General features: G+C 39.8%; 3 protein-coding genes across 9 annotated transcripts in view; 2 read left to right on the forward strand and 1 right to left on the reverse strand.

Moving 5' to 3' along the window:
- Window positions 1–954, reverse strand: part of tesmin (testis expressed metallothionein like protein) — a 17,744-nt gene extending 16,790 nt beyond the window's left edge. For 4 of the 6 annotated variants that reach the window (XM_079684202.1, XM_079684206.1, XM_079684203.1 and 1 more), the window contains exon 1: window positions 690–950. In XM_079684202.1, coding sequence (XP_079540328.1) covers window positions 690–735 — 46 coding nt within the window. In that variant the 5' untranslated portion in view covers window positions 736–950. Of the gene's footprint in view, window positions 1–306; window positions 451–689 lie in introns of those variants that run through there. The other 2 variants (XM_079684204.1, XM_079684205.1) reach the window with 2 other exon arrangements.
- A 2,336-nt stretch (window positions 955–3,290) lies between these two features.
- On the forward strand, window positions 3,291–38,626 carry LOC307039430 (gasdermin-E-like). 2 transcript variants are annotated; one of them, XM_079681516.1, is made up of 10 exons: window positions 3,291–3,416; window positions 27,391–27,619; window positions 27,734–27,926; window positions 28,990–29,158; window positions 29,503–29,623; window positions 30,535–30,666; window positions 31,836–31,957; window positions 32,644–32,812; window positions 32,902–32,972; window positions 35,761–38,626. In XM_079681516.1, exons 2-10 carry the CDS (start codon window positions 27,409–27,411, stop codon window positions 35,992–35,994), a joined length of 1,422 nt encoding a protein of 473 aa, XP_079537642.1. In that variant the 5' UTR covers window positions 3,291–3,416; window positions 27,391–27,408; the 3' UTR covers window positions 35,995–38,626. The 2 variants fall into 2 exon arrangements, with proteins under 2 accessions (XP_079537642.1, XP_079537643.1); XM_079681517.1 differs by lacking the exon at window positions 35,761–38,626 and adding an exon at window positions 34,442–34,813.
- Window positions 38,627–63,874: 25,248 nt separating this feature from the next.
- LOC307041590 (uncharacterized protein) lies at window positions 63,875–66,398 on the forward strand. The gene is made up of 6 exons (XM_079685054.1): window positions 63,875–64,065; window positions 64,304–64,421; window positions 64,607–64,711; window positions 64,794–64,979; window positions 65,067–65,246; window positions 65,449–66,398. Exons 1-6 carry the CDS (start codon window positions 63,985–63,987, stop codon window positions 65,673–65,675), a joined length of 897 nt encoding a protein of 298 aa, XP_079541180.1. The 5' UTR covers window positions 63,875–63,984; the 3' UTR covers window positions 65,676–66,398.
- Window positions 66,399–72,089: the final 5,691 nt, after the last annotated feature.

The raw sequence follows: 72,089 nt of genomic DNA on the forward strand, positions 1-72,089 counted from the left end.
AATGCATTAGTGTCGAAATATTATCAACTATTATAGTATTCTGTTTTTACCAATAAAATACATAAAAGAGTTTTATCATGTTGTAATTATGTAAAAGTAACTACTAACTAGTGTCAAATAAATGTAGTGGAGTAAAAAGTACAATATTTCACCCATGTAGTTAATTAAAAATTAAATAAATGTTAATACTCAGGTAGAGAAATGTACAATGATATACTTAAGTACAGTACTAAATGTAATTAGTTGCTTTACACCACTGCATGAGGGAAATATAAAGACGTGAGTCAGCGTTTGACACAAACTCACTTCAAGTGTAAATGAAGACATTAAGCTTTCCTTTGGTTGTCATACAGTAGGCTATAAACCTTTACCCTACAAAACATATCATAGTTAAAACTATACAAATAGTTATTATAACCACGGTAATACGGCTCTTATTTTCCGAACACTGTCATTGTGTTCTTCCAAGTTGCCTTCTGTGCGACCGCTACATTAGCTAGTAACTGGTTAGCTTTAGCATTTCGCTAGTAGCATTTTCGATCTACAGTACGTAGTTTATTCATGTGAATTTCATTTCATTTCATGCCTGTGTGCCTATGCCTATGAGCCAAACGCCACAGCTGCTTGTTGTTGAGAGATGTATTTAACTTTAACCAAGGACGGCCGCAAAAAAGTCGGAATAACGTTACCATCAGAGCTGTCTGTAGTCCCGTTAACTGTTAACGATGATTCCATTTCTCAAGAGCATTTACTGTATGTCTGACTCTAAGCCTCTTGTCTTTCAACTTTTCAGTTATGCCGCGCACTTTTTAGTACGTACGTGAAATATTCAGGACGTAGCCGTGACAATACCTGTACGAATTCTAAGTCACTAATCATTGAATACAATCTAGCTTGTCTTTAAAAGAAATGTATTGGGAGCACTGACTGAACCAAACTATGAGCGCAAATGGGTGCCTTCAAGTACTTTCACAAGTGTCGAAATTACGAAACCTACCTAGTGAAGCTAGAAAAGGGAGGGCTGGGGGATAAGGGAGAGACCGAACTCGTTCAAAGCAGCGCCATATAGACTGTCTATCTATATATCTATATGGCGCTGGTTCAAAGTAATTAAACTGAACTCTATCTTTAACAGCTGCAACATGAAAGGGATGAGCACATGTATGCATCAATAACTAGAAAAAAATTATATGATATCTATAATTCTGAATTGGGCCATTCTGCAAAAACCATTAGGCCTAGTAGTTTAACTTGTGGAACATTAATTGCATTTTGATGTGAATCCTTTTGTAGTTTTACTTAATTTTGAATGCAGGGCTTGTAAAGCATTTTTAGCAGTAGTAGTATTAACATATTTTTCTTTCACTCACATTCAGAATTGAGATACAATTCATGCACCAGTCTTGTTTTATGAAAAAATCCCCCAAATCTTCCAAACTGTTGGTTTTCTGTTTAACAAGTTAAATAACCTCAAATAACTTCCAAACGGTAATAAACAGTAGAAATAGGGGATGTGCTGTGAGTTAGATACTCTACTTAAAAAAAAAAAAACATTACAAATCAGTGTGATGTAAACAGTTAATTTTATTATTTCGGTCTTTTTAGTTCTTCTGAACATGAATATGTCGATCTGAATCTTTTTTTGGACTACAACCTTCCATACATGTCATTTTTTTGTTTGTACCTGACTTTTGTTTCTATTAAAAAAATACTAGCTGCGGTTCCACAATACTACCGCTGAGTGTCGCTGTCGTAAAACTCTGGGTGGGGGGGACGTTCATGGGCGCCGCTGGAGGGTCGGACCCGTGGCTACTTAAAGAGACTATAATAAATAGATTAAATAGATAGTCAATAGAACAATAATACACACAGAAAACCGACAATGACTTTATTAACTGTGCGAACATTTTCTTTAACAATGTCTGTTCTAAGTTTGTAATTTCCAAGCTGAATTATTTAATAATGGTTTATTTCAAACATATTTTCTGTGTCAATAATTCAGTTTAAAGTCTGGTTGTTGACTGACATGACCAGACTCTCATTTCAGTCTGAGAACAAGCTATAAAGCTCGAAACACTCGATTAACTGTAGGAAAATTGGCCTTAGTAAATCTGGATCTGTATAAAATATATTTCCAAGAATCAAGCAATTGGTAGAATTTGGGCATATAGACTGCGAGTCCTTCATTTTCAGTCCTAACTCCTAAACATGGGTTGCGGGAGACTCAGGAAAAGGAATGCTAATATTTAACCTTTAGACCTTTTAACTTTCATACTTATTTTGATGACCATAGAAATGTTACTATGCTTATAACTGCAATACTATTCACCTACTGACCAACAAGGTCACAGTCGCCCAGTGGTAAAAACGAGATTCAATATGCTGCCATTACACAATTATGATGCAGGTTACTTATTAACGTTTTACATCACAAAACAAAAAATAAACAACAAGAAATGTAGGCTACATTAAAACGGGAAAATAAAATGCATACACCAGACCAAAAACAAACAAACAACCACAATCCAAATCATTAGCCTTATAAATACTGTTGCTGTTAGCTAAAACAATGGAAGGCCAAATGCAGAGCCACCAGCAGTTGGAAAAATACACAACTCCTGCTAGCTGTAGCTCGAAGCACCCAGCATGTGACAGAACTTCAGAAGTTACATCATTTCATATGTTGCTAAAGCGAGTTTTTTGACCGAAGGTAACCTGCGATTCGTTTAGTATAACGTTACCATGTGGCACTGCTGCATAGGTGTGTGGTTTTGTGAGCTATTTGTTTGATTAAAAGTGAAATCAGAAATAAATGCGTCACTCAGCAGTGACATTAAAGTGGTACAAAATGGAAGGGACAGTCTATTCAATATATTAAATGGAGTAGGCAAACACATGGGTAATAATAATATCAAATACGTGGACAACCATGGTAAAATATCCCTAGCAGTAGCAGCTTAATGAAAGTAAGTAAATACATTTAAATAGGATTATGAAAAAATAAACTTGAATATATTTCCTGGAACTGCCAGTTGTATGACATTATGGTCGTACAGTGTGTTGTAATAACCTACTTCTGCTGACCTTGCAAACCACAAACCAAAAAGTCAACAAAATGCAGAAAAGGCATGAATGATCATGAATGATCCCATAATAAGACATTCTGTGGAAGTATTTCCATTCTTATTTAATTTAAAAACCAAGAGGCAAGTCTGCTCATGTCCTGAAACACAGTGTATGATTAGGCTCAAATGAACTCCAGAGATAGTGGTAGGGGGTGTGGTCAGTGAAGTGCATATCTGTTGAGTCAATCTCTCTCTCCGAGCATTCAGCCGCTGCTATAACTGAACACAGTGACTGCTAACACCACAGGAGTAGTTTGGTTTGCGTTTGGACAATTTGGTCGTACATTTGAGGTAAGAAACCACTTCATTTACAAATTAGTCATTAATCTTTGGTAGTGTAAGATACAGAATACCAGCAAAAGGGACTTTATTCTCCGTGTAGTCTATTTGGTTCACCAATGTGCCTATTCGTTTAGTTTTTCCTGTTCAGTACCACTTTATTTTTTGATTTCACACTCATAATCCGTATCATGCGTTCTTAAGGCTCCGCACAGCTGATCTCACTGTGAAAGCACGCGCACCAAATGTGGCCTGGAGGAATTAGACACATTCACGTGGGCTGCCGGGAAATAGCCTGCCCACGTGAGAGTGTAACACTTGTAAATACTGTGGCAGGAATGTTATAGGAGCATTAACCTCTGTATTTAGTTTGCCCTTTGTTTATATTAGTTTATATTCCTAATGAAGCACTTTCCTTTCTTCTACTCCCTGTTTATTATTCTTTTATGGACTACAGTTCAAGTTCAACAAATTGAAGGTAGTTGCTGTGTCTCAAATTGCACACTTCTGAACTTAGATTAGCATTTACGGCCTCCCACGGCGGCGTGCGTTGTTGCTTGCTGGCGGGGGGGGGGGGGGGGGGCTGAAACTCGACCAACAACCAATCACATGAATCTCCAATCTCCCGCCCCAGAAGACACACAAGCATGCTGTTTGATTGGCTAGAGCTTGTACTGGCATATGATTCGATTGGCTGACGCCTCCGTCAAGGCGTCAAAAGTACAACAGCGGTCCTGTTCTACTGCTCTACTTTTGCAGCCCGCGAGAGAAGCTACGCTTTGCTCCCACAATAACCCGGTTATGGCTAGAAAGGATCCGTCTAGTGTAAATATGACGTCACGTTCTCGTTGTAACTCTCGTTGTAATCGGAGCGGCTCGGAAACACATCTACAGCAGTAACATGATGCAACATACACATTAATGCAGCAGCAATATTAATAGAGAAACATCAGACATAATAGTAAAACACTGCAAGGGAACATTTTATTGCACCAGGAGCTTACTTGGGACTTTTACTGCGACAACGTTGACTTGCCTGTGAATAAAAAATAAACCATAGTGTTGGTGATCTACAGTGTTGTCATTCTTCTTTGAACACCAGCAAGACCGCTTTTCAACAATCACACTCCCTGTCATTGACATAATTAATAGATAGTTTAGCTTCTCACCATCATTTGCTGTGGCCAACTGATGTTAACGATCCTAACTGAAAGGCTGCCAGCCAAACGTAAACATTCAGCCACGTGACATTCAGCCGAACTCTCGCGAGAGTTTTACACAAGACGGATCCTTTCTAGCCATAACCCTGGTACCCCGAACACATCTGGTACCGACACCGGCGCGCGCCATAATATCGTGAGAGAGGCAGAGAGCTGCCTGAAGAATAAATGATGGCTCAAAAGTTCACAAATGAACTTTAGTTTTTTAAAAAAAAGCCAGACTCCAAGAAGAGCCTCCACTGCCCTCATCTAGCAGCGATTTATACGATCATTTTCTGATAACGATGAAATAGCCCGCCTCCCTCTCCCCACGTCTCCCTCTCCCCACGTCTCCTGCTGCTGGGCTGTCAGAAGAAAAATAAATGTTAACGGAAACTCTGCCGCACGGTTCCCTCGTCCCTTGGAAGAGGCGGAGAGGTGGGTGTTTTTCATCTGCTGGTGGACAGTCCGGAGAGATATACACAGGGTTGGGTTGTAACGGAATAGCCTACATGTATCAGAATACAAAAATCAAGTGTATTCAGCTGGCGTTACATTTGAAAAACGATTAATCTGATTACAGTTACTTTCGTAAACCTGAAGCAGGGCCGTGGGAAGTAGGGGTGCTGAGGGTGCTGCAGCACCCCCTGGTGGAGGACAGAGGATCTGCACTTCCACAAGATGTACCGGCGGGTTTTGTTGTTAGCTTCTGCTGCGCTAACGGATATAAGAAGCTGTTTCTACAATAATGTGGAGAGAGAGTTCTGTCCTGTCAGACTTAGAGGCTCAGTGAGGTAAAGGACTCTGAGGGTTTAGATAGTTCACTTTATTCTAAGTTATCTCAGTGGGTCTCAAACGTTTTGATCACAATTTATGTAGGCAAATACTTCAAAGGGACACCTTTATAATTATTAGGATAAATAAAAACAGGTTTGAAATCATTCCAATGTATACTATAGGACAGTAAACCAAAAATATTGTTTAAAACTGGAGAGATTTAAAAATATGCATAAATAAATGTTAACTGGTAAAATAAGATATAAATGAACCACAAAAATAAAACAAGTTAGCCTACATTTATTTGTTATTGGCTATGGTAGGTTATTGGTTATGTTCACATACAAACCGATCTTTTTCACATGGGTGTTTAGAGTTCTATCCCCTAGATCAGTCTCTAGTAATTGGGCGCTCAAAGTGCACCAGATTGAAGTATTTTACTTTAAAATGTTAAAAAAATCTTCCCGGGGGGACACCCCCGGACCCCCTTAGAGGATCTGAAGTCCACCTCCCAATTCAACATGTTCATGCAATACTAAATACATTTGAAGCCTTTTTATATAAGCTGTCCACCATATCAATACGTTTCTCTTTTTGTAGTGTATTAGTCCTTTGTAGAGGTTTTTCATTGCCAGCTAAAATCTTGCCTAGGGCAGCAAATTGGTCAAAACCGGCCCTGGTGTCATCCCCACAGCACCCCCCATTTGAAACATGTTCCCACGGCTATGACCTGAAGTGAATACATTTTGGAATACTTATTGGAATTATTGGTGGAAAAGTTTCCTCACAAAATGTAATATTCATTACCTGCAGAACAGTGTGCACACTGCACAGCGCTGCAGCATGTCTGTGAGCGACAGATAGTGATGTGTCGGTCGCGAACGAGCCGGGTCAAAGAGCCGGCTCTTTTAAGTGAACGACGGGAGCCGGTTCGCGCCCGCGAACGAGCCGGTTCTTCTTTTTTTTTGCGGAGGGATCTAGATCGGCATGAAGGCACATTATGCAATGTGCAATGTGCACATTATCCCGCTTATTGCATGGCCACATTCTCAACAAAGTAGTGATCTCAGAGCACGCTCCCCTCTCCTGTAGGGGGGCGTGGTCAGCTGCAGCTCACAGAATCGGTCTTTTCTTTAAAAATAATTTTAAAATGTCGATACAGTAGCCCCTTTTTTAAAATAGTTTTTATAGGTGTTGCTATCTGTTTTGTGTAGCGTGGTTCTACAAGCAAGTCAGTGCATTCATTGCGTGGTATCAGAGAGTTACAAGGGTCTGTAAATGCAATGAAAACATTTGGCCACAGCAAGTCATTTATTAAACATGTAATATTTACTTTTGAATACTTCAGTACAAAGGATGTATTGATTAATTTAAGTGATATATATCTGTACACATAGGCCTATACACATCAAAACAGGGCTACATTTGATTTAATTAAAAGGTATAATATGTGGTAAACTGAAGAGCCGTTTGGGAGCCGAAAGAGCTGGCTCTTCTTGGTGAGCCGAGCTAAATGATCCGGCTCACCAAGAAGAGCCGGAATTCCCATCACTAAGAGATGCAGCGTGTCTGTGAGCCCCGCCCCTGCACGCAGATGAGAGAGAGAGAGCTCTTTTAAAATATATTGAAAGTTAGAAACGGAGATGGTTAGATAAAATGTGCAAGATAACGTTTATGTAGCATTTATTTATTGTCGAAATGATGACATTTATAACGGGATCAAATCAAAGTGAATGGCCTGCTGCTGCTGAATGCATGGGACAAGTGACTGGAAAACGTTTTAAAAGTTATTACATCGTTTCAGATAATAAATAATAATGATAATTCATTCTATTTAGGGGCGCCTTTCAAAGCACCCAAGGACACGTTACAATTCATAACATATTCTAAGGAAAGGTTTTAAGACAGTACAAAGAATGCAGTCAGGGTGATGTTTTTTATGTGGGGTGCAGATGAGAGGGAGCTGTCCAGAATGACACCAAGATGTTGTGTTTGTGCTCTTGATAAGCCATTAAAACAGTAAAACATGTGTCTCCTGTTCACCAAAACATACCCATTTGTTATGGAAAAATAAAGTATTCCAAAAGTATTCTAAAAGTAATCTGCCACCGGTACCGGCGGGGATTGTTGTTAGCTTCTGATGCGCAGAGGAAAAATCTGGCCCACCCTATTTTTTACAAGCCCACCCTAAAGTACATTTCTGCCTACGCTACTGGTGTAGGGTAGTGTTCCAAGTCCTATATTGAGATTTGGCAAAAGGGTGAGAGAGAGCAAGCGCATTTCGTGGTATTTGTAAGCAGTGGCAGACCACTTCTGGTTGCAGATGTCCTACGTGCTGAGGCATCTGCAGCTGCTGAAGGGGAGTTAGTACCTGCCACTACTTGCAGATGACACAAATTGAGCCAAATGCACTGTGAGTACCTGGTGAGTGTTCTGCAAAAAAGTTGTGGAAAGTGTGGAGCGCTGGAACTTCTCACACTTAAAGCTCCCATGTCATGCTTTTCCGGTTAGATTATATCTTGTCCTTATTTGATGAAAAACACAGGTTGAATGGTTAAGAATGCAGCTTTGCAGAGTACCTGGTCAGGTTTGTGGTGTTTGTACCAGCTGTGTTATGGCCACATTGCTTCCCTTCTGGTAAAACAATGCATTCGCTTTTTTTCTCCGCCTCATTGTAGCGAAAATGGGCTCAATTATCACATCGTTTCTTTGCTCCACTGCTCCCAAGCCCTGTTGTTGCCATTTTATTTTCTGTTAAATAAGGTTAGTTAGACCATGAGTTAGACCCGAGTCTTCCTGACAGTTCAGTGTGCCGCTGGCCGGTGTAATTCAAATGTACCGCCGCGCGCAGCACAGACACACAGCTGTTGCCCAGCCGCAGCACCGGAAATGGAACCGCTGGGAGAAAAACTGACTATCAGAGATAAAGTTATCTTTGATAATATTTCGTCTCCTCATTTTTCGTCAACGAAAGTAAAGAGAGATTTTGGCATAGTTTTTATATAGTAAACAACATTTTCGTCTCGTCACTTTTCGTCAACGATATTGCATGATGATTTCGTTGCAGTTATTGTTTACTGCCGTCGGTGCCTTCTCGTCATCGTCTCGTTTTCGTCATGGAAAAAAAGGTCGTTGACGAACATATTTCGTCATAGTTTTAGTCAACGAAATTAACACTCCGTACCCGCAACTAAATGGGCCAATCCGTGGAGCCGTTACGTTACGTCCGCGGAGCCGTTACGTTAAGCCCCCGCTGATTGGTCCAAATTGACCAATCCACACACACACACACAGTGCTCTGCTGATTTCTGCTGCCTGGCTGCAGGCTGATAACAGACAGTTGGGATCGCGGCGAAATTCTCTCTGCAGACCCATTCTCACAGCGTTTATCAACCTTTTTCTTACTCAATATCAAGCCACACTTATTGTTTTTACTTCAGCTGTGACTTTGTGTGTGCTCAGGGTGAGTTTGGCTGTGTTTCGCTGTGTATCGCTAAACAAGGAAACCACACCTCCACGGAGCTCAGCGCGATTCACAACGTGAACCAACCAATCAGAGCACACTGTGCTCACAGGGAGGGTGGGGGCTGGAGCTATTGGAGCTACAACGAGCCGTTACAGGCAGAGAGTGAAATTCAGTGAATACACGTAGTTCTCATTCGTAACACTCCGTTCGATGTCTCACTATGGGATGCGCCTCATCGCGGAGCAAACAGAAGCATCAATCTCATTACGCCAATCCTGGTTGGCTGGTGATCTTGACGTCAGCGTCAGGGAATCCACCCCCTATAAGTAGCTTGCGCTACGCCGCATGCGTCTTTCAAACACCTCTTCTCGCTTCAGAGCACATCTCTATATTGGTAACCAAGCTAGCTCACACAGTCCACAGACGGAACCAAGCTATCCAAGCTAACTTCGGTCGACAGGCGCTCGCCGGCTACTTCTATATATACTTCTGCAAGAAGACTGTTAATACTAACACACCTGTTAGTATTGCAAATCGACCTCGCCGTTTTTTCTTCGGAAATAAAGGTAAGGTTTTGATTTTTTCCGTGTTGCTAGCTTGTCTTCCCTCACTACCGACACCACGTTAGCGAGGACGTTTTTTTTTTCTTTTTCTCTCTCACACCAGAGGAGTAGAAGATAAAAAAGGTATTAACACACCAGTTAATATTCTTTGAGAATAAAATCTACACCGTCGCTTTTTCTCCGGATTAACGACAGGTTGTGATTCTCTTTTCTCAGCAACGCACCTGCTACGAGCGCGTCCTTCCCACGTCGCCATAATGGCGAACAAGATGGACACGTCTCTCCCTCACACCAGAGGAGCCAGGGAATCGGAGGCTCGGCTCTGCGGCTGCGGGTTGAAGATTTCGGACACAGACGCATGCCCAGGAGGCTATCAACAACCCCGGCTCATGCGGGCATTGTGCCCGTTTCACCGTGAAGAGCCTCCGCCGATGGTTAGCTCGCCAAGCTAGCTTGTCGGGTCAGGACTCCCTCATGTCCTCTGATTTACCGGACGGAAATCAGGACACGGGGGCGTCCGCCACAGAGATGGAGCCCCGCACTGTGTCGGTCTGGGGCTCATCAGTAGTGGCAGCTGCAGAACCGGAGTCCCGCGCCGTGTCAGGCTGGGACTCGGTGGCACCGAGGGACGTGCGAGCGGGGCCCCACGCTATACCAAGCTGGGGCCCCCGGCTGGACCTCACCATGGTCTTGCCTGCAGAAGATGTCCTGGAGTTGGACTATACGGAGGACGAAGAGGATGAAACCTCTGGATTCCTCCTGTCCGACTCTGATGAGCAGGAAGACAACTTCTTCATGTCATCGGCTCAGGCTGCAACGCCGGGAGCGATGGCTGCTCTCCCGGGCGATAGCACACCAGCTTCGCCCTGTCTGAGTATGGACCTGCAGGCCGTGTGTTCCCGTCAGCAAAAACACGTGGGTTTGCTATCCTGGCTCCAAAATGGTGGAATGAGCTCCCCATTGAAATCAGGACAGCAGAAAGCTTACACATCTTCCGGCGCAAACTGAAAACTCATCTCTTTAGACTCCACTTCGAGCGATTTAATTACTAACAAAGCACTTATATACTAATAAAGGGCTGGCTTTTCTAAAGCCAGTTGAGTAGCACTTGAAATGTTTGGCTCTATGAAACCTGATGTACTTATATGATTCTGTTTTCTTCAAGGTTGTATCTTCCTGGTCGAATGCACTTTGTGAGGAAGCGTACACACTCCCTCACTAACATGTTGGTCTTAACTATTTGTTTGTTAAGAAAGGTAGTACATGTTTTTTCAGAGTTGTCTTTATTTCAGTTAAAGTTATAAAAACAGTTTACATAGACAAACTAATAAAATGCATCTAAATTAATTTGTCAGTCTGTAAAATACACAAGCAACAAGTAATCACCATTTCCTTTGTTCAGACCTGGAGGCCATCTTGTCCCAGTGCTCAAAGGGGGAACACGCCTCCTAAGTACTCCTTATATGTGCCGTATGAGTAGGCGGAGTCTTGGATGCGATTGGTCAGGAAATGTGTGATTTTATGAGTATCAATTAGGTTAAAAACTATCCGTTTTAAGCAGACCTCGTTGTTTTTGAAGGTATAATATGTATGTTGATGCAATAATGAATTTACTTAAGCCTTTAGGGTTTTATTAAATGTAGACAACAGTGTTTAATTTTGTATTTAACCCTTCACTCCGCTTTCAGAACCATGACCTGATTGGCCAGGTTGGAGTGGGAAGGCGGGCAGTCTCCTATAAATGTTGTTGGGAAGAGAGGGGAAGGGGCATTTTGTGTTTGTTCCTTGCTGGTGAATGCAGCACCAGACATGCAGTTTGTGTTTCTGGGGAATAATGATGAAGGCTAAGAATAAAACGCCTGTCTATTTTTTGCAAGAAAACCCTCTCTCCACGTATCGTTCTTTCACCTGCACCTCACATCGTAACACACTTATTGTAAGTCGCTTTGGATAAAAGCGTCAGCTCAATGCAATGTAATGTAATGTAATGTGTGTCAGCGTGCCGCAGCCAGACTAGACATCCCATGGCCCGAAATGGCCAAGGAGACCTCCAGGTCCCGTTACGAGGGGAAATATTTGCCCCAAGCAACGAGGACAAAGAGGCAACTCCTGCCGGTCTTCCCGGAGATGTTGGATGAGGAGTCGGTCTCGTGGAGAGACCGACCCTTCAGCAACAAGGCCCCAATCCAGGGTGCCTCCTCCCTAGACTGCGACGGTATGGAGAGGCTCGGCCTGCTCCGCATACCGCCGATGGAACCGCTGGTGGCAGCTCACCTCTTCCCGAGGATGGCGACTACACCGAGCAGGAACCCCACGCTGCCGGCAAAGGCGGACCGGTTCCAGTCAACCATAACTGAACGGTCCTACAGAGCCGCAGCATTGTCTGCCAGGGCTTTTAACATTTCCTCGCTGCTAACCGCTTACCAAGCGGAGCTCTGCGAGGATCTGTCAAGTAATCCTGGACCGGCAGTACTGGACGAGCTAGCCGCGATCACGGACATCTGTCTCCGCGTTCAACGCTGCGCCGTCCAGGCCACGGGAAAGGCAATGGGAATTATGGTGGTGCAGGAAAGAGCTAGATGGCTCAACCTCACCAACCTCCCAGACCGGGAAAGAGAGGATGTGCTGGACATGCCCATCGTTCCCAAGGGGATTTTTGGATCTGCGCTCGCTTCTATGCAGAAGAGATGCGAGTCCAAGAAGAAGGAAGACGAGGCCCTCCACCTCTGTCTTCCTCGAAGGGTCCAGCCGCTGTCTCCACAGCGGCAGTCCTTCGCCCAAGCTACCTCAGCTGCTCGGTTTAAAGTACCAAAACAGTCACTGTCAGCTTTTCTTTTCAATGCGCGATCAAAACGCACCGTTAAGCGTGGACGCGCTCGCGCACAATTGGCCTCCGGTCCTCCTGTACGCGTTCCCACCCCTGGCGCTGATACCCCAAACTCTGGCCAGAGTGAGGGAACAGCGCCACGCAATGATCCTGATAGCTCCGCACTGGCCTGCAATATACTGGCTGGCGGAGATCTATCAGTTGCTGTGCGGTCAGCCGTGGCAGCTCCCCCTGCGCAGAGAAATACTGTCTCAGGCGGGGGGGACGATCTTTCGCCCACACCCGGAGCGCATGGCCCTATGGACCTGGCCCGTGAGTGGTACAATCTGAGTACAGTGGGTCTCCCGCAGAAGGTGATAAACACTATTCAGAGTGCGAGAGCCTCCTCCACCAGGTCTCTTTATGACTGTAAGTGGAGGGTGTTTGAGGAATGGTGCCTTCAAAAAGGGCACACCTCTTTTCAGTGTCCTGTTGGAGTGATTTTATCATTTCTACAGGACCTGATTGAAAAACACAGAGCTTTCTCCACGATCAAAGTGTACTTGGCTGCTATTGCTGCATGCCATGTGGACTTTGAGGGTAAGAAGGCAAGCCAGCATCCTCTGGTCTGCCGTTTTATGAAGGGAGCTCGCAGGCTCCTCCCTGTCTCCAGGTCACTGGTGCCCTTATGGGACTTGACATTGGTTTTAGATGGGCTCACTCGAACCCCATTTGAAACTCTGGAAGAAGCTGACATGAAGCACCTGTCACTAAAGACAGTGCTGTTACTGGCTCTGGCATCAGCCAAGCGAGTCAGTGACATTCATGCGCTATCTGTACATCCTTCATGCACTCAGTTTTCCCCAGGGCAAACGAGGGTGTTGCTGAAGCCCAACCCTGCCTTTATACCTAAGGTGGTTGGTTCGTCTACCTCAATTGACATTGTGGCATTTCCTCCGCTGCTGTGTCCCTCCGGGGAACAGCAGCCGAATTTGCTGTGTCCAGTTCGTGCTTTACGCACCTATATGGATAGGTCAAAAGAGTTTCGTCGTAATGACCAACTCTTTGTATCCTGGGCTAACCCTCACAAGGGCAAGCCCGTTACTAAGCAACGGCTCTCCCACTAGATTGTGGAAGCGATTGCTTTGGCCTATACGAGTCAGGGTTTGCAGGCACCTCCGGGTTTGCGTGCTCACTCTACTCGTGGTCTGGCTACATCCTGGGCTTTGTTCAAGGGTGTTTCCATTCAAGACATTTGTGCAGCGGCGAGCTGGTCCTCGCCGCTCACTGTTGTCCGCTTTTACAGATTAGATGTCTCTGCTCCCAGTGTGGCTCATGCAGTGCTGGGCCCCCTGCTGAGTTAGAGCTCTAACTGTTAAGTTCTGGTTGGTCTTGGTGACTTTCGAGATAAGCTCGTCTGGCAATACGGGAGCTACAATATCCCATAGTGAGACATCGAACGGAGTGTTACGAATGAGAACTATAGATTACTTACGTAACCCCAGTTCTCAGAGTAACATGAAGTGAGATGTCTCACCAGACGGCCCTCCTTGCTATGGTGAAGCGAGAAGAGGTGCTTGTTTTGAATGACGCATGCGGCGTAGCGCAAGCTACTTATAGGGGGTGGATTCCCTGACGCTGACGTCAAGATCACCAGTCAATCAGAATTGGCGTAATGAGATTGATACTTCTGTTTGCTCCGCGATGAGGCGCATCCCATAGTGAGACATCTCACTTCATGTTACTCTGAGAACTGGGGTTACGTAAGTAACCTATAGTTTACAGAGATGCTGTATGAGAAACCAAAGTGATTTTGGAAAATTGCACAATATAAATCTATTCTAGTAGACCTCAACAATGGAATTATGATCAGTGGAAATGACCATGAAATGGGACCTTTAACATTTTGGCTTCATAACTGAAACTATGCGACCAGTCACAAATGCGGTTGCTCCGATAAACACCGAACTATACACATAAAAGTTATACATGTTTTTTTCACTATTAAAGTAACATACCATTATAGTGGTGTTGCCACTGTTTATTTGAGCAGTCTGTAATCATTTTGTGCCGCCAACGACTTATGCTAGCTAGCTAGTTAACAGCTGTGATAGGCACTTCTGGTGAAGGCACAGCTACCATGTGCGATTTAAAGGTCCCCTATTATACTGTTTTTCATCAATATATTATAGGCAGTGTTGGGTGTAACGCGTTACAGTAACTTAACTACGTTTTCCGGGTAAAAAGTAGTTTAACGCGCTACTACGGAAAATTTGGTAACGTAACGTAGTTTCTTCTTCAATTCGCCAGAACGTTACTTTTCCCAGGGACGAGTGACAGTGTGACACACTGCCTACTCAGCTGCGTGCTTACGCTGGCACGAGCTCTCATTCCCCACTGTACGTGATAGAGGCTGGCCGCTGGTGGTGGCATGAAGACTGAAGAGCAGTGATGGCAAGCGAGAAGCAGGCGCAGCCAACGCTAACATTCGAGGGATGGAGGTATTCCCATTACTTCGAACTTGTTGAAACTAAGGGGGAAAATGTGAGTGTAACGGTACGTCTACACTACAGGCATCAAAAAATGCTTTCAACGCTTCGCCCATTCACTTGAATGGGGTGACGTAGAAGATTTTGAATCTTCGCCGAACTGCATTGTGGGGAGCATAGCATGGCTTTGCAAGCATCACGAGCATCTATCGGCATCAAAAGTTGAACAATGTTCAACTTTTGAGGCTCGATGCTTGGCATCAGCCAATGAAATCCCGTTTATGCAAATCCCGCCAGTGCAAGCGCAGCCAATCAAACCACGTGCAAGCTGGGAGAGCCAGACCGCAGTTCATTTCCTCATATTCCAAACGAGATATTACGGTAGCAAATCACCCGGTTCTTTACGACCGGAACTATTTACCGGGATACAAACCGGAGGAACCAGGCATGGAGGGAGGTGGCAGAGACAGTGGGTGAAACTGGTCGTTTTTTCGCCTGTTTGGAGAGTTTATATCCAGTTTACTTCGTTTTAACATTGCTATTGCTTTGTATGTCGGGGGCGGGAGATTCATGTGATTGGTTGCTCGCAAAAAATCGCCAAGCTTCAGACACGCCCAGCTCCAAGATTTTTTCATGCCTGTAGTGTAGACGGGCCGTAAGGTGTACGTTGTGCCCTGGCCAAAAACTTTTGTCCACTGCCGTTAACTCAACTGCCAACCTCACCAAGCATTTGAAAGGAAAACATGCTAACATGAAGCTAGTAGCTCAAGATCCCCGGGGAAATTATGATATTATCATACCGTGAAGAAGGGCCAGCATATTCAGTGAACATAGTCTTTTAATTGGGAGGCCAGTCCTGCTTTAAGTTGTTCTTGATTTTATTTTGGCTAAAATGTCTTTGCTTCCAAGCTGTATTATGCCATTTTATTTTTATTTACACAAGCCATTGATATCAAGACATTTTGAAGTTATTCAATCAATCAATCAATCAATCAATGTTTATTTATATAGCCCAATATCACAAATGTTACATTCGTCTCAGTGGACTTCACAGTTTGTACAGAATATCAGTATGACAATACGACACCCTCTGTCCTTAGACCCTCACCTCGTACAAGGAAAAACTTCCAGAGAAAACCCCACAGTTTAAAGGGAAAAATGGGAGAAACCTCAGGGAGAGCAACAGAGGAGGGATCCCTCTCCCAGGACGGACAGACGTGCAATAGATGCCGTGTATAAATTGAAAAGATAATACATTTGCAACATAGGTAGTCCAAATGTTTGGAAATGCATGTGTGTATAATAAGAAGATGAATCCACGAGGATATCCATCCAGGACTTATGATCCAGGACCACAGCCACGACTCAAGATCCAGGACTCGCAATCCATGACACAGGACCGCAGGATCATCCATGACTCCGGATCCCGGCGTATATAGACACCAAAAAGAAAGAAATTTGGGGAAGCTGGGTTAATCGGAACATGAGAGTACACAGGTATAGACAGAGAGAAGGAAGAAGTAAGATGTCCCCCGACAAACTAAGCCTATATCAGCAAAACTAGGGGCTGAATCTAATCAGCCCTAACTATAAGCTTTATCAAAAAGGAAGGTCTTAAGCGCACTCTTAAAAACGGATAGGGTGTCTGCCGCCCGAACACAAACTGGAAGCTGATTCCACAAAAGTGGAGCTTGATAAGAAAAGGCTCTGGCTCCCATTGTACTTTTAGAGACTCTAGGAACAACCAACAACCCTGCATTCTTGGAACGCAATGCCCTAGTAGGACAATAGGGTATAATGAGTTCTTTAAGGTAAAATGGCGCCTGCCCATTAAGGGCTTTGTAGGCGAGAAGAAGAATTTTAAATTATATCCTGTGTTCTATAGGGAGCCAGTGTAAGGCAGCCAGAACAGGAGTAATGTGGTCCCTTTTCCTAACTCTGGTTAGTACACGAGCTGCAGCATTTTGAATCAGCTGAAGCGACTTGACTAACTTCTTGGTACACCCTGATAATAAGGAGTTACAATAATCCAGCCTTGAAGTAACAAATGCATGGACTAGTTTCTCTGCATCGTTTTGAGGCAAGATATGCCTGATTTTTGCAATGTTACGTAGATGGAAGTAGGCGGTCCTTGAAATTGATTTTATGTGGGTGTTAAAGGATAAATCCTGATCAAATATAACACCAAGATTCCTTACAGTCTCACTGGAGGCCAAATTAATGCCATCCATAGTTAATATATCTTTAGATAATTTGTTTCGTAGATTCTTCGGGCCAAGTACAATAACTTCAGTTTTGGTCGTGTTTAACATCAAAAAATTTAAGGTCATCCACGTTTTTAAGTCCTTGAGGCAGTCTTGAATTTTATTTAGATGATTAATTTCATCAGGCTTGATTGATAAATATAGTTGAGTATCATCCGCATAACAATGAAAGTTTACAGAATGATTCCTTATAATATTGCCTAACGGAAGCATATATAGGGTGAACAAAATAGGTCCAAGCACTGAGCCCTGTGGCACTCCATGGCTAACTTTGGTTTGCATGGAAGATTCATCGTTGACACGTACAAACTGAGAGCGTTCAGATAGATAGGACCTAAACCAGCCTAAAGCAGTTCCCTGTATGCCAACTAAGTGCTCTAGTCTTTGCAATAGGATATCATGGTCGATAGTATCAAATGCTGCACTAAGATCGAGCAAGACAAGAATAGAGACAAGTCCCTTGTCAGAGGCTATTAGAATGTCATTTGTGACTTTAACCAGAGCTGTCTCTGTGCTATGTTGTGTTCTAAAGCCAGACTGAAAATCTTCAAATAAATCATAGTTTTTTAAGTAATCACACAGCTGTTTTGCGACTGCTTTCTCAAGAATTTTTGAGAGGAACGGAAGATTAGAAATAGGTCTATAGTTGGCTAAAACCTCTGGATCGAGGTTGTGCTTTTTAAGAAGCGGTTTTATCACTGCTACTTTGAATGATTGTGGAACATAGCCTGATAATAAAGACATATTCATAATATTTAATAAAGAAGTGCTAATTAATGGAAAAACTTCTTTTAACAGCTTAGTTGGAATCGGGTCTAAGATACACGTTGATGGTTTAGAAGAGAGAATCATTGAATTTAATTGTTCAAGGTTTATGGCTGAAAAGCATTCTAGTTTACTATCTAGTGTAATATTAGAACTTACGTTTCCGGGAGCTGTTGATAACACTATACTGGTCAAAGGCAAGAGGTCATTGATTTTGTTTCTAAGAGTAACAATTTTATCGTTAAAAAAGCACATAAAATCATTACTACTGAGTGCTATGGGAATAGAAGGCTCAGTCGAGCTGTGGCTCTCTGTCAGCCTGGCTACAGTGCTGAAAAGAAATCTTGCATTATTCTTATTCTCATCTATTAATGAAGAGTAGTATGCTGCTCTCGCTTTACGCAGTGCTTTCTTATATTCATTGAGAGTGATATGCCAAATTAAACGAGATTCTTCAAGTTTAGTGGAACGCCATATCCTTTCAAGTTGTCTCGACTTTTGCTTTATTTTGCGGGTTTCGGCATTATGCCATGGAGCTAATCTATGTTGTTTTATTTTCTTCTTTTTCAAGTATAAGTTTCCTCCCCTACATGCAGACATGCTATCGAGTTAAGTATTGGTGGAATCTCTTCCTTAAATTTGGCTATAGCACTAACAGATAAGTTTCTGCTGCAGGAGCTTTTGGCTAATGCTTTGTAGTCTAGTAACAGTACTTCAAAAGTTACTAAGAAATGGTCGGATAAAGCAGGATTATGCGGTTCGACTAATAGTTGGTCAATTTCAATACCATAAGTCAGAACAAGGTCAAGAGTGTGATTATAGCAGTGGGTTGGTTTATTTACACTCTGACAGAAACCAACATAATCTAATATAGAGTTAAATGCAACAGTGAGGCTATTTTTATCATCGTCAACGTGAATATTAAAGTCACCTACGATAATTACTTTATCTGTTTTAAGTACCAAAGCTGATAAAAACTCTGAGAATTCTGATAAGAATTCTGAATAAGGACCTGGTGCACGGTACACTGTAACAAATAAGATTGACTGCAAAGTTTTCCAGGTCGGATGCGTAAGACTGAAAATGAGGCTTTCAAAGGAGGTATAATTTAATTTTTGTTTAGTATTGATAAGTAAACTTGAGTCAAAGATTGCTGCAACTCCACCTCCTCGGCCCGTGCCTCGGGCAATATGAGTATTGATATGGCTGGGTGGAGTGGCCTCATTTATGCTGACATATTCTTCATGTCTCAACCAAGTTTCAGTGAGACAGCATATATCAATATTATAATCTGATATTAAATCATTTACCAGTATTGCTTTAGATGCTAGAGATCTTATGTTTAAGAGACCACATTTAATCTTCCTGTTTTGTTGCACTGTAGTAGTTGTTACATTTACTTTTATTAGGTTATTATGTATGACACCTCTATTAGGTTTTACCTTAAATTGTCCTTGGGCAGACACACACACCGTTAATATTGGGTATTTTATTGGGGTCGGGATTCCTATGGATGACTGCCTAGGAGAGAGCGCAGAGAAGCGTGTAAGACTGCGACTCTGCCTCCTGGTCTCAACTCCAGTTTGTCATGGATTAAGTCCACAGAGCCCTGAAATGTTTGCCGAAATGAGATTTGCACCTTCCAAAGTAGGATGAATGCCGTCTCTCTTAATCAGACCAGGTTTTCCCCAGAAGGCTGTCCAATTATTCACGAAGCCCACATTGTTTGCTGGGCACCACCAAGACAACCAGCGCTGAAATGATGACATGCGGCTATACATGTCATCATTGATCAGATTGGGGAGGGAACCAGAGAAGATTATTCTTTTTCTGTTGGATTTACATGAGGCATGTTTTATTTTGAGACACATGAGCCATTTTGAGGTTTTCATCATGTTGTTCCTAAGGAGCCTATTGATATGATTTGCACTAGCTTTGCACCTATTTTGGGGCTAGCCTGTTTAATGATTATGATTTTATATTGATATTGTTTGATATTATTGTTTAGTGGTGGTGTTGACGCTTATAGCCCAATGTTTTGTTAAGTGCTCTGTGGCATTTTTTTTATAATAAAGAGCACAAAAGAAATATCTGTTATGTCCTCCATAGTAGAACTTTATGTAAGCCTTAACATTTAGGAACAGAGATGGGGTTCTGCCCAAAGTCGAGCAACATAAAAGTAACGTAAAAGTAACGAGTAACGTAAAAAGTTACTTTCCTTGGAGGGTAACTAAGTAAAGTAAGGGATTACTTTTTTAAAGAAGTAACGAGGAACGAGCAAACACTACTTTTTAAAAGTAACTTCCCCAACACTGATTATAGGTCTCAGATATATACAAAACATGTCTCGGAAGTGTTTTGCTCGAAATACCAAACAGATTATACATTGTAGCATCCCATAATCCCCTCTGCTTCAGGCTGATTCTGTGTCTGTTACTTTAGATGAAAATAAGGAGCCACTCCCAACTCCCCTCTGCGAGATATTTGGTTGAAAAGAACACAAATCTTGAATCTGAATCTGAAACGTTCAGAACCTCTTTACACAGTGGGGATACTTGTTTATTTATAAAAGACATGGAAAAAGTGGATTTTGCATAATAGGTGACCTTTAAGACATCAGTACATGGTCAAAATTGACGCCCAGCTTAAAGGTAGGGTAGATAATTCACTTCAGAAACACTTTTTGTTATATTCCATGGAGTGCTCTTAACATCCCGATAGCAATGAATATATTAAATGCTTTGACAATAAATACATTAAAACATTTCATCTGTGGAAGCCGTGGCGCTGTAAAAAGCACGACCAGTTATTTTAGCCGGGCCAAATAACTGGATGGCCTACCTGCCTGTCAGCCTTCCATCTGTGCACAAACTTATCTCGTGCCCTCATTGGTCATGTGCACGTTCGTGTGTGTTGGAGGAGGGGCTCTGTAAGGGAGTCTGAAGGAAGGGGCAGATTTTTTTCGGCTGCATACTTTCAAATTCCAGCGCACTCAAGCTGGTTTCTCCATTCTTACCTACCGTACCTTTAAGTGTTAAGGGTGCACAACATGGCTGTGTACTACGTAAAATATCCAAATTGAGACACGGCAAGTTTTTGACGTCACATTAACGTAAATGTATGTTATTTTTTATAGATAATACTAAAGAAATAAGAGTGGATAATGTTGGTTGTTTTCTTTATGGTGACAATGTAAGTATTTTGAAAACCATAACCTTTAGGCTATCTTTACATTACTGCTCACACATAGCCAGACCATGGTGAATCCTTACTGCATGCCAGTCTATTTATTGTCAGAAATTTCCTCACACATTACAATCTTTTTTTTATTTTTAATCTATTTTTCCCTGGCCCACATCCTACAAAACATGAGAAACTACGTAAATAATTGGGAAACATTTAGACTTTGAGTTTTCAAACACTGAAAATGTGTTAAGTCAAGGGGAGTTTTGTGTTGTTCACATGTATGGGAAGGTGGATGGGTGATTTCTTTTTTCATTCAGGGTAAGAGCAACTGTTTTATATTTGTTCCCCTCACTGGCCTCTTTCTGCCCTCCAGCCAATATTGCATTATTTTGGTTAAAACAACAAAGGAGACACAGATCAAACTTTCTTCTTTCGTTTCTGTGTCTCTCTTCTCTAGCGGCACAAATCCTGCTTACGCCTGATTACTTTAAATATTTAAGCTATGATATCAGAGCCACGAGAATCAGTGAGCCATGGTGTGTGTGTGTGTGTGTGTGTGTGTGTGTGTGTGTGTGTGTGTGTGTGTGTGTGTGTGTGCGTGCGTGCGTGCGTGCGTGCGTGCGTGCGTGCGTGCGTGCGTGCGTGCGTGCGTGCGTGCGTGCGTGCGTGCGTGTGTGTTTTCGGTCATGTTAATTTGTTGACAACTTCCAGGGCACTTCCTGTAGGCTAACAACTGATTGTTACAGGGTGATGTGGGGATACATGGCCCTCACACACACCCACACACACTCTAAAAACAAATGCCTTGGCTCAACAAAGAAAATCAACGCAACAGTTTGCATTACATTACATTACATTACATTGCATTTAGCTGACGCTTTTATCCAAAGCGACTTACAATAAGTGCATTCGACCAGGAAGATACAACCTTTAAGAAAACAGAATCATATAAGTACATCAGGTTTCATAGAGCCAAACATTTCAAGTGCTACTCAACTGGCATTTAGAAAGCCAGCCCTTTATTAGTATATAAGTGCTTTGTTAGTAATTTTATCGCTCGAAGTGGAGTCTAAAGAGATGAGTTTTCAGTTTGCGTCGGAAGATGTGTAAGCTTTCTGCTGTCCTGATTTCAATGGGGAGCTCATTCCACCATTTTGGAGCCAGGATAGCAAACCCACGTGTTTTTGCTGACGGGAACTTGGGTCCCCCTCGCAGTGCGGGTGCAGCGAGCTGTTTGGCTGATGCAGAGCGGAGTGCACGTGCTGGGGTGTACGGTTTAACCATGTCCTGGATGTAGGAAGGGCCAGATCCATTCGCAGCATGGTACGCAAGTACCAGTGTCTTGAAGTGGATTCTAGCAGTTACTGGAAGCCAGTGAAGGGAGCGGAGGAGCGGTGTGGTGTGGGAGAATTTGGGAAGGTTGAAGACCAGACGAGCCGCTGCATTCTGGATGAGCTGCAGAGGTCGGATGGCACATGCAGGTAGACCAGCCAGGAGGGAGTTGCAGTAGTCTAGGCGTGAGATGACGAGAGCCTGGACCAGAATCTGCGCTGATGTCTGGGTCAGCTGGGGACGTATCCTCCTGATGTTGCATCGATGTTTATTGAGTTAAGACAACTTCTAATGAAATTATCTTAAAGCAACAAAGTTATTTGAGTTAGGGGAGATGGCTTTTCCTCTACAATTAGAGGAGTTTTTAATTACCACTTACTTAATAATTGGTAGCATAAACATACGTTTTGAAGTTGATTACTCAAAAGATTAAGTTGTTCCAACTAGTTTTACCACATGATTTAAAAGGAATTTTAAGTTGTATGTACTTAATTACCCTCATTCGGGATACAAGTTTTAAGTTGATTACTCCAAAAAATGAAGTTGTTCCTACTTGTTTTACCGTATGATTTAAAAGGAATTTTAACTTGTATGTATGTAATTACCATCATTGTGAACACACGTTTCTTAAGTTGAGAACCATTTATAAATTAAGTTGCTCCAAATATATTGTATTCAATATTTTTTTTTCTTAGCTTTTTCATGTTTTTGCCTTTAAAGAATGAAATTAATTGATTCCACAACAAAAATATTAGGCAATTCACTTTTTATTTTGAACTGCAGTTGTTTATTTCAACACATGATGTTTCAATCAGGAGAGAATTCATTTAGTTTTAACATTTATTGACACATGCCATATGATAAGGTGCATGAAGACCTTAAATCACAACTGACTGCAAGAGAGAGGAGAACCATTTTATAGTTTGGCTGCAGCTCGTTGATTGGCTGCTGGAGAATGAGGTGAAATGTAATAGGTTAAAGAGAACGCCTGTGATGAGCTGATTATTAGACCCTCCAGAAAAACGCGATTCTGCGATCGCAGAATTTACAGCATAATCGGCAAGATGGCGCAGATTTTTAAAAGGCCGCATATTTATTAAAAGGTCAACAAAGTTGAGAAAAAAAAAAGTTAACTCGTCTTGACGTGACGTCATCAGCTCGCGCATCAGAAAATGTGAACAACACTGTATAGAGTGAACGTGTGGAGCTCACACGATAGAGAAAACACCAAGATGAAAAAATCTAATCCATCTCATTTACCGACGAACATTTCTACTAAAGACCGGGCAAAAAGTGGGGGGAAACTATTCTGCACCCCGTGCAACTGTGTGTTGGAGCATAAGAGAAAATCGACGGTGACGACCCACTTTGATTCATTCAAACATTCGAAAATGCTTTCTGCTGCTGCGGACAAGAAAGCCAAACAACTCACGTCCACCGAGACATCAACCTCCAAAACCCTTTCGAGGGCTACAAGAAACGAAGTGAGTAGCCTACAAGATTGAAGCTGGTCAGATAACGAACGAGTAAATGAAAACAGAATGAGGCGGAGAAGTGTGTGTGTGTGTGTGGGGGGGGGGGGGGGGGGGTGAGATTAAAATAGCCCAATTGCTTTTACAATAAATAAACATTGAATGTGTTTAATTGAATAGTAAAGGGGTTTAACGTTAGTGGCAGGTTGTGTGTGAGAGAGAATAAATAAGACAGCCCAATATTTAAAAAAATTGTTATTCTTTTTTCCCGCATATTTAGCGTATTTTGCAACTTTCCGCATATTTCGCAACTTCCCGCAATTTCACCGCATAAAATCACATAAAACCCCCGCATGTTTAATCGCATAATCAAGGATTTTTGCCCGCGTTTTTCTGGAGGGTCTAGATCAGGGGTCGGCAACCCCTGGCTGGCACGCGGCACCGTAACCAGTGGCACACCAGGAATAAGTGGAATAAGTGTGCAAAAATATTTAAATTTTATTTTCGGATCCTGAACGAGACCGTCGCCAGAGCGCATCTCCCCGTTACCTGCAGAAGGAAGCCATGCACGTAACGCAACCCCGCTCTCTTTAACTCCAGGTGACTTTCTGCCGCTTTCCTCTGTGGTGCAGTGCTGATCGTTTCACCATGGAGGAAAGCACTTCACTAATTGCAGTACCCATAAGGAGCTGTACAAATGCCGCAGTTTTTACGTGGCTGTGTATTTAGTTGAAAGCCCAGTGGCGATCTGCTCATCTCTCATTGAAATAATATGCTACAAAGGGGCGGACTGGCCAACTGTGTGTTGAACTTTCCTGTCGGCTCCCAGACCGTAGTCGAGGAGGGCAGAAGCAACAAGCTTCAGGTTCAATAACCAACTTTAGCTTAAACGACGAGCTCATCTTGGGAGGCCGTTGCATTTATTTAGCTGTTCTTCTGTTTCATAAAATACATCACAGACCTCTGTTTTTCTGCTGCCTCGTTTCACTTCCAGAAACATACACGTTCCCTCACTGTCGCTCTTCCATCCACAAACACACATGCACAAGCCACACCCCCCCCCTTTCTCTCTTTTTCTCTCTCTCTCTCTCTCTTAAAGGGACAGCGACCTCATCTCACTCTGCATGAACCTAATATCATAACATGTGTGCTGTGGAAAATCACAGAACGGACGATCGCCCTTATTATTATGCCGTTTAAACCAATTGTTTAAATGTGTTTGTTAAATTCGGCATCATGTAAGTTGCGCTGACATGATGTCCACACACTGCTTCCCCGCAGCGAGGCTGATAGTTGACGAGCGTCAAGCTCCTCCCCCCCCTGTTGATAATTCTCGATCGTTGGCACGCTGATAAACTTTTTTTTTTGAAATGGCACTTCATATGGAAAAGGTTGCCGACCCCTGGTCTAGATTATATGCAGCTGCGGAGTGAATGTATATACACCCAGTCTTCCTGAAAGAACTTGCACTGAGCTTCATTTAAATCTTGAAAAAAAAGAGAAATAACACAAATTTAAATTGCCCCACAAATAATAAATAAACACAGTAGCCATATTACCATGGGAAATAGGGACACAGCAAATAAATGCTGCCATCACATCGAAGTTAGAGGCCTTTGCATATTTAAAACCAGTGCCAAATATGTAAAATCTGTAAAGTTTTTGTAAAGCTTCAGTAACAAACTCTCAATGGCCACCAATCTACAGATCACACACATCAATTTTACAAAAGATGTAACAAAGATGTTTACACTGCCGACAGTCATTATTTCCAACATTATGAACACATTTAACGCAGAATGCTTGCTCATTAATTTTGTTTCCCTCCACCACGATGGTTGCCATCGTATGGTCAGATCCTGGGGTGGACCGGTCACTGATGAAGGCGATATTCATGTCCTTTTGAAGCACATTAAATAATAGGTTAGCGCATAAGAGATAATGAATCAAGTAATTACATACTTTTTAAACTGTCTCTCTTAGTGAATTCAGAGCCATTATTACCAGCTGCTAAAGCAACGCTGGTATTGTTTTCACCTATAGAGTCTGCATGTGTGTGTCATCATGGCAATGTGGTCCTGAAGACACACAGAGGTGGTTTTGAGTACTTTACCTAGTGTTTAAAATGCATGTGGATAGATTTTGTCAATCACAACCGTGCAAGTTTTAGTGTATCTTCTCATCTTTTTTGCAGGTTCCATACAATATTTGAACTGGTTAAGTGAAGAGCAGAAGCCACTTTTCAAATTTGACACAATCCTTTTCCCATGCCATTGCTGTCAACACCTATCCATGCTGAACATTGCTAAGATATTATTGATTGGGGTGTGGCCAAAAGTGCAATATGCTTCAAAAATGTAACTGACAGAGTGCAGTGCTTTTGTCCTGTGTTTTTACACTGTGCCCATGGATTTTATGTTATTTCAAGATTTTGAATTATGTCGCTAAACTTCCTTTTCTCCAAGGTACACGACAAGGCAGCGGATGGCTATAGTTCTCTGCATACTTCAATTGTATTGTGCTATTTTTGAAAAAGGAAAAAAAGAGAAATAAGCTAAATTAATATATTCTGGGTGACATGCCAACAACTTGCATTTCAATGACAACTCTAAATAACGATCCTACGTCAAGAAGCATGTCCTTGATCTGCTTCACCAAGATTCATTTTTAATAAAAAGCACAATATATATATATCACAATATAACCAAAGTATTTTTACTCTCACAGTAGCCTCTACTACTTTGTATCCTCTCACATAACTATTCACATTTCAAAGGCTGCTAATTTTGGTCAAACAGCAATTTGCCTATACAGTGCAACTACAAGGCTATCTACTGTATTTGAATGACAAAAGATGACACTCACCTTAAAATGTCCTTTGTATATTTCTATTTGTCTTAACTGTCGGAACTTGTCCAGGCATGTTAAGTGGGAGTGGACTTGAAATCCTTAACTCAAGGTGTAGAACAATTAAGTTATCAAGCCAATTGCATTACTTACTACAACTTGAATTTTATTTTAAGTCAATTAACGCAGAAATCAGAGTTCAAATTGCACACAATATTAAGTTGATGTAATTACCAACATTATTACGTCAACACAACTTATAAATTAATGTTTGCAACTTAAAATGTTTATCTAAATCAATTAACTCACATTTTTATCTTGCAACCATGCATTTAATTAAGTGGAGGTGAAAGGTCGCCTGAATTCGTTTTTAGAGTGCAGTACCTGGCTTCATAGGGACTTGCATCCATTATTTTAAGGGAGACTGGGGAGAATACCAACTGGAAATAACCCACAGTGGTTTGTAGTTGGGGAAAAATTCCTCATCTTGTCTTTGCTCTCGGCGTCTTGCAACATAAATTGAAGCATTAAAAGTAGCGGGCCAATGGATTAAAAAATGTATTCAAGTTAAACCCAATAATCTGGAATTCATTTATATAAATCACAAGTGGAAAATACAAGTATCCAATTGTATTTTGGTGAGAGATTATTACATTGTGTTGAAATTAAATGATAAACTTGTAAGAGAAATGCTTTTTACTTTATAATAACATGATTTCTGAATATTTCCTTGTTCTTAATCTTAGCGCCTTCAAATTGAGAAAATGAAATTGAAGTGTTAAAATTATCTTTCTCTTCTTCTTCTTCTATGTGTCTGCAGCCCTCGTTTATAGAAGTCATGTTTTCCAAAGCCACTGCCAACTTCGTCCATCAGATTGACCCTGATGGAAGCCTCATCCATGTGTCGCGAGTAAACGACTCAAAAAAACTGGTTCCTATTGGACTAGTTGTCAAACGCAACCGCATCTGGTTCTGGCAGAGCCCCAAGTACCAACCCACTGTTTTCACACTCAGTGACTTGTTGCAAGGCGACCAGGTGCTAAGTCCTGGTAAGTCTGCATATACAGAAAAAAAGGGAATAGAAATTGCTAAAGTATTTCCATGCCTCCTTATTGTAAGACACATTTACCCTCACGCATATCCAACATCACATGTTTTGTCAGGAGTGTCCGAGACAGACTTTCTGACCTACAAGGGGACGTTTAGAGACGCAGTCTCCGGGAAGCTGGACCCCGAGGTTGGCCCCGTCGGTGGAACACTGGAGGGCCACGGCTCCTCCGAGCTCCAATCATGTTTTGGCAGGATGTTGAAAGAGGAACTTGATGTGAAAAAGCTGTTACGGGACTCCAGCAGCAGGTCATTCATAATTTCCGTATTCAAGATTCACACATTGTGGACAGTGAGCAGAAGGTGAAAGGGTGACAACATTATTATTCATGAGGGGAATCAATGTAGTTAGACAACACATTTGACACCTAAAACCAGTAACATGCAAACCACAGAGTTCAATAGTGTCATCTTACTTAAATACACTGCACTTGATATGTCCTTGGTTCTAGTGATTTGGTTTCTAATGTGAATAGCATGCTGCAGGACCTAGGAATAAGTTAGCACCTTATTACTTCTGGCTTCCTCATATTGTTTTACAACATAAATTGCGTCAGTAAATACCCCAGTGATTAATGTCTGAAGCCTCTATGTGTAATAAAAACAGTGGTTGTTAACAAGTGACCACTAAAACTCATCACGTACATCATCAGCCGCCTTTAGCTCAGCGGTGGTTAAGCCATGCAACTGTGATGTTGTTTGTCTTGAATTCAATGTTTTATACTGTATGTGTTCTGGGTTAAATTCCTAAAATAAGGCCTGTGGTTAATACAAGCTTAGCAGATTTACAAATCCAACATACAATATGTCAGTAAGTACACCACTGGTGAATGTCTATAGCTTTTAAGTGTCTTATTAACAACTTCATAAACTGAACGTCATCCCGCTCAACATTAGCCGCCTCTAGCGTAGCAGTGTTTACATGATGCCATGCTTCTGTGTTTTTGTTCGCTAATAGCCTTTACGTTAGCTAAATCTATAGTTTTGCTACTTACTTTTAGCAATTTACTTTTAGCAATTTGCATTTTGCATTTACGCTTCAAAAATCGTAAAAGTGGTGTTAATATGTGGAGATTATCCTGCTGAACAAAATATTTAAGTATCATAAACGTTGCTTTGCCAAGGATCTTATTTTCTGCAATAATACAATTGCCTTTTGTCAAAGGACACTTTGTAATCTAATATTCCTGCCAGTTTACAAAAATCTGTCATGCCTTCACCTCTCTACTAATTACTGATAGATTACACCTAAATACCACGCACATACACTACATTGCCATTGTAATTCATACACTTTTTTATTTTGAGTTAGGCTGCTGGACATGCAGAATAAGCTGGTGAAGCAGATGGAGAAGCGAGAGGAGGTGCTGGCAGTGGTGAAGGAGAGGATCCTCACCACCACCCCGTGCTCCATCACCCAGAAGAAAAGGGAGCAGTGCATCTTCCAGGGGCTGGTGGGCCTGCTCGGGAGCCCTGCTAAGGTGGGTGTGGAGTGTGAATGTGTGTATTTTCAGAATTCAATATAACCTTTGATATTGTTTATTTTTACTGTAATCTGTGCCATTATTAGACAATGAATCAAGTTAACTAATGATTATGAATGCTTTTTCGTTATTATGTATACATAAATTACCTTTCATTTACTATATATAGTGTTTTTTTTATCATTAACAAAAGTGTTGCACACTTTTGAGAAATAGTTTGACGTATCTATTAATGACGGTTTAATAAAGTGACACCAATGTAATATTTGTTTATTTTTCCGCAAGATTGTCACTTAAGTACCTTTTAATTTAAAATTCCTGGCTTGTGTGTGTATTCTCAGTTGTGTGTGAAGAACAGCAGCAACATTGAGGCGGACAGCGACGTCTCCTTGGAGATCCCGTCTGGAACAGTTATTGCGTACAGCGTCCTGGAACTGGACATTAAAAAGGATGGACACTATGGTGAGTGTGTGTGTGTGTGTGTGTGTGTGTGTGTGTGTGTGTGTGTGTGTGTGTGTGTGTGTGTGTGTGTGTGTGTGTGTGTGTGTGTGTGTGTGTGTGTGTGTGTGTGTGTGTGTGTGTGTGTGTGTGTGTGTGTGTGTGTGTGTGTGTGTGTGTGTGTGTGTGTGTGTGTGTGTGGTTACAGAGAAAAAGTGGGGTCATTGTGACAAAAGTGTTCTTGGAAAATGGGAAGTGTGAATCACATTTTCACTTCTCTTTAGTTTGACAAGATATAAAAAAAATAATTATGGTATTCATTCCATTCCATTGCGTACCAACATCTGTACCTGCGGCAAAAACCAAAACTGTTTTATTTTCCATTAACCAGTCTTTAAACACTGCCAGAGCCAATACTGTGCTCTCTTAAGTGTTTACTTCCTGTCTCACCTCTGTAGTTCTTCTGACGTCCAGTGCGCTGTATTTAAACCTGTTTCTTTTCTGGGGACAGTTCAGCCATCTTGAAACCAACTTTTTATGGTCTCCACAAATATAAAAGCTAATATTCAAAAAGTATTCCATGGTGTTTTTTGATGGATGATACCTAATGTTGAAGTTAAGTCGACCGGACTTCTTTCCGCTGATTGAAGTGACTGCAAATTGTCCCTTGATCCTCCCTTGCAACGGTCATGTTATCCTTAACAGCTGTGTGTTAGCGAGTATTACAAATCTCTTGCATCAATAATTTCTCTTTTTTTTTCCATGGTCCTAATAATAATAATAAATACAAATATAGTAAATACTACACTGTATAGAGAAGCACAGTCAAACCTCACTTAATATAAATCAGTCCATCATTTTTTAACATCCCATAGGCTGATATTCAATAGTGAATTGTCTGATTTTGTGTTTTGACTATGTGATGTTGTGTGTAGATATATGCCTACGGCCTGGAACAATAGGAGGTATTGAAGCAGACTCGCCTGAGTCCTGGCCATCCCAGGATTCCTTGGATTGGGTGGACGGCATGTTTCCAGGGAAAGTAGCTTTGATTGAAATGCAAAATGGTTTGTGCTTTTTATATATATAATAAGTCAGTTGATTGGAAATAACTTTAATGGATAAGCTTCCATTTACACTTTCTATTTTGGGAGAAAATAACAGACATTAAGGAAGTGATGGAAAGGAAATAAGATCCCTTTTCTGCTGCAGATGGCTCTGTGGATTTAATGTTGGGTGGAATTGTGGTTGGTCTGACCAGCATCAGAATATAAAACTTCAACTTTAAGTACAATGCTCAAGTCAGGGTACTTTGAAATTATTTTTGGATTACTTCAAAATAAAACTTTGAAATATTGCCTTTTCTTCTCTATCAACATCTCAAAAATGTTTGCAAATTCAGTGTTTCCCTTGGGGCAACCATGTTTCCCATACAAAAAACAGTACTGACACAAACTACATGTGCTGTCTTTATTTAAAATAAAAAATGTTTTTGAAAATTGCCATGTTTCGAAGACTAAACAGAAATATATTTTCTATTACATAGAAATACTTAGCAAACTAACCTCAATCGTATTGCATATTTTCCCCACAGTCAACCTGGGTTTATGAGGCTGCAGTTTGAAATTTGATTTCGTAATTCTGATTACATGTACCCAACTCTGACTATTACTAGTAAGTCTTTATATATCTGCCATTGTCAGAAATATACAGCCTGTTATATATACATAATATTTTACAGTTTGCCAAATAGTCTTCTTCTATTCTCAGATTTTAGATGACAATTCACACTTTTCAACTCAAACTAACTTATCAGTTATTCCCAACTAAAAGTTCAACTAGCAAGAAGCTAAAGAGGATAAACCCTTACCACAAATGTTTAGAATGAGTTAATTATGCAACTGTATTTGGGTCTGCATTAAATATACATGATGTTGAAAAATCATACTATTTTGGAGAATTATAAGTAAGTCATGACTGAGTTACTTCCATTTTAACGTGTCATAAAAAATGTGAGTGTAATTGCGTAATGTCTTCAATAATTGTGGTTGTAGGGGTTTACCAAGAACTCTGTGCCTGTTTGTAAGAAAGCGGAATATCCCAAAATAAAAAGGTTGCAGTACTATTTAAACATTTGGAGATTAAAACGAGTAGATAATGTAAGTAGGTAGACATAATCCCAAGAATGAGACGTGTTCAGTTTGAAACCTGACACAGTATCTCCCTTTTTTTACAGGATCACATAAGATGGATCTTTCTCCTCTGGCAGAGCTCCCCCAGTCCACTCGATATGCTTTGTTCAAGAGACTCCAAGAGACTCTGAGGGACAGAACTGCCCTGTCACATGTTGAGTGTTCGGTGAGTGACACTCTGAGGCAAAGGTCGAGGTCACCGTGACCTCCCAAAACACATTTTTGCCCATAACTCAATGATAACTTCTTACAAATGTCTAATAGGATTACAGCATTAGGAGATGACATTTTGGACAGACATGGATTTGAATTGCAACAGGACTGGTATGCAGTGTTATAAGAGTGTTCGTGTGGTGACATCAATTTGTAGGCCGACCCAGATGTTAGCATCGCAAAGGCCCCCTTGAAAAGATCTATGTTTTTTTTTTACTATTTCATTTTAGAATATTGCAGACAATGAAATGTTCACCAAACACACGTTTATGATACTTAAACATTGTTTTCAGAAGGAAAGACTCCACATATTAACAGCACTTTTATGATCAACATCATGGCTGCATGGTTGCACGTCACCACCGCTAAACTAAACGCGGCTAATGCTCGGAAATTAGTCAGCATTATTTTATGTTGTAGAACAAAACATGAGAATATCTCAGTCTTCTTACACCTAGATAAACACACATATTATTTAAGGCATCTTAGCAAAACACATGACATAAACAGTTGACTTTAAAGGTAACAAAAGTTGTCAAATGCTCACTGATTTCTGCGTTTTTGGAGTCATTACTGGACAACTCTATTATTTTTCGTGTTTTTTCTATTTCCTCTCCTCTCTGTACCTGTCTCTCTTAGCTGGATGAGTTGTGCAGTGGTGAAACACTGGATATGGCCAAGCATAATGATCTGTCAGAGAGTCAGAGAGAATTATTGTCAGCCATACTGGAGCTGCTTGGCACAGACACTGCTGCTGACGTCCCTTTATACCTTAATGCAGCTCACCTGTTGGTCAGTGCCATGGAAGGTGAGGACAAACTTGAGTCTGTAGAGGGCTGTAAACATTTTCCCACAGTGATTTTGAGCAAACATGTTTCATATGTTGTTTTTTTGCAGAGTTGTCTGATGAAGCTCTGAGCCTCTTGAGTGAGAGCAGCTCTCGTTTTCTGGAGGCCTTCAACACATTGGTTAGTTCAATTGTACTGCAGATTGTTTCATGTTGTCTGAAAATGTTATTTGTATAACAATATGAAGCTACAGCTAGGAGTCTCTTAGCTTAGTTTACCATAAAGGGGAAAGCTCTTGGAAGGGCGAACTAGATAATAGGAAGTTATTGGGTGCAGTACTACTTGATTTTAGTTCTGCTTTTGATGTTATTGACCATTCTTTGCTGTTAAACAAGCTAGAACAGTATGGTTTTAATCTTGATACGCTGAGGTGGTTAGAAAGTTACCTGACAAATCAAAGTCAAACTGGTTTTTTTAATGGAAGTCTGTCAAAAATGAAGACAGTCACTTGCAGAGTACCTCAGGGTAGTTATTTGGGACCACTTTTATTTTCTATTTTCACAAATGACCTACCATTAGTGTTAGAAAAAGCCAAAATTGTAATGTATGCAGATGACTTGACAATATATGAAGCAGCACCGTCTACAAGAGAGTTGACTAGTTTTATGAACAAAGATCTACAATTGATATCAGAGGGGGTCATAAATAATAAATTGGTACTTAATGCTGGAAAAACAAAATCTTTAATAATAGGGTCAAATCATCAGTTAAAAGGTGAACCAAAATTGCAACTACATTTAAACCATATTCAAATTGAATAGGTCAAGGAGACAAAATTGCTAGGTATAACCCTGGATCATAAATTATCTTGGTCTACTGATAATGTTGTATGTAAAACGGGAAGGGGTGTGTCACTTGTAAAAATAATTGTAAAATATTTGCCAATGGATGTCAGTAGACAAGTTCTGGATGCTTTGGTTCTGTCGCAGCTTGATTATTGTTTGGTTATATGGTCTATTAATGCAGAAAAAGACTTAAACAAACTACAAGTAGCACAAAATAAGGCAGCACGATGTGCACTGCAATGCTCCTACAGAACCAGAGTACCTGAAATGCTGGAGACACTGAAATGGTTAAGTGTCAGACAGAGGTCCACTTATATTTTGTTACATTTTGTAAGAAATATTACAGTGACTCACTCACCGCATATGTTATCACAAAAGTTTATAGCGCAGTATGCTCAACATAACTATCAAACACGACATACAATAGAAGGAAGGTTTGTATTACTCAAATATGGGACAGAAAACAGTCATGTACAGAGCCATGGTCAGCTGGAAGTACATTTCAAAAGGTTGCAAACAAATTAAGTAAAATTGAACTGTGCCTGTGGGTATGTATGCAGTGGCGGCGCCAGAGTATTTTTGTTGGGTAATCTATGGTAGGGCTAACCCATACAGTGGTGGGGCTCAAGTCAGTATTTGCAATGTAATTACATACACGCTCCCCTTGACAGTGAAACGCCACGTTTGAGGGTTAGATTATTTCCCTGTCTCAATCTGAATTTAACTATATGAAATAAAAAGGCACATTTGTCTTGTAGTGCATAAAAAGGGCGACCTGTAGCTAATTCTTCAATTTCCCCACAGGTGACCACTTGACATGCTGAAAACCCAACCCCTGCAGGGGGTTCTGGGGGGATGTAGTGATGGGAATTCCGGCTCTTCTTGGTGAGCCGGATCATTTGGCTCGGCTCACCAAGAAGAGCCGGCTCTTTCGGCTCCCAAACGGCTCTTCAGTTTACCACATATTATACCTTTTAATTAAATCAAATGTAGCCCTGTTTTGATGTGTATAGGCCTATGTGTACAGATATATATCACTTAAATTAATCAATACATCCTTTGTACTGAAGTATTCAAAAGTAAATATTACATGTTTAATAAATGACTTGCTGTGGCCAAATGTTTTCATTGCATTTACAGACCCTTGTAACTTTCTGATACCACCCAATGAATGCACTGACTTGCTTGTAGAACCACGCTACACAAAACAGATAGCAACACCTATAAAAAACTATTTTAAAAAAGGGGCTACTGTATCGACATTTTAAAATTATTTTTAAAGAAAAGGCCGATTCTGTGAGCTGCAGCTGACCACGCCCCCCTGCAGGAGAGGGGAGCGTGCTCTGAGATCAGTTGCTGGGCTCTCAGAAGAGGGGGAGAAAAAGAGATCTCCCTCCTCCGTGTTTTACTCTTATAGAAGTAAGAATAGAAGCAACGGGGCAGAAACCCTCCTTTTTACGCAGCGGTCCAGACATAGACATCAAACGGCGACATTCAGTTGATATTTACTTTGGCATTAGGGCAGGGATATCTAGATACTTTCCAAGGTTTGACATAATGAATTGTGCTATTTTTAAAGCAAGCAACGATGTTTTCAAATCTGTAATCAAAAAGCTCCTCAAAAACACTATCGAAGCAGTTCCTGCCGTTGCTACGTTAGTTCAAACAGTAACAACGGACTATTTTTCTTTAACGGATGCATGTCAATTTAAATAAATACATACAACTATTTTTTAAATCAATAAAATAATGTTCTAAATCCATAAAAGCATTTCAATTAATATTGGGAGTCATGTCGTTACTTTGTTGAGAATGTGGCCATGTAATAAGCGGGATAATGTGCACATTGCACATGCCGATCTAGATCCCTCCGCAAAAAAAGAAGAACCGGCTCGTTGCTAGTGCTAATGGGGATCCTAATAAAGAATAAGAATAAGAATTAGACAGCAAGCCTGCTGTAGCTCCTGTACTGTGGTTATTGTTGGTCAGTAGGTTTATAGAATTGCTGTGTTAAACATAACAGCATTTTCTGCGGTGTTTATAACAAGCATGTTTTGTTGATCAAATATTAGCCTCACCCAGCCACCGCCTATGTATCCATTTCTCTATTTTTGTCCCTCCAGATGTGCAGTTTAAAGAAGAACAGCGAGCCTCTCTCCATCCAGTGTCTCCCTGTTCTCCTGCAGGAGAACCAGGCCTTCCAGCAGGCAGAGCAGCTGCTCCGCTCCGCTAACGTGGCGCTGAAGAGAGACAGCGACAGGCTGTGGTCAGAGACAGGAAGTGAAGCACGAGTGCTCCCATTAATCCTCTCTCTCTGCATACAGGGACTGGCTCTGCTGTGCAAAGGGCAAAAGTAGTACTTAGTGTCTGCATGTGCACTTTTCTCTTTTGTATGAAATGTATTCCTTCCATTTCTTTCTTCATTGGAAAGTTTATTCTAAATTAAGCATGAAATCATTGTATTATTTTCATATTTTCATACTATTGCTACAAATCTTCCTGTTAACATTTTTTCTTAAATATATTTTATAAGCAAGCGCTTATTTTTTAATTAAAAAAAATATATCTCTATATTTTACACAATGAAATGCTATACTGTTGTAGACATGGTTTATACACATTGGGGATATTTCCTTTAACAATACAATTTCTCACTCACAACCCGTCACATGTTGACGGGCGCCCTCCTATATACCTTCATAGACCTCCCATAGCGTTGATAATAGACGCCATGAGAACGCTACCCGACGATCGGTTGTTATTGTCAATATTAATATAATAATTATTTATTTTTTAATAAATAATAAAAAATCTTTAAACAAAGGCTACATTAATGTATTAAATCGATGTTAATCCATGTGTGTGGTTGTGGAATTAATGGATGTGCCGTTGTGCGATTGCGTTGCCAGGCAACGCAACAATTTACAAACTCTTCAACTACAACCCTAATTATAAACATTTCAGAAGGCCTCACGAAATACTTTAATGTAAATTAAAATGTAAATGTGAAGGGATGTGTGTAATGTGGTGATTGACATTATTCACCCACGGATCTATGTGTTGGGGTATTGTTCCGCACGGACATTTTAGTTAACCGGACTTCCTGTTGAACATTTTTTTTAAATAAAATAATACTTTATTCCGAGTTTGCTTGCTTTTCTCTTTGGAGGTCATCACATAACGGCATTGTAATACACGGTTCGGCTGCGTTAAATATTACATATCTGCCGTAGTTCTCTATTTATAGAGCCCTGCTGAGAAGACTTCTAGACAAATAGGAAGAACTGCCGCCAAAACTTAATATGTGACGTCACGTGGATCATAAATATATCAGCAATTAAACAAAATCTTCAATTTCTCTTCACAATATAAGTCTCCTCGCAGTATCAATACTAATTCGGCTGACATTTATATTTGATCCAATCGGTATATTGGTATTATTTACACCATAACGGTGCAAAGCTGATAGAAAGGGACACCCGGTGGTTAAAGCACGTTATTCAAATTTGGACCCGTTCAAATCCAGTTTTGGACAGCCTGCCGTGGTTCCATCCCATTTCAAAGTGTTGTTCGACGCTTGGTGTAACTCTCGGCGCACACTCAAACATCCAATCACAGAGCTTGAGGACTATCACTGGGTTTGTCAAGCGAAGCGGAGAGAATACTTACTTCTGCGTGTAAAATTCTCTAAAACAACTACTATGAGCTGCTCCGACCCTCGGTCCTGATGGACTCCAATTTGTGTTTATTAATCAAACAAATAAATAAACACAAGGATAATTATGTGTTATTGTTGAGTAAATAACAGTGTGTGGTTTAGAAAAGGAAACAAAATTAGAAGGAAAAAACGATGAAACAATACAGATTTCAGTATTCTGAGCCCCTACTCTCCCCATACATAACGGCAACAAAAGTCCTACATTATTCAATTAATATAAAGAAGTAAAAACAATAAGTGTGGCTTGATATTGAGTAAGAAAAAGGTTGATAAACGCTGTGAGAATGGGTCTGCAGAGAGCATTTCGCCGCGATCCCAACTCCTCTATTATCAACGTTCAGGGAGCTCTATGCAAGTCAATGGGAGGCCCTGCCCATTGAAAACTGACTCTCAAGGGGTACCCTGTGCGTAATATAGTGACGGGAGGGGCCCTGACCGACCGTCAACATGTGACGGGTTGGGATTGAGAACGTATTGCCTTTAATGGCACCTTACATAAACCTGTACTACTGTTTCTTTGTATATATTTGTATTTATACAGTACATTTTCTTGTTCACTTACTTGTCAATCAATGAGATATAACATTTTAAAATTAGCAACAACATTTTAAATGTAATGCATGCGGAGGGTATACAAATTGATCAAATATATACATGCATGCAGTATTAAATGCATACAAGTATATATGGATAAACTGCAGACAAATGCATATTATTGCCGAGGTTTTTATATCCAATCAGGCTGTATTTTATTGCTGCTAATGCTCCTTATAAAAATATGTTCTTTTCAACAATTGTATTTATAATGAACGATATTTACCATTCACTGGAATACTGTCATTGAATACATAAAGCTACCTTATATTACAATTCTTTATTTTCATCTGTGGATTATATGTATTTTTAGCTATGAAGTTTTATGAAGCTTACGTTGCCTTTTCTCCACTTTCTTAGTTTTGATTGTTGACTGGAAAAAAACATGTTTTAACCATACTACAGTAACCTATTTTGAAAAATGTTTTACTTTATGTTTTTGTCCATGTCATTGCTCTATTCAAGTGTATTATTTTGTCTTACATATAGGTCGAATAAGCTTTTTTATTGTATGATTAGTATCTCCCCAATCTGAAGAAATCTTATGAAAGATTATGAATTATATTTACATTTCTTGGAGTTATTTGAAAAAAAATGGTTTACATGAGAGGTTAACCCCTGTGCTCTGTGATTTAAAGCTATAAAACATAAATAAAACATTCATTTTACTAAAAGTCTTTGCTTGTTTTGAGATTTATTTTTGTATTACTGAGATTCCAAACAGCACATTCTTTATCATGCATATGTGAGTCTGGATTCAAGTAGTAATAATCAAAAGAACGGCAAGTCTTTCCTTGTGTGTACATAGCATATCCGCCACCTCTGTACAAGGGTGTGTGCTTTATTCTCACACATGGACCATGGTACATCCACTCAGGTGTTTCCACTTACGGCTGATTAGACCCTTTAATAAAAAAATGGATGTTACACAAGAACAAATGTACAGACAGAAACACAGATTGAGAAACGCCCTGAGTATTTTCCATGTTAATACTAGAGTATTTTTTTTCACAGAGCACAACATATGATCCGTTGCTGCACCTGTTAGGGTGGCACAACTTATACGATTGTATAATAACTTTACGCACACGGGTAGGGTTGGTAATTACTTAAAAAATACATTTAGTTACAATTCCTTATACCTGTTAAAATGTCATAAGTAGTATTGCAGCATTAAAGTAGCCTGATTACTTTACATTGCTTATGAAAGTACCTCACTATCAATATGTAAATATATAAGAGAAACTAAATAACAATAAGAGGGATTTTACTCTAGTGTACTATGTAAGATAACAGAACAATGGGACCTTAGAAAAGAAGAAACCAAGATATTAAGGATAAAAAATGTGTCACCTGGTCAGTGTTTTTTAAGAAACCTGCCTTTCAAAAAGCTTATTCATTCAATATATAGACTATAGAATGAATATGCTTATCGAGTATGTGGTCTTTGTTGTATGCAGTATGTGGTCTTTGTGGTCACCAACCTTTTTTAGCCCAAGATCACCGACCTCGGCCTAGGAGCGGTCGGCAACCCGCGGCCTAAGCCCTCCGCTCTGGCTCCCTTGAGCTTAGACAAAAATAAGAAGGAAATAAAATAAAAATATTTTTAGGACTATTTATATTTTGTTGCATGGTTGAAAATGTTTCGTATCTTGTATTTTGAGGTGATACTGTGACACATAAATAAAAAACAAAACGGTTTTAATTAGGTCAACTAAAATATGCGTCACATCCTGCTACGGTCCCGCGCGAGCGCCTTTTCCTGCGGGTGAATAACCTGACCCCCGGCTCGATGAGCGAACTATGGATAAATCAAAGAAAAGTACCGGAGGAACACAGGATTTAATTCTGTGTGGACAGAGTTATATGCTTTCACAGCAAACGATGCTGGTTTTCCGGTATGTTTGATATGTAGAGAGAAGTTGTCAAAGGTGCTGCAGACTTTACGTATCGAGGAACAACAAGGGAGAGGAAGACAGCTGACAATCTTCAGTCATAATTCAATGGGGTATGTAATTTATTTCAGAAAACACTTTTTGTTATATTCCATGGAATGCTCTTAACATCCCGATAGCAATGAATATATTAAATGCTTTGACAATAAATACATACAAAAATGTATCTCTGGAAGCCGTAGTACTGTAAAAAGCACGACCAATCATCTGAGCCGGCCTGGCTGCGTCTATCGTTATAGAGAGGCGAAGTCACACCCATCTACTTCTGGTCCATGGGACCCCGGAAGCGAAAAATTATACATTGAATTCAATGGAGAGAGAAAAAGTATCTTTTGATCCCGTTTGAATTGTGCCACGAACTACACATATGATGTTTGTCAATCTTAAACAATCATTTCCATGTCAAAAAAGTCACATTTTGTCGTAAAACTGTTGAAATATAAGACTATGAAAGATACGCGACTACAAAGACTACAAATCCCAAATCCCATTCTGGGTCGCGTATGTGATGTCACAGGCGATAATGCTCCAAGTGGTTGAGACTCGTAATTAAAGCGAAGAAGAAGATTTCATAACTGATTTATTACCTCCAATAAATATAAGAGATTGCTCCAATAAATTCACTTTTACAAGATGCCTGTGTGCTTTGTACCATGTTGTAATCACAAAAGTGATCATACCACTTGCTCGTTCTATCGCTTCCCGTCTGATGAAAGGACCAGGAGTCGCTGGATCAGACATATCATGTAATATCATAGGTAATATACATGTTGTGCATGGAACATAGTCAAGTTAGCAACCTAGCTAGTAGCGACGAGTAGCGAGCACGTTAGTTAGCATTACATTACTTAGCCTTGTCCTTTTTAGTAGCCTTACCATGAAGTTATTATTTTATTACATGAAGTACACCAAAATGTTAAACAGTAAGAGTAGTCATCATGGTAAGTATTTCGTGAAACATTTGAAGAGTAGCCTACTGCGCCCCCCACCGGGTGCTAAGGAAGCAGTTCAGGGAGAGTCGAAGGAAGGCAGGCAGGGAGCTTTGCATGACATTCTTCTGGACATGTGTCATTGTGATGACAGTGAGGGTGAGTCAATCTGTTTGTTGGAAAGACAGTAGTTGAGTGATTACTGAGAGAAAATTATTAAAAGAGATTATTATTCAGTGTTTTTACTTTAAAGTGTTGTTACTGACCTTTTTCTCTTTTATTTTCTTTACCTCACCTGTAACTGCTGAGACCCTGAGGAACATGCACACTGGACTGACCTGCTCTGGCAACCTGATTTCCACTGTACGTAATAGTATTTGGTTATGGTATATTATTTATATACATCAAAGGCACAATGCACCCCCCAGAGACACACATGTATTGAGTGTGATATTTTGCATAGGTCATGTGAAATCATCTTTACATACTAGGAGCGGCAACTTGTTTTGAAATTGAATTTTTAATATCCGATAATAAAGTTGATCTGTTTTCTTTATTCTTCTCTCTTCCCAGCTCCATCCATCACCGTTCTCTGTTCCTGCAGGTCCTGCTTGCTAATCAATGCTTTATTTTTTTACACAATTACAAATAAAGTCAATGTATTGTATGACAGGAAGTTGTGCTTCATTCTGATTCAATAATAAATTCATTCTGCCTTCAACTGCAAAATGATTGTGGACTGCACCAACATCCATGTAGCTGCCCCCCAGTAAGATGAACCAAGCAAAGCTGACACTCAACATACAGCTGTGCTCTTAAGTTCACATGAAGAATTTGTGAAATATTGGTAATTATTTGGAAAAAATGACTGACGATGCAGAAAACTTTTTTTATTTAGGAACAGTGGTCAAGTGAAGCATTTATCACTACATATGTGTCACACTTAAAAGGCCAAACACACTGGCCAAACACACCTCGTTTACAACTCCCCAGTTGACAGCCATGACTCCGTCTAAATTGTACCCCCCAAGCACCCTCTTCATGGAGTGGATGAAAGTCCCGACCTCAGCACAGCACCAAAATTGCTGGCTGTCAACCTGCCCTGCCTGTGTAACTGCCACTGAGGATTTGTCCGCTGTCCTACGGTGGCTGTCTGGACGGTGGCTGTCTGGACGGCAGCTTGCTGATCTCTGCTCAGTCGCATTGAGGCAAGAATTGCCTCAAGCCCACGACCCCCATGCTCCTTCACCAGCTCCGGCACGTTGAAAATGGCCTGATGTTGAGGCTGCAGCTCTGGCTCAGGTGACAAAAGCCATGCCATGCCACGCTGCGCCCCTCAGTGCAGACCTGAACCAGTCTACTTCCTCTGTGGCGATGTCTCTGGCCAGTGGGTTGTATGTCTCCTCTTGCTGTTGGTAGAGTTGAGACACCGGCTGGACTACTTTTGAAGTGCTAGGCTTCCTCCACTGGCACTCAACTTCTGTGGAGCTGATCTGCCACATGGCAAATATTGCCAATGCTGCAGCGTGGCTGCATTTGTACATCCCCCGTGCACAACCACAGACAGCGCTCTGCATCGCGCCATCCTCCCCCATGTAGATCTGTACAAATAAAGTAAGTACCATGTTTGTTAACATGCTATAATAGATTGAATGAGCAATACAAGGATGGTCCAGATCTGGGGGTGGGAGGGTTTATTTTTCCATAGTTTTGTCCTCTTGTCTGATTGTTGTTATTGTTTGTTTTTTCTGAATTTTTTGTACTTTGTGTTGTATTGGTTGTGATTGTACATTGTATTTTTTTAAATGTGTATTACATTTTTGAAAAACATTTGATCAAAAAAAAAGGATTTGGTCAGGGTCTAGACTCAGTGTGTAGTTTATGAATTAATCAATGCTCTCTACATTAGGAAAACACATACCAGTGTACCAGAGGGAGTCACACACAGCTGTGCCTAGATAACCAAACAAATTGACAAGATAACCAAAATCCTTGAATCTACACACAGCAAATAAACTCAAATGACACAACGAGATGTAAAAAGGAGATCACACATATAGTCGATATAAAACTGGCCGCTTCAATCTGAAGAGCAACTAAAACAAAACACGGGAGTGTACCTTGTTCTTGTGAACACTAATGTTATCCATAGCATACACACCCGTATAAAGTACACCCGTTCTAGGTTCTGATTGGCTCTCTAGGTTGGCATTCTAGCTTCTGACTGGCTGTCCAGGTTGTCAATCACAGCCGTGGGCATATTATACTAGTCGACTCGTAACATCGCTAAACTTTTTTTCTTGACGGTTTTCTCAGTCAACTAATGCTATTGATAACAGTAACATAAATTAACACAGCCCTGCACACTGCAGTCATTATATGCCGGGTCTGTGGTTCATCATCTTCTTTTTCATTCTCCTCCTTATTGACTGACATTAACCTTAAACATTGCACTTATGTTACTCACCGAAACCTTGTAAAGCCGGTCCCGCATGCTGGCTCTTACAGAACCGACTAACTCCCCTTTCGTGTATGTACAGCTCTCAACGTGCCCAGACTTGTAGTGATTTTCACCTCGTTTTATACTTTTATTCTCATTCTGAAAGAATGAGGTGAAATGTGCCAACGTGACGGTCATCTTTGTGTTGGTGACGCGTATTGTGCGGGACCAGAGACATGTAGTTCACTGAGCGGCTTAACACAAAAAAATGTGTTACTTCACAGTTTTACGACACATTTTAATTTTTTTGACTTGCAAAATGTTCTTTTTAATTGACAAACATCATATGTGTCATTCGTGGCACAATTCAAACGGGATCAAAAGATACGTTTTCTCTCTCCATTGAATTCAATGTATAATTTTCCGCTTCCGGGGTCCCATGGAGGCTCCCGGAAGGGGAGGGACTTCGCCTCTCTATAGCCATTGCTCCGTTTTCATGTTTTTTTAACATGTTTTTCACAAACATTTTCACACGCTAGGAGCATAGGAATAATTCAATTCGGTTCGTCATGATCTGTAGATGTGATTTGCCCCCGAGCACCCCTGGGTAAATTACCGTACAGCGAATCACAATGCGTACAATGCGTGACGTCATTGGTAAGAGACGGCCCCCGAACACATATGGTACCCCGAACACATCTGGTACCGACACCGGCGCTCACGGGCAAACGGGAGCCTGCTCGCGCTGGCTCTGCAGCAAACAGCTGCTGCGGAGCCAGCGCGAGCAGGCTCCCGTTTGCCTTTCACCCAACAACGACAACCGCCTCACGAAACGCTATGTTGTAGCGTTAATAAACGAAACAATTTAACAAAATTGCTTGTCAAAGTACCTATACCACTGGACAATTTTATTTTTTTTAAGCAATATTTTTAGTGGCCCGAGCGGGCAAGTGGAAAGTACGATATGCTGGCCCGGGGTGTCTAAATAGTGCTTCTGAGCCAGCGGGCCATTTATAATGTCGAGCCCTGCTCTCTGTCACTGTGCATGTGTGTAATGTTTGTGTGCAAGTTAGACGGGGCCTGCGTGTGTGCCTGCGTGTGTGACTGTGTCTATGAGGGGGAAAAGAAAGCTCATTTTGGCCGCGGCGGGAAATTGATTTGACAACATAATACTCGATGTTCAAGATGTGGTCATTTACGACATCGCATGGAGTGCAATCCACGATGTATCGTGTAAACTCGATATATCGCCCAGCCCTAATTCAAAGTGTTTTACAAAAAATGAAAGACATTAAGAAAATGGCATTTAAAATCAGTCATTAAAAAGAAAGCTCATAAAATAAACATTAAAAGAAAAAATACATGCATAAAAGTTACAGTGCAGTCTAAGATATGAATAGTTCAATTAAAAGCAGCGACAAAAAGAAAAGTCTTCAGCCTGGATTTAAAAGTAGTAAGAGTTGCAGCGGACCTGCAGGTTTCTGGGAGTTTGTTCCAGATATTTGGAGCATAATAACTGAACACTGCTTTACCATGTTTAGTTCTGACTCTGGGGACAGAAAGCTGACCAGTCCCTGAAGACCTGATAGATCTGGATGGTTCATCATTTAGCAGGAGGTCAGAAATGCATTTTGGTCCTAAACCATTCAGTGCTTTATAAACAGCAGCAGTATTTTTGAAATCTATTCTTTGACACACAGGAAGCCAGTGTAAAGATTTCAGAACAGGAGCGATGTGATCCACTTTCTTAGTGTTAGTGAGGAAACAGTGTAAAGACTTCAGAACAGGAGCGATGTGATCCTCTTTCTTAGTGTTAGTGAGGACTCGAGCAGCGGTGTTCTGAATCAGCTGCAGCTTTCTAATAGATTTTTTTAGTGAGACCTGTGAAGACACCATTGCAGTAGTCCAGTCTACTGAAAATAAAAGCATTGACATATTTTTCCAAATCCTGCTGTGACATTAGTCTTTTAATCCCAGATATGTTCTTTAGGTGATAGTAAGCTGATTTAGTAACTGTTTTAATGTGACTGTTGAAACCAATAACTAATTTAACCCGCTGACAAGAGAGCCCACCTCCGAAGATCGTGACTGGCTGAGGGATAGACTCGGGGGCAGGTTTTCAGGAATTTCTTGGCTTCTCTCCCCCGAGCCAGAAGAGGAACACTACAGCTTGGAAACACTTACTGTTCCTGAAATTATCAAATCTGTTGGGCATCAGGGACCTGAGGAAATTGTGGCAAGCATGGCATTGTCTGAAGAGCAACAGAGACCAATTCAGGTGGCTACCACTGGTCAGCGAACCAACCCAAACTGGCATTTGTTCAGGAAAGGAAGGTTGACTGCCAGCAACTTTAGAGCTGTCCTGAGGTCAAAGCGTGTGACTGCTTCCCTTATTGCCAGGGTGCTAGGGCAACAACAGGCCCTTGATGGTGTTTTGTCTGTACAGTGGGGGACTATGAATGAATGTGAGGGCGTCTCGGCATTCACCACTGCAACCCAGATGCAGGTCCATGATTCAGATTTGTGGCTCTCCCTATCAGGAATCTTGGGGGCATCTCCAGATGGTCTGGTAGGGTCTTCCGCTGTGCTGGACGGAAAGTGTCCCTACGGAGCCAGGGAAATGACAATTAGTGAAGCATTGCAAATCAAGGGCTTCTGTATCAGTAAGGAAGGAGAAACATTCAGCCTGCGTGAGGAACATCCTTACTGGCACCAAGTGCAAGGTCAGCTTCACCTCACTGCAAGGAAGAAGAAATACAAAAATTGTGAATTGTTTTTAATTTACATTTACTCGCCTTTGCAATGTTGTGGTTGTTAGAGTGTTAGGTTTCCTGTCAGCTCGTCTGTTGGGAAGATATAAAATATTAGTTTCATGGAAGTCACACCGTCACATATACTGTAAGAGCATTAAGACATACAGTACATAGGCTAAAACAAAACATCTAAAGATATAAACTTGCACTTTGATAAGTCTCGTGAACATTTTCACTATTTTGACATTTTTATAGATGAAAATTAAACTAAAGAAATAAATGGTAGATTAATCCATATTGAAAATAGGTGTCAGCTGCTACACTAATTATAATAGTTATATTTCTTAATTAATTAAGATAAGATATTACTGTATTGATCCCAATTTGCGAAATGTTTGTGTTGCAGCAGCATAACAAGAAAAACAAAATATAAGTTATTATATTATACAAAACTATGTGAGGGATGGAATATTAAATTGAATATAAATGTAAAATGTACATGTGATTTTACGTCCAAGAGAAGCTATGGAGCAGAGTTCTCTGCCAGCCAGAGGTGATTTGTTATTAATTCAATATGTCAAACTGATTTCCCTGACTACAATCTTTAGTTACATGGTGAAACGTTATGCTGCTTGTACTAATTAGACTTATCATATAAGCCACACAGGTTTTAATAGGATGTATTCATTATCTTTACTTATGTTGCGGTTTTTTCAGCAGCGCCATCTCTAAAACGGCGATACAGTCACTACCCATCATTTACATTTCACCGTGACATGGACAAAAATGTAACGTCAGCTTACCTCATGGCAAGAATCGAGACGCTCCTTTGGAAAACATTGCTCGGGAAACGATAGAACAAGCACGTTTCATGCGAAGACCTGTGGCTGCAACCCGGAGCAAAGCAACAAACCATTGCGTAGCTCACTAGTAGCGCTAGCTTTAGCTAACGTTAGCTAACGAAACGAACTGCCGAGTAAAATTGGAAAACACTGGTAATTAATTATTCTATAATTTGTAAAACTACTGTGTTAAAAACGACAATTTCAAAAATGCAGATTCTAATGGTCAGATATAGATAGCCTATACAGATACTAAAGATAGGCAGGTACTTGCTTTCAAGCACAACACAGGGGAAAACAAACTTAGCGGCAGTGTTTACGTGTTCTGCGTAATGACGTACAACGGCCTCGACAATTTCTTTAGTCCTATTCAGCCACTCGGTAACAACCATCGTTTTTCAGACACGTAAACTCTTCAAAAATCCCCAGTGGGGTCACTGCTGATGTATTTAATGTCGTAGAACAAAACGTGACTTATCTCTTAAATTTGTGTCAACCACAGACCTTATTTCGAGCTATTTTCCAAAACCCTATGGAAAAAATGCGTTGCTTTTTGAGGAAGGAAGCGGAAGTGCTAAAAATGCTAACTTACTTTCTGGTTTTACGACACGTCACTGCGGTTCTTTATTCCAACCCAGTTTAGATTTAACCACGCCCACTTCCGCATTACTCAAGGATCGACGTAGCTCTACGCGATAGCGTCATAGACGCGCGCGAAATCTGAATCTGACAAGCAAAATACCGTCCTTATAACAGTGATGCAAATTAGTCGCTTTTCGTCGCCTCCCGCTTTTTTAACGCTGCTTTGGGTGACTTGTGTAATTCGTGGAGAACCGAAGAGTTTTCGTTTTGGGGGGGGGGGGGGGTCGTCCGTTAGTCCGTCCGACTGACGGACAACTTCTCACTTCAAAAAAGAAGAAGAAATCTAGATCGCAAAATAATTAAACAAGCGAGTACCTGTTTTTCCTGGCCAAGGACAGGTTCCTTGAACACAACATGAGCGTAACGTGTCTTCACGTGGTTATTTCTCGTCTGAAAGGAGTGTTGACTAGAGTGCTTACGGAGAGCACCGGAACGCCGCTCCAGCTCTTCAAATATTGCAGTACCCATAAGGAGCCGTACACATGCCGTAGAGATCATTATAATTAATGAGACATTAGAGAGTAAATGAAAAACAGGTATAAAATACTATATGACAGTAACAAAAAAGTTGTTAAAAATAACAAGAATAGAGTTTAAAAGGGGAGTGATTTGTAAAATATACCAAAAGAAAAATCTGCTTACAGTTCTGTTTCAAATGGGTGTTGAAAGATGTACCCATAGATCTCCTCATGTTGCTCTCAAAGTGCACCAGATTGATGCTTTTAACTTCAATATTTAAAAAAAATCTTCCCGGGGGAGCACGCCCCCGGACCCCCCTAGAGGAGGTTAGGTCCCCCCCACTTAAATCATGTTCACATGGATACTAAATACATTTGCACATATCTTGTGTCCATATCTTTCTGTTTTGGTGGTCAGGATGTTGTAAAGATTGAGAGGAAAAAGGTTCCCCACCCCTGCTGTAAATAATAATAAAACCCCTTGATTTATAACTTAACATCTCTGTCTCCTATTGATCTGAGTATATTATAAAGAACAGCCAGTTAATTGAAGCATTATAGCACAGGCCTTTGTCAGATGGTATATTACGCTGTTTTTTTCCTGCTTCGAATAGTTCTCTCTTTTTTCACCATACCTGTGTTTGCATCACTGTTATAAACGCTGCATAATATACAATATAATAGTGCTTCTTTGTCAATATGACTGACGAACACACTTATGCAGTGCTGAGGTAATGTTAATTCATCATTTAATATTAATTCCTGATGGATATAAGAGGGATACATTAGCAAACATCACCCCCATCCCTCTCTTTAGAGGCAGGACACTCAGTGCCCCTCTACACGCTCTGACTCCTCTTCACCCCCATCCCTCTGTTTTATCCCATTTAACCTCCCTGTCTCAAATTAGACCCTCCAGAAAAACGCGGGCAAAAATCCTTGATTATGCGGGCTAAATTCCTTGATTATGCGGGCTAAAATCCTTGATTATGCTATTAAACATGCAGAGTTTTTATGTGATCTTATGCGGTGAAATTGCGGGAAGTTGCGAAATATGCGGAAAGTTGCGAAATATGCTAAATATGCGGGGGAAAAGAATAACAATCTTTTTAAATATTGGGCTGTCTTATTTATTCTCTCTCACCCACAACCTGCCACTAACGTTAAACCCCTTTACTATTCAATATTAAACACATTCAATGTTTATTTATTGTAAAAGCAATTGGGCTATTTTAATCTCACCCCCCCCCCCCACCCCCACCCCACACACACACACACACACACACACACACTTCTCCGCCTTATTCTGTTTTCATTTACTCGTTCGTTATCTGACCAGCTTCAATCTTGTAGGCTACTCACTTCGTTTCTTGTAGCCCTCGAAAGCGTTTTGGAGGTTGAAGCCTTGGTGGACGTGAGTTGTTTGGCTTTCTTGTCCGCAGCAGCAGAAAGCATTTTCGAATGTTTGAATGAATCAAAGTGGGTCGCCCACCGTCGATTATCTCTTATGCTCCAACACACAGTTGCACGGGGTGCAGAATAGTTTCCCCCCCACTTTTTGCCCGGTCTTTAGTAGAAATGTTCGTTGGTAAATGAGATGGATTAGATTTTTTCATCTTGGTGTTTTCTCTATCGTGTGAGCTCCACACGTTTAAATACAGTGTTGTTTACATTCTGTGATGTGCGAGTTTATGACGTCACGTCAAGACGAGTTAATTTTTTTCCTCAACTTTGTGTGGAAAAATGCGGGGATTATGCGGCCTTTTGATAAATATGCGGCCTTTTAAAAATCTGCGCCATTTTGCTGATTATGCGGTAAATTCTGCAATCGCAGAATCGCGTTTTTCTGGAGGGTCTATTAAATGACTAAAGGTCCACTGCCCTCTGCAGTCATGAAATCTTTCCAGAGGCTGGTGTTGATCCAACCTAAAGGACATCAGATGACCCCTGCTTGACCTCCTGCAGTTGATGCAAACAGGTAAGTGAATCATGCAGTCAACTTGGGATTGTATCCTGGGACTTCAGCATTCAGCAGTCCCCTGTTCCTACCTCACCCCTCCCATTGTCCCAGCCTTCACCTGGTGAGACATATACACCAATTAAAAGGCATGATTATTACACAGTCTCTTATTCAGAGTGCCTAATAAATGTATAGATTTTTTTACAGTGCAGATTTTGGCTTTTTTGGGACCATCGCACATGTGTGTAATTAACAAGTATGTATAATCTGCAACAACTGTCAGGTGGTGTTATTGATTATCTTTGCAAAAGAGCCCCCACCAATATTGATTTTGAAAAATATCTTTTAATTGAAATATGGGAGCAAAAACAAAAGGGTAGAATTGATCATACGTTATTATTGCAACTGTTTTTATTATATTGTGTTGTTTTGTTTATATATATATATATATATATATATATATATATATATATATATATATATATATATATGTGTGTGTGTGTGTACAAATGAATTAATATAAAGTGTATATATGTGAGTGTGTGTGTATAAATGAATGAATACATCTGTGTGTATACATTAATAAATACATGTGTGAGTACATATAAGTGTGTTTATATATATATATATGTTTATAAATGAATAAATGTGTGTATATATATATATATATATATATAAAATAGTGTGTGTTTATATATATATGTTTATAAATGAATAAATGTGTGCATATATAAATATAAAATAGTGTGTGTTTATATATATATGTTTATAAATGAATAAATGTGTGTATATATATAAAACAGTATCATTAAATAATGCTGTGTGTATATAAATGAATGAATACATCTGTGTGTATACATTAATAAATACATGTGTGAGTACATATAAGTGTGTGTTTATATATATATGTTTATAAATGAATAAATGTGTGTATATATATATATAAAATAGTGTGTGTTTATATATATATGTTTATAAATGAATAAATGTGTGTATATATATATATATATATATATATATATATATAAAACAGTATCATTAAATAATGCTGTGTGTATATAAATGAATGAATACATCTGTGTGTATACATTAATAAATACATGTGTGAGTACATATAAGTGTGTGTTTATATATATATGTTTATAAATGAATAAATGTGTGTATATATATATATATATAAAATAGTGTGTGTTTATATATATATATATGTTTATAAATGAATAAATGTGTGTGTATATATATATATATATATATATATATATATATAAAACAGTGTGTGTTTATATATAGATGTTTATAAATGAATAAATGTGTGTGTGTATATATATATATATATATATATATATATATATATATATATGTATATAAAACAGTATCATTAAATAATGCTTTGTGTATATAAATGAATGAATACATCTGTGTGTATAAATGAATAAATACATGTGTGAGTACATATAAGTGTGTGTTTATATATATATGTTTATAAATGAATAAATGTGTGTATATATATATATAAAATAGTATCATTAAATAATGCTGTCAGATAAATGAAGTACACAGTAATAGTCAAGGTTATATTCAATATTCTGCACTTACACCAGCTGAGATGATAAAACACCAGTAATACAATATCAGGACACTTCGATATGGCTTTCAGCGTTCGTCAGTCATATTGACAAAGAGGCACTATTATATTGTATATTATGCAGCGTTTATAAGGACGGTATTTTGCTTGTCAGATTCAGATTTCGCGCGCGTCTATGACGCTATCGCGTAGAGCTACGTCGATCCTTGCATAATGCGGAAGTGGGCGTGGTGTTGGGGCAGAATCTCTGCTCTGCGCCGTTCCTCTATGAGTTTGTTTTAAAAGAAGGAAAAGTCAAAGCAGCCAGGATAAGGGTTAAACAATAATCTGCTTTAATGGCAAAAACATACAATACATCACCCAATCACCTAATCACGAAGCACTCTGCAGAGTACTCCGGGCTCAGGTTCTACCACAGTGTGAGACACGTCTCAGGAACGGCAAGTCAAAAACAAGAGCGCCGATCTTCAAAATGATCACAACATTTATACACAGGTGGGGAGGAGTTTTATCGCTTGCTCTTCCCTAGCTATTTGTTATTGGCGAGTTCACTTCTGAGCGAGCTAGCCAGTGAGTTGGTAGTGTTCCATTGGTCGGTTTCCCTTCTGGGCGGGACCCCAGGTAGTAAGTCCGCAGTTGTTGATTCCATCTGTTGCTTCACAGTGTATGTGTGTTTGTCCCTCTGCCCTTAGGCAGATCCCCCAATCAATGATTTGGAGTCATGACAGAGGAGTCTTTGACAGGACACATACTCATTCCCCCTAAACATCTTCAACACACACATCCTATCATGTATCTTATCACACAACAGCCACCTGTTTTTCTCTATGAAAGCCATATTTGTAAATATCCAAACGCCATCATCCCATGACAGTCACCGCATCAGTCAACCAACATAAGTTAATTGTTCTTTTGGCTTAATGGCTTCCCTGAACTTCCCTTCACCCCAAAGTCAGCTTACTAGGAATGAATACATTTTATTGATAAGCTCAAAAGGACGTTTATCTCGTTTACTGCTGGGTGACCCAAGTCTCAAGGCCTCTTTTGGGGTCTGTAGGAGATAAATCATTAATGCTACAAGACTTTAACTGCCTTATATCTGAAAATGTATCTGGGAATTCCCCTGTTAATTGCAAAGACTATTGATAATTAACAGAGAGACCCTAGGGGCCTCTTCTTGGTATCTGCTAGGCAGAAGTCACTAAATGCAGAAATCACAAGTTTAACACACATTCTATATAAGGTGACATTAAAATGAATATACCAGATTGAACTTTCCTGCCATAACACGTTACTTTAATACTTCAAATAATTCAAATAATACTTCAGTGGTTAAATCTAAACTGGGTTGGAATAACGATAGACGCGGCCCGGCTAAAGTAACTGGATGGACTACCTGTCTGTCAGCCTTCCATCTGTGCACAAATGTATCTCGTGCCCTCATTGATGATGCGCGTTCGTGTGTGTTGGAGGAGGGGCGCTGTAAGGAAGTCTGAAGGAAGAGGCAGATTTTTTTCCGGTTGTGTATTTTCAAATTCTAGCCCACTCGAGCTGGTTTCTCCATTCTTACCTACCCTACCTTTAACTCTTTTTAGGGTGCAGCTATATGTTTTATTTATTTCAAAGTGGGCCCATTTTAATAATGTATTTTTTTTCCTTCAAATGTGCAGAGGACTCCCCAAGTGCTGTGTTTAATTTATTTTAAAGTAGGCCTGTGTATTATTTTTTAATTCTCCTTAGGAGTTCTTTGTTTCTTATTAGAGGTTAACAGTTTTATTTAATGTAATACATAGCCTAATAAATGCAAAAAAACTGCAGTTTTTGTCTGATATAACAATAAATACAACTTTATTAGCTAACAAGCTATGAAATATGTTTTGCGGCTCCAGACAAAAACATGTTTTGGAAAAAGGAGCAAAATGGCTCTTTTGGTCAAAAAGGTTGCAGACCCCTGGCCTAGGTGAAGGGTGAGATCTACCTATTGCAGAATTGAGTGAAAAAGACGGCCCAGACAGTGCTTCCAATTTGAGGCCTTTTATATCGGCTAATTGCATCTGAATCACTGTTACAATGAAGGCCCAGCTCACGGCATATCGGCGGGGGTAAAGTGCTATTTTTTATGAGTGGGGGGCGGACCTAACCTCCTCTAGGGTAGTCCGGGGGAATACTCCCCTGGGAAGATTTTTTTTTAAATATTGAAGTTAAAAGCATCAATCTGGTGCACTTTGAGAGCAACATTAAGAGATCTATGGATACCTCTCTCAGCACCCATTTGAAACAGAACTGTAAACAGATGTTCTTTTTCTTTATGGATATTTTACAAATCACTCCCCTTTCAAACTGTATTCTTGTTTTACTGCCATATAGTATTTCATACCTGTTTTTCATTTATTCTCTTATTGTTTGTATAACTATAATGATCATATGAAGGTGTGCCGCGGAAATAATCTTTCGAATAATTTGTGACAAACCGTTCTAAACACTAAGAGAGTCCTTTAGCTCACCTGAGCCCCTCAGTCTGACTCTCCTCCAGCTTGTTGTGGAAACAGCTCCTTATGTCCGTTAGTGCAGCTGGCTAACCAGATGCTAACATCACGGTCCCCGCTAGCACCGGTCCCTCTCTCTCTCCCTCTCTCTCTCTCCCTCTCTCTCTATCACAATAAATGCGCTATTGCCACACACACACAGAGCCGAGCTGGAATGACACAAGCACACGTGCATTTCCATGCAACTCTCTGATTGGTCTGGTGACTTGCCTCTGTTGCATTCACTGAACACGGGAAATTGCAGTCCTGCCGTCCTCTCTTGTGTCATGATGAGGTTCACGTAAAGCACGGTTAATGTATTATATTATTGAGGTGTCTCAAATATACGTCAATCAAGTGGCACCTGCTAACGGGGTGGTGGATGATAGGTTTACATCTAAAAACATATTTTTCAAACATTATTATTTTTATTTTATTTTTCTTTCTTTTGTTACTTTTTTTTTTAACGGTCCGCGATCTACCCGCACCCCACTCGCGATCGACTGGTTGGCGACCACTGGTCTATACACTATAGTATAGACCAACAACAAAGACCACATACTGTTACCAAAGAAAACATCTTTGCAAACAAATAATCACTCTTTTTAGTTTAATAAATACAGAAGATTAAGATCAATCACGCAATTATTCATTATATATTAGGGATGCACCGAATATTCGGCCGCCGAAAATTATCGGCCGAAAATGGTTAAAAAGGAACCGAAAAAATATCACCGAATGTCAGAGAACAGGATTACGTTGGTAAGCTAACGTGTTGTTGTGATGACGTAATCAAAACGCGGCGACAAGTACGGCACGCGACCATGCTCGCGGCTGGCTCACAGCCAACATGTCTGCCGCTTGGAGATATTTAAAAATATCAGAGAAAGAGGCGCGGATTGCGATTTGTAAAACGTGTTCAGCTGACATTTCTCGAGGGGGTGTAACTGCAAAGACTTTTACCACTTCGGGATTACTCCACCACTTGAAATCAAAACACCCGGACAAATATGCGGAGTAAGATCAAATCACAAGCACTGACAGCGAGAGACTGTTCAGCGCTGCCTCTCATGTGCTTGATGAGAAGAGGAACAGACTTATGGCTGATAAAGCAGAGAAGCTAATGTTCATTAAAAAGAACCTCCCACTTTTCCTTAATAAGTAGACAAGGCTGGCTTATCATAAGCTTATCTAGTTCTACATGTCTACTCTATACCCACTTTCCTGAACAATTTTCATTGTGAGTTATAATTCACCATCTCAGGTTATCATTAGGGGTAAATGACAGCAGCACAGTGTTCAATATATTGTACTTTCGGTATCTAAATGATACAGTGTTGTTTACGTTGCTCATGAGGACAGACCACCTTATTTGCAGATTCTTGAAATTGTAATTTAATTTGTAATCGATAGTGGATTTTGTATCCAGTTTTCACTTTATGTATCTTTATACAATGTTTACTACTTTGCTTATGAGGACAGACAGCCTTATTTACAGATTCTTGAAATTCAATTGTAATTTCATTTGTAAATACTTACATTCATGTGGATTTATCCAGTTTGCACATTTGTATGCATGCACTTATAGGTGCAATTGTTGTTGTTGAAGGCCTGGCTGTTACAGTCTTTATTTACACTATTTTGTTGTAGGCCTACTGGCCGAGATGTTTATGCAGTTTTAAAGCACCTTGGCTTTGTTCTGAATGCACTTTGTTGTAGTTATCCTACAGAGAAAAGAAAATGCACTTGACCTGGAATGAATGTACTGTGTGCATTCAAAAGTGCTGAATAAATGTTTTATGGACCCATAATAGTGATTATTATTTAAGTTAAGTTTTACCATAATCATTTATTTTTCCATAATCAGGCAGCTGAACAACATTGTTAAAAAATGTATACATTATATATATATATATTTCTATTAATCATTTTCGGCCTTTCGGCATTCGGTTTTCGGCCAACCGTTTCCTATTTTCGGTATCGGTTTCGGCCAAGAATTTCCCATTCGGTGCACCCCTATTATATATACATTTTTAAAAAATAGTGAATTGTTTAGTCTTTTTTTCATGGCTTTCTGTTTGCAATCTAAATGAGCATGTGTACAATAAAGAAATATAACGTAACTCGACTACCACGTGGTCACTGTTGTCCCAACCAGGTCGCAACGATAGTGAGCAGTGACGTAAATGTCCTGCGATACCAGCATGAAAACACTACTGCTTCTCAATGAAGGATCCTTCAGAGCCTCTACTTCAAGGATGCCACGTCATCGAATCCCGCCGAAGGACTGTTCCAATGTAAAGGATCCTTGGAATTTTACAGAGGACTGAATCCTTTGTTGCAGGATATTTCAAGGCTGCTCATGTGTATCAAGCCCCCATGAAGTGCGCCGGACTCTGAGGCTGTGGGTGTTTCTCAATGTCGAGGACACTTGCTTGGTAGCACATGTCTTCCGAGTCACTTGCTTCAGAAGCAAGGCAAGAATCCTTCCTAGCCTCATAAAACGAAGAATTGTGGAACAGGCTAAAAGATGTGCAGGTATGCGTCATATGCAGCCTCAGGGAGAGCAACAGAGGAGGGATTCCTCTCCCAGGACGGACAGACGTGCAATAGATGCCGTGTGTAAATCGAAGAGATAATACATTTTACAGTGTAGGTAGACCAAATGTTTGGAAATGCATGTGTCTATAATAAGAAGATCACACATTTTAAAAGGTTTTTCGCCTGCCGTCTGGTGAAAAGAAAAAAGTAGCCCCGGGCCAATACTAGGCCAAGTGGAAGCGCAACCAAAAATGAGCCCCGCACGGCTCGGCACGCTTAAAGCGAGCTCCGCGCTGCAGTGGAAACGCGCCATTACGGCCCGTCCACACTACAGCTTCAAAAAAAGCTTGCCGGCGGGCGTGTCTGAAGCTCGACCAACAACCAATCACATGAATCTCCCGCCCCTGACACACAAGCAGCGGTTTGATTGGCTAGAGCTTGTACTGGCATATGATTTGATTGGCTGACGCTTCCACCGAAAGCTTCAGAAGCTTCAAAAGTTGAACATTGCTCAACTTTTGCAGCCTGAAACGCCAGGAAAGCTCCGCTCTGCTACCCACAATTCAGTTCGGCGAAAAGCGAGGCAACGTGACGTCACCCCTTTCAAAGTGAATGGGCAGACGCGTTGGAAACCGTTTTTGAAGCTGTCGAAGCTGTAGTGTGGACGGGCCTTTAGTGTCAGAAAACACAACCCTCCCTCTTTTCCTCCATACCCAAATCTCTAAAAACGGGGCAGCAACGGAACTGATTATTATTGGAATTTTTCTGACATCAGAAAAGGGGTGCTCCGCCCATATGGGCAACTCTCCACCTATCAGGGGAGTGAGAGACCGCTCGAAAGTGCTGGAGACGCTTTAGTACAGGGGTGCCCACACTTTTTGGGCTGGTGAGCTACTTTTGAAATGACCAGCTCACTGAGGTCTACCAACCAAAAATAAAATTCCAAATTGCAAGGGTTGCTGAATAACACGTTTTATTTATACATGGGATAACTACAATAGGGCTGCAACAAACGACTAATTTGATAATCGATTAATCTATCGATTAATGAAACGATTAATCGACTATTCGGACTATTATGCCTTGCACAATTTAGATTTAGCTTGAGGTTGTTTTAGGCATGTGGAAACTAACAATGAAGACAATAAAGATGAATACTTGATTCAAAAATACATATATTATTAAATCAACAACAAATTGTGAACACAATTAACATTGCTTTTTATTTAAATTAAATAAATAATATTTCAGATGAAAGGAAAAAACAATGTTTTAACAAATCGTATTACAGAACTGTAAACAGAATAGCTGAAACTTTAACAAAATAAAGAGTAACTCAGTTACCTCTAATAATTAACCCATGTTTGTATACTTTTGTTAACTGCGTGTGTTGCTGACATGGAAACGTTACTCACGGATGGGGCTACAGAGCTAGAAAGACAGTCGAACCTGGTGCATTCCTCCGTCTGGATGTGGTGCATTTTTGCTAAATGTTTCGACAAATTGCTCGTGTTACCGCCCTTACATGCTAAACACTCTTGGCAACGAGGATTGTCTACCTCAAGATGGGTAACATTTAACCACACCTTGGAGCGCTTCTCTCCGCAATCCCCGCCGTGTGTTGCTGCATGTAGCAGCTGCGTGTGTATAAACTGCCCCACCCCCTCGCACACAGACGTGGGAGAGAGAGATCTCGTCTCGATTAGAAATATCAAAAATACACCGACCATAGACGCATTTGTTTGTCTTTTTGCATATTAGAAACAAGTTGGCGACACTAAGAGTGCGAGATAATGTTTGTGTAGCAATAATACATGACCTTTCTTTTTCTCAACTCGCTACTCGGAGGGAAGTCGCTATCATATGCCTTGTGAACACTCCGATAATGCCTCTCCATGTTACCTTTCTTTGGCAGAGCGACGTTTGCTTTACAAATAAGGCAAATAACTTTTGAATGTGACATCATAAAACAAATATTCTTCCTCCCATTCTGTGTGGAAGTGGTATGTTTTTAGCTTTTTGCTCGGTCCTGCACTCATTTTGTTATTTGTCTCTTTAACTTAATTTGAGTTTTCCCGGCACTGGACTGATTTTGTATCGCTTTGCATTCTGGGTTAACAGACTGGAAAACGATAGGTTGCTTTCTCTGTCAATCAAGTAAACTCCTGAATTAAGTGGCAGGGAGGCCAAGGGAGGAGGGATCGAAACCTGTTTTGTCTATTTTTTTATGAATGACTCGCGATCTACCAGAATTGCCCACCGCGGTCGACGTACTGGGCACCTCTGCTCTAGCACATATACCAGGCCGGTAAGTGGCGCTGTAGTCTGCCACAAAATCAGCTAAGAAGACTTCTCACAGAATCAGCCCTTGCAAAAACAGGGCTGGAAAAGAGCAAATAGAGCGAAATGAGGCATGGCTTCACAGACATGTTTTATATAGGTATGGCCCTACAATATATTTTTCAAATATAGCAGGATAGGTCCACTTTAAATGGAGCGCGATTTCCGACAAAGATTTGGAAATTGGTACGTGCTATTAGCTTTGTTCGTTATTCTCGCGTCCAGGAAAGAAGCTTAGGATAAATTAGACCAATGGAGTCTCTGGCATAAGGTTCAAATGGGTACTTTAATTAAAATGGGGGGATAATGTTAAAGGCAAAAGATGGTTCTGAGAAAACAGCTGTGTTCTCGGGGTCTCGAGAGCGAAAGAGAGAGACCCCAAACATACACGTTGGCTCGTCCTCCGTTAGCTCCTCCTCATCTGCCGGTTGGCGTTTTAGGGGTCCTCCCGCCTCCGATCTTCAATGTCTGTTGTTGTGCATAACAGAGGATTCCAACCCACTCTCTTCGGTCTGCGTACAAATGACACGAATTTACACATTGGAAAAAGCGTGCAATAGATACGCTAAAGTCCGATTTTGCGTGCCTATCATACGCCAACTATTCCCATTGAGTTCTGAGTCCGAGTTTTGCGTGCATATGAGACGCAAATGAATACGGTCGTGTCTGATAAGACCGGAAGCTGTGTGGTCCATAAAAACATGTTATTACTCAATATCAAGCCACGATTATTGATTTTATTTGTAATCGTATAATGTCTGACTTTTTTTGCCGTCCGTGAGGAAAAGAAATGGGGCTCAGAGCCTCAAAATACTGAAATCTGTATTGTTTTTAATCTTTTTTTCCTTCGAATTTGTTATCCTTTTCTAAATAACACACTGTTATTTACTCAACAATAACACACTATTATCCTTGTTTTTATTTATTCGTTTGATTCACCGGAAACAGACGTAGGCCCGGTTCAAGCTCAATGATTTGGATGTTGTAGCCGTGTGTCGACATACAAGCTTACGCGTGCAAATTATTTGCTAGTTAAACCGTGAACTGCTCGTTTAGCATCATTGAGTTAGCCTTAGCTAACTTCTGTCGTTTTACGGAGCTGTTGCAGTTTAAAATCAGTCAATAGTAACATAGTTGATCATGTTATAAATATAATGGGGCTTCTTCAGTTTTTTGACAGTATTTTGGGTTTTAAAGCCTAAATTCACTCTTCGAGCCGATCTGAGATCTGCTCAGATATTTGTCCCGTTGATATTTAAACAGACATTACTAGCCGCTAGCCGATACATGATCCAGTATATTATGTGCATTAACCAAAAGTAAAAACGCATTAGCAGGTACAGGTAACCAAAAAACATGCATCTGAAGATGATATGTTATACATTAGGAATTCATAATAACTGAATTATTGTTAAAACCAGGGGTGGGCTTTCAAAGGAGATCTACATACTCTTGTTCCTCCATTGCTAATAGAATAACATCAATGCCCTATACCAAAACATTTTAATCATACCTTTCCTTCATAATGCTGATGTTGGTCTAAACTTTAATTCACTTAATATTAGGCTAGTTTAAATTACAGCTACATCTATGATCTAACTAACACCTTCTTTTTTTGTTTCAGCACAATGTCGAAAGAAACTGAAAAAACCAACAAACTAGAAGCTCTTCTTCTGCTTGGGGATGCATATGCATATATTTTATGAATTTAATCAAAGTCAGTATATGTGATTTAAAGTAGCCACTGGTTTAATAATGCTGTTGATACTTCATATTTCTATATATTTGCACATCGATTTTGTCAGAGGACTAAGGACTAAAACCAATAAGCGGATGTAAATGACATGATAATGCAAAAATACATTGAGCTTTGATATTTTTCATGTTTGCTGAAGGTTGGTGTTTTTGTAACATTTCTTTAAATCTGTCAATTAGCTAAAATAATCTGTTTAATGGGTTTGAATCATTTCCCCCCCAAACAGATGGTACTCCTCCATGCAGTAGTTCCACCATAACAACACCATGTCTAAGCTACCAAGATCCTGGTAAGAAAAAAGCTACTTTTGAAGACTTTTTCTAGATAAGGTATGTTTCATATGAAATGTTTTCCTCATGGTATGTATTTATATTTTTGTATTTAAAGATTTTAATATGCAGAGACTTGAAGACCTTATACGGGACTCTGAGACCATTAAGGAGCAAGATGTTGGCGATGTGCCACCATTGTCATCTTGGACTCAAAGGCAAAAAGAGTTTCAACAGTGTTGGCAACAGGCGAGGCCACAGAACGTTGACAACTTATTAATAACTAAGAATATCGTCAAGATGACCTGCAATCACTGTCTCCTGTAAGAAGCTGTCATCCGTTGTGAGGAATGTATGCCATCAGACGGGTTTTGTGCAGAGTGTGATATCTTGGTTCATGCAAAACACACTCTGCACAGTAGGCAAACCACCTGTAATGGATTTTACAAGTACATTCCTCCAACAGAGTCTGTGAAACTCCAGGATGGCAAATACATCATTTCTAAACAAGGTTAGTGTCCCTTTTTTTTAATTGATCAGCCTTTTTTCCCCCTCACAAAAAAACTCATTTTAATCTCAAATTGCATTCTGTTATCATAGTGCTTGCTTACAACATTGTTAAATCTCATCCTGATTGTACTTTGACCTTGCAGACCGTTTGCTTCCAACATCCTTTCCTTCAAGGATATGTTCTTGTGAAGTTTTCGATGTTGCAGTCTCTGTTGGTAGACCCATAATATTGGTGTGCATAAATGGTAGGTTTTGGTGAAATTGTTTTTTTTAAAGTATTTTTTAACTAATACATTACTCTAATGAATTGTTATTGTTTTTTTCTTTATGTGTTCTTAGGCCGTTACGATCTTAATGTTCCAGAGCTAACATGCAAACATTGCACTAAGAAATGGGGTCCAGAATTCAATGACTTGGTTAGGAGTGAATACTGGCCAGCTACCATGCAAGCACAGACCCTGTTCCATCAAGATCTGTTCCATTCCTTTGAGGCTATGAAGACGGCAGCTCCAGGAATGTCTAGACAAGCCTTTATTGCAATGTTGGACCAGAGAACAAAGCAGTTTGGAAGAGTAAGTACAAATTTGAAGCTGAAAGACAAATACATGTATTATCATAATAAATATATTTATGGCCAAATATCGATGAGCGAGATATGATATAAAATATGATAACATATATAATGTATTTTTATTTCAGACTGGCAAGGTGAATGCAGATGCTTTTCAGAGAAGCTTTCTGCAGTATGTGTACTGCACATTTGATGAGAATAAACTTCTGGGTAAAGAGCCATTTGTCTGTCCAGCCTGTAGCCCTGAAATGGTGGCTGTTTCAGTAGATGGCAATAGGAAACTTTACAGGTTCCAGAAAGCAAACCAGTAAGTTTTTTACATTGACACAGCACTTGTCCTTAGTCCTTGTATTTTAATTTGACATTGGGATGGCTATTTTTATTTATTTTTTACATTACATGTCATTTGTTAGACGCTTTTATCCAAAGCGACTTACATACATTCAGTACAGTGGACAATCCCCACAGGAGCAATTAGTAGCTATAGTTCTTTCCTGTTATATAGCTGTTAAAACTACAGCTGTTGAATCTAAAATATTTCTGTTAGACTTTATAACCTTGTTTTGAAAGATGTGCTTTAAATATAATTATTATTATTATTACTATGTTCAATTTGTAACTAGAGTGGTTATCTATAATTCCTTTTCTTATAGGAGTGAAGAGCCAGGCTTCTTTGACGGAGTGTTTTTAGCCCAAGACTCTGAGGTTTCCACTTTTGTGGAGGATGTTCGAGGGGCTGTCAAAAGTGTGAGTTTTAAATTAAGCAGAGCAAAATGTATCTCACCTTTCTTAATAACTAATAGAAGTTAAAATAGTAGTAACACAGTTGCCTTCATATTTTTTTGGAGATGGGATAGAAGTGTTGTGACCAGATGACAGGGTGATGAGGTTAGCAATGCGGTCAAACTGTCACAAACATTATTGCTGTAAAACTGGATTGAAAAAATAGCTAAATTCTAATCCAGAATATATTACACATTTGGAGCCTTCCAATTATCCCAAAACAGGTTTGTTATTATCCAGGGAGTTGCATATCCAGGTGAATCTGGCAGTCGAGCACGAAACACTTGTGTGTAATAGTTTACATGTTTGATAATACCGTCAGTTGGTCCCACTATCCAGTGTTTTGAAATAACTTCTGATAATGATTCTCTAAAAACGATTTACTTTGGTAGACTGCAGGAAAAGCAATATGTGGGGAATCTCACTGGACAGCAGCAAGGGAGACCTCTCAGCGAGCCAACAAGTTGGATGAAGAAGGTGTTGAAATTGCTGTGTGTAGGCATTCTTCTCAAAGATTGGTAGTTGTCTTGATCATTTTCAATAAAAAATATTTGTAGATAATCTGAAGCGTTACCTTAAATCTGCTTTGTCTCACTATTTTTTTTGTTTTAAAAAGCTTTAAATGTATAGAGGAGAAATCTTTGCCTATCCGATGTTTCTCCAAAAAGAGTTCCAGAGTGCCTCATTTTTGGCAATGGACGTGACGTGTCGGTATGTACCATATCTCAACAAAGTGTCAGAAGCCTTGCCTCATCTTCAGCCCCTAAAGGAAATGAGACATTGCTTGTCTGTGATGCATGCCAAAGCCCACAACACCAAATGCGAGGTGAGGATTTGAATAACTTAAACAACAATTAATGGTAAATCTGACCACTACACATGAGTCTGAACTGATCCAAGATAATGTTTTAAGTTATGAGTTGTTGACCTTGAGATTTGCATCAACATTGATTACCTCATGCTTTAGATTATTTGGAATGCACGTAACCAGGAGGGTGCCGGCACCACTCTTGGTGAAGAAGTGGAACAAGTAAACAGCTTCTTATCCAGATGTGGCCTAACAACTAAATACATGCACAAGTCAGGTTTGTGAACTTGTTTGGGCCCTGCCTTCCTTTAAATGTACACATTTATATTTTATAATGAGATGTATTCTTCTTCCCAGCAAGAACTGACATGCTCACAGTCCATGCTATGGGCTGGAACCATCGCAAAGAGAATGGCCTCCACATTGCCATGTCCTCTAGATTCAAAAAAGTATATTTGTGTATTGAAATGGAGATAACTATTTTAAGCTGTAAAATTTGACATTTAAGCCCACCCAATATATATAAAAATTACACCCCCATATAGACATTGCAGTGGTGCAGGACTAGAGCTACGAAATTCATAAAATATTTTATTGTGTTAATTTCCTCCTTAAAATGCATACTTTTGGTTTATTTCCAATGAATTATTTTATAAAATGGCATGATTCTGTTTTGCTATTTTGCAGACAGCAGAAAAGACAGAGGCTGTAACTGAGAGCCTGAAGAAAATGCAGGACCAGTTGAATTGCTCTGATGACATGCTAGAACTGTGGGTTGATGATGTCAAACAGTGGGCCAGTAAAGGTAAGAACAATGCTGTTTTGACGTATACATAGATGGAGTCGGTTCATAAAAACTAAATAATGCTGTCCAAATTAAACTTTGTCCTTTAGTGTGCCTGTTAGTGTGCCTGTTAGTGTGCGATGTGCAAATAACAGACCTTGATTGTGTTTGAAACTTGTTTTCTTCTTTTTATCTTATTCATTTAGGAAGTGCATCAGCCAGTCCTGCAGATGCTAGTTGTTTGCAGATCTCAATAGAAGCACTCTTTGTGAGCATTTGCCAGAAAAAGCACTACCTTTACAGACAAAATGGTAAGCATTTTGGGACATGTATTGGTTGTGTTGATTAAATCCCATCAGCCCTTTTGTAATCTATGTGTTACTCTCATAACAGATCGTAACAAAAGGCGTCAAAAGATCGTCCAAAAGGTTGCCCAAGAAAAGAAAAGGTTGCTAGAGGACATCCACAAGTACAACCAGCAACCTGATGGTGACCCTATTGACACCAACTCGGTTGTGGAGACACTCGCAACCAAATCTGCAGAGAGCATGATCTGGCCTTGGCAGGAACCCAACAGAGGTGCTGTATAAAGATTTTACTTCTAATCTACAAAACTGTAGTAATAAAATGTGTTCATTAATGTGAAATGTTTATATTCATTCTCAGACGGTGTGGACATTCTCACTAAGAAGGGGCTGTTTGAACAAAAAATTCTTCTGTCACGACTGACAGAAGAAAAGCAGATCCTTGTGAAGGAGATGATGCAGCACTGTCAGTACCTCAAGGACTCTGTATCAAAGGTCCAGACACTGATGGCCCCAGTTTCATTGATCACACAGACAGGAAGTAAGTGAACCACATGGATTTATTCACTTTAAAATACATAAGTCAATGTTTTTCAAACCAGCAAAGGCAAACACACTTTAAAGAAGATTGTATCCATCTGTTTGTTTTTATTTGAGTCTGACTGCATTCTAGTCTTTCTTGACCTAAATACATTTTCTCTGAATAATTTTCACAATTTATATGTTTGCTATATAACTTGTAGGCTATCCGAATGGAATCACAGAGGAGGGGTACAAGTGCCTTATGTGCCTTCTAAGTAGAAATCTGCATGACCTCAGACTCAAACAGCAGACAGTAGCAGGCGCCTACAGAGGAATTCTGGAACCCAGTCCTAGGATGGTGGAAGAGGAGGACGAGGACAAAGAAGAAAAAGACTGGCAAAGTGACAACAGCTCAGATGATGATGATGACGCAGAAGAAGGGACTTGACTTGTGGAAAGTTACTTGGTGCCCTTCTGCAGTTCTATAGTTAAAGCGGACATATTACGCTTATTTTCAGGTTCATATTGTGTCCATATATCTGCCTTTACTGTTCTTCATTTTCACAGCTCCCTTCAGCCATTCTGAATTAATAATCAGATTTCAGCTAGCTGACTGTTTTAAGTGAATAAAAAGGTAGAAAAGTGACACCAAACTCAAAGCAGTCTAACAACTAACCCGTGGTGTTTAGCTAGCTGGCGGGCACAACAACACTAGCACGCTAAGACAGCTAGCTAAGCTGTTAGCCAGCTAACATGTAGATGTTTCCGTCTGGATTTGATTAAGTGTGCAGTTTTTACATTAAAGCGGACATATTAAGCTTATTTGAGTTTGAAATGAGTGCTTCTACTGTGACACGTTTCCATGCTTTAATGTTGAAAAATTACTCTCATATTACCTGTGCTGCAGCATCTCTTCTCTTTACTTTGTCATGTGCATTATCATATATTCTAACCTGTGTTTTGCTACATATGCTCTTTTATCTCACCAAAATAGTAATAAACTTGATTTTGTACATAACTGATGTCTGTAAATATTTACTGATACCCACTTCATATGTTATTACATTATAGAGTTGTCTTCACACATCAAATAATTAGCTTGAACTGAGGTTACAGTCATACCATTTATAACAGAGATTGATATTGGATGTGTAACATAATTCATAACTAACTAGAACCTATGTTGAGGATCAGGAGAGGGACAACAGTTCTTCCAAAAAGCACTGGTAGTGTAAGGGACATCTTAAAGGGTCAGATAATAAAGACAGACATTGGCAGTGTAACGTTGTTGTAATGTGTAAAGCCCTAACACTGAGTACATCAAAGTAACAATTCAACAATATTAACCACATAGTCACCACTTGTCATAGGCTACTATCGGCTATAAAGTTTAATACAAATATTACCAAAAATGTACCTAATACCCATTAAAACATCCAACTTGGATCATTATTTAAAAAAGCTTACTAATCTGAGGCCATGCATAGGAAATATCTCCCATAGTAAAAACTCATCCACTAGTGGTAAACAAATTTAAATGTATTAAATCGATGTGTGTGGTTGTGGAAATACTGGACGTGTCGTTGTGCGATTGCGTTGCCATGCAACAGCTTTGGTTCATGTTAATTTACAAACTCTTCAACTACAACCCTAGTTATATTTAAAACATTTTTAGAAGGCCTCACAAAATACTTTAATGTAAATTAAAATGTGAAGGAATGTGTGTATTACAAAATACATCCGTCATAAACACAATACCGGAAACATACGTAGAGATGTGACTCGTGATCCTCAGCTGATTGGATGTTTTAGCCGCAAAGCATGTTGGGATATGGTGTTTATGCGATATGAAATCTGAAAACATGTTTTAAAAATAAAATAATACTTTATTCCGAGTGTGCTTGCTTTTCTCTTTGGAAGTCATCACATAAATGCATTGTAATACACGGTTCGGCTGCACTAAATATTAGACATCTGCCGTTGTTCTCTCTTTATAGAGCCCTGATGAGAAGACTTCTGGACAAACTGAAGAACTGCCGCCGAAACATACGTGATGTGGATCATAAATATATCAGCAATTAAACAACATCTTCAATTTATTTTCACACAATGCGACTCCTTGCAGTATCAACACTAATTCGGCTGACTTTTATATTTGATCCAATCGATAGATCGGCTGTATTTACACCATAATGGTGCACAGCTGACAGACAGGGACTTGTATTTTTTTAATTTTCTTTGAATATAAGAATGTAATTACTGAGTTGAGAGAATATTCAGGAGTTTTGGGTGATGGGAGACACATCTATGGAATCAGAATTTCAATAGCTTACCGTTAAATGATGGATATACCTTTCTGTCTGCAAATCAGATATTAATGTGAAATATTATAGCAATATCCTGTAAAATGATGTGAAAACTTGAATAAAACTACACATATTCAGATGTTATACATGCATACGTGTCCTACACTAATAATACAAATTGTGTTATTATGGCATTGTATGCTGTGTGTATTTATTTCACAATAAAGTTAATAGTAATATTATGTTTGATATTATGTTTTATTAACGAGACCACATTCTGATTAATGATGTGAAATATAAACAACCCTTAAATCAGACTTCAGTTACACCTGAGTAAAATTCAGAGAAGGTGATTGTCAAGTGCCAACAATCAGGCGAGATATTTGATAGTTGGTGCCTGAAAAGACTAAACATTTATCTGCAGATCCCTATAAAGTATATTCATTACTTGTTATTCTCGACTAATAGTTAATTAAAGACTGTATATAATGGCTATTTTGCACATCCCTTTCAGGATTTTGTTTTATTGACATACAGTATCATATACACGACTACATAAAAAACGTTATGCAATGAATGAAAAGCTTGGATTGCAGGTTCCTCAACAATAAACTGTCATATTCTGCACATTCATTATACTATCTACCTACATCTTATAAGAGTAAAATACATATAATAGTGCCTTATTAGTTTGTCTGTTTTGCACATCCTCCTATTAATATCTGTGTACATCCGGCACTAAACAGTTTTATTGTAGAGATCACTTACAGCATCTTCTTGATTTTTTCTAATCTTTCTATATTTCTATCATTTCTACTTTCCCCCTAAAATATTCAATAGCGTGCTTTAACCACTAGGTGTCCTTTTCTATCTAGCTGTGCACCATTATGGGGTAAATAAAGCCTATCTAGCAAATATATATCAAATATAAAATTCAGCCGAATTAGTATTTATATTGCAAGGAGACGTATTTTGTGAAAATAAATGTAAGATGTTGTTTAATTGTTGATATATTTATGATCCACGTCACGTATTCAGTTTCGGCGGCAGTTCTTCAGTTTGTCCAGAAGTCTTCTCGTCAGGGCTCTATAAATAAAGAACTATGGCAGATGTGTAATATTTAATGCAGCCGAACCATGTATTACAATGCATTTATGTGATTGTAATGGAAACCTCTGTAGCAATGGAGAGTCAGGACTCAGAGAGACATGAGGAGAGCAGGAGCTTTGATGTCAAACACTGGTGGTTTATTTAGAAGTATCGTCCGGAGAATTCACATCACATGTCACACCAGCCAGAGGTTCTGACTTCACGGTAGAGTTGCCACGTCAATTCTGAAGAACTCTACCCTAGACCCATGTATTTAGCTAGTTCAGAGAGAATAATCAACATTGTGCATAACAAGATATAATCATAACTCCTCTATCAGCTGATCCAACAGGCAGGAACAGGGAGACAAAACACTGAGAGCACAGTCAGCAGCCAAGGTTCCAGGTGGGTGTGCTCAGTCAGGACAGTTTGAACTGATAAACTGGGTCAAAGTTATGGACCTTGGAAAATATTTCCCCAACAGTGATGACTTCCAAAGAGAAAAGCAAGCACACAAATAAAGTATTATTTTATTTGCTTGGCACTTCCGGGTATTTCTCCACTGGTTCTCCATGTTCACAATACCGTGTAACGGTCACGTTTGAAGGGACGAAATCGTGACATCTTCACGTCTCCCAGCATGGTAAATCGTCACATGTTCACGTCTTGCTCTGATACCGGGTTGAATACAGCAGTGTTATCTAATCCTGACCCTCAGTGTATATTTTTGTGTATTTTGTAGTTAAATAAGGTATAAAGCCCACATCTGAAGGCATAAAATGTTTTTATACCTTAAAGATCTCCTACCATCAAACAATAAATTATTCAAAATACTTGAGGCTGGAGTCCCAAATGGTCTCAGAATCTACACCTGAAAGAGTCTTCTGCCAGACAGAGGTGAGCAATAAACTTTGTCCTATAAGATCTGTCGTTTTTGGAAAGTTCCTGACCCTGACCAGCTATGGTTGTCCCTATAAGTTAATTTCTTAATTGATATCAATAGCAATGAGGAAAAAAAACAGCCTACAAAGTTGTGTTGTTGTCTTCGGGTCAAATCTGACAGATTTACTAGTTTTATCAATCATAACTTGTATCAATCACGCCTGTATTGAACAATATGGTGAGTGCCTTGCTAACACTGTAAATGATGAAACAGATGTTTATAAACAAATACTTTTATTTTGATTTCAAATATATTTATATATGATTTATTTATGAGATTTTTTAAATGAACTAGTTCGTCAACAGAACTTCATAATTTACAACACAACGACGAACATTTAGGACACTGTCATGTTTATATTCATGTGCGGTTCCCAGGATGGTGGCCATACACATAACGGTCTGTTTTCAAATCCTGGATGCTACGCCTGTCGGTCGGGCCTTTAGTGCCTACTCTTGTTCCGACTTTCCAAGGAAACTGAGGAGTGTTTTAAACGTTGTTTACCCCAAACCATACTGCATTATTTTAATTCTATGATAAGCAGTTCACCTGATTCCTTCAACAATAATGATGACCATAACTGCATATTGGACATTGTTGACATTCAAGCTGATCACAATTTAGCATGTCATTTAAGTCTTCGTAACTATTATTAGTAAAAACACACTTAACAGTAGATTTAGGTGTTGACAAAGCTACATCCCTCTTTAGGCTATCACCAATGCCACATATTAAAAAGGGCCCAATAGTGCTTTTTGGGGTTTTCCATTTCCAGTAGTGTGTTGATTACGTAATTGTGAATGTAAAGGGATTGCAAAAGCTTAATAGAAAAAGTTCCCCCAGAGTTTCTCTCCAACACACCTGACTGAAACTAATTCCTACATTAAACGTAGTAGACTAAGGGGCGGGACGTATCCAAGCGGTTGGCTCTGGTTTCAGACAGAGGGTGAAAAGAGGTGCAGCAGCACAGGCAGTATGAGAACAATAAAGAGCTTTTTGAACATTTAAGCAGGAAAAACGTAATACTAATGAACCTGGAAATTAACAGACTATGTCCTCTTTAAGTTCTCTTAGTCTATAATTACAAAGCAACCCTGATTTCTCGGATTTCTGAACTTAAAATGGTGCAGGTGCTTATTACATGAACTTAAATAACTCACAATTCATGGCAAAACTGACTTCTTAAATAGATAGATAGAGATATATTGTCTCCCTTGGGAGAGATTTGCCTTGGGCAGTCGAGAGAATACACATAAACACAGGTATACATATAGAATAACCAGAGTCACAGATACACTACAAAGATCACATGGCATACATAAGGTATACAAACATACAGGTGTACCCGTTACACTCCATTATTAATTAGGCCGAACTGTCAACTTATTGACAATTGAGTTAAACAAGAAATCTGAACTTACCATGCAGGGCAGGGCAGCCAATGGACCAGCACTTCTTTACAGCCCTTTGAAACAGAAGAGAGGACAAAAACTAAATATTAATTATTTTAATTTATAATTCAATACTTCATTGCATTTCATCCCCCAGGATTTAAAAAATGTAAATGTTTGGATTAATGTAAGACCTCCCAGAGAACAGCTCAACATGTAATTGTTGAATTTCAACAATTTGAAAACTATTATGTTTGTTGTGTTGAAGATCCATACCTGTTGTGTACTTCATGCAAACAATATAGCTACTAACCTTGCTTTCACGTGTCTCTGACACAGATTGCACTGGAAACGTGTCCAGTTTGCTGTGATATTCACACACTGTAAAGAAACATGAAATTAAATTGTCTATAAATCCAAGACTTGATATCATGTATGGTCTTGCAAACTTTTAAGTTGGGTTTTCAAATTGAAAAACACCATTTGTAAGGCCTCAAAATAATGCATGTCATAATTTTCCCATACTTTATATGACATAATGCACCTCTTGGGTACCACAAATGAACACATAGTGAACCACAGATTATCTCCATGTGCCACAAAGCTTTTTTTAGGAATCGAAAGAACTACTATTATGTCAAAAGTTGTATATTTTTTTTATTACAGATCTGTAATGCCTGTATTTTTTTTCATACCTTCCTCCTTGTTTTGTTTTTTCTTGCCTCGCTTCTTTTTTGCTGATATTTTAACAGCTCTCTTTCTTTAAAGAGAAACAAAAAACAAGTGTTAATTGCAATAGTCATGTGGTGTGTGCTTTGCAAACCAGGGAAGTACTTGCGAGAACACTTACATTTTAAGAAAAAGTTGGAAAAGCAAAGAGTGAAAAATCTTCTGGCTTTGAGGCCAGTTGGTGGTGCTACTTTTTTTTTTACACTGGCACTTTTTTTTAACCGTTCTGTATCTCATATTGTATAGAGTCAAGATTTCCCTCATTGTTCTACATCATATATTCTATATTGATACCTACCTGTTGGTTGCTTTTTTCTCTGCCTCAAACTCTTCTTTCTCCACTTCCATCACCTGTTCTTTCTCCTTGCCTGCCTCCATCTCTCCTGCCACCACCGGTCCAAACT

This window comes from Notothenia rossii, assembly GCF_949606895.1.
Source record: "Notothenia rossii genome assembly, chromosome: 5".
Taxonomy (NCBI): Eukaryota; Metazoa; Chordata; class Actinopteri; order Perciformes; family Nototheniidae; genus Notothenia; species Notothenia rossii.

Excerpts from the sequence above, each read along its gene's own strand:
- LOC307039430 (XM_079681516.1), top strand. The coding sequence starts at position 27,409 with ATGTTTTCCAAAGCCACTGCCAACTTCGTCCATCAGATTGACCCTGAT. Across the intron at positions 27,927-28,989 it reads TTACGGGACTCCAGCAGCAG|GCTGCTGGACATGCAGAATA; the intron begins GTCATTCATAAT and ends ATTTTGAGTTAG. Across the intron at positions 30,667-31,835 it reads TTTGATTGAAATGCAAAATG|GATCACATAAGATGGATCTT; the intron begins GTTTGTGCTTTT and ends CTTTTTTTACAG.
- LOC307041590 (XM_079685054.1), top strand. The coding sequence starts at position 63,985 with ATGCTCACAGTCCATGCTATGGGCTGGAACCATCGCAAAGAGAATGGC. Across the intron at positions 64,422-64,606 it reads CAAACAGTGGGCCAGTAAAG|GAAGTGCATCAGCCAGTCCT; the intron begins GTAAGAACAATG and ends TTATTCATTTAG. Across the intron at positions 64,712-64,793 it reads CTACCTTTACAGACAAAATG|ATCGTAACAAAAGGCGTCAA; the intron begins GTAAGCATTTTG and ends CTCTCATAACAG.